Genomic DNA, 69,154 nt, shown 5'->3' on the forward strand with positions numbered 1-69,154 from the left:
TGTAGCAGTGTAAACTTTTTTTGCGGGGGTTTGATGTAAACTTTTCTATAGGAACATTTTCATAATGCTCTCTAAATGGTGTCATGCCATTATTCTTTATGGAGAATGTTAACAACAAGCTGAAAAAAAACTCTCCCAAATCCCCAGGAACCTATATTATTGCTTCTTTGGCATTCACTGAAACAATTTGCTATTACTATCGTCCCAAAGCAAGGTCAATTCCCATGGTTGCCATTCCTAGAAGTGAATATGACATGATCTCCAACAAGTAAATCTTAATTGTTAGACAAGCAGATGAGTACCTAGAATAGTTGAGCAACCTGTTTGCTAGAGCATCAACCCCTGATGAACAATCCTCTTCTAGGCCCAATTAGGGACACTAATTTGTCCACTGGGCCTAAATGAGAAGCCACTCTGTGAGCTATCAGTCAGGAGAGGAAAAGGCTCAGACCTAGGATGAAAATAATATAGTTAGATGCTTATTTCATTTTATTTTAATTTTACCTTTGTCATGAATTAAACTTCCTTGAGGTGCATAGATTTGGAGAGTTTTCTTCTTAAAAGCTACCTGCTCAGTAGGTGAGTTCTCTGGTCTGTCATAGCCACAAATGATTTGATTTTGTTTGGTTCACAGGAACTGAAGATAATCTACATAGAGAAGTAAATTCTCAGTAGCTGCCTTACAAGTTTAAGAGTGTGGAGTGGATGAATTTAGGTTCCCCCATTAAGTTTTTGGGGTGGTTTTTTTTTTGGTATTCCTAATGTTTTCTGCAATACTTAAGCTTCCATTTAAACAAAATTAATTTTCTAGCTTTGAAGAGTGTGAACCAATTCAGTACTGCCTTTCTGAGTCTGCAGGCAGACTGAAAAAGATAGCACTAAGAGCTATAAACAGCACCATTCATATGAACTAATTTAAGTCTGAAACCTCAACATGACAGTTTAAATGTCAACACTAATTACTGCATTATGCATTATTTTAAGCATTCAGCTGATATGCTTACCTAGTAAGACTGGATTTGAAATCACATCCTTGGGGAAAAGGTTGCACATTTTAAAGACACAAATCAAGTTCTGTCATATTAGGTTTTTGTTATCAAAATGGGACTGTAGTGAAGAAGAGAGAAGATCTAGGAGAGAGTGGAAGATCAGCGGGGGCGGTAGAGATGAAAGATATGAGGTGGTAAGTTTTTTTTTTTTTAAAGAAGACAAAAAAACAATAAAATATTAAATAAAGTTAATTTTATTTTAACTGTTCAATTAGATATAAATAATTTACAAATTTAGTATTTTCATGAATATTTATTAATGAATTTGTTTGGAAGACCTTGTATTTTTATATATCTATTAAATTTCTACAGATTCTAGAAAAGAAAATTCTGTAGAGTTGGCAAAAATTTCCCACAAATTTCTAGAAGCTCTTCTCAACAGGAATGTGGAATCCTGGCCCAAAGAGATGAGGTCACATAATCTGAAGGAGATAACACTGTGCATTTCATCAGCTGGAAAGAAGGTGGCAAAGTGAGTCCCAGGCATGCAGCAAAATTAATTTATTGTTCTGGTGATCTGAAACCCAGACAGTGATCCAGGTTAAAGAGAGGATATCTTTTATTCAGAATGCATGATTACTTAATTTCACATCATAATAGCAAAGCACTAGGTGTCACATCTTGGTCAGATCAAAATAAAACAGATGCTTGATGCCATATGTATTCAAGGGTTAAAACTGTAAAATTGTTTTTATGATATTTGCATAGCAATATTTGATAGCTTCAGGAATATAGTAACATGTTGCTAAGAAATTTTAGTATGTCAATGTGCTGAGACAGAAGCAGCTGCTTCCTTAAGTTCCTTATAGTTGCCTAGATTCCCTTGTAAGTGTAATCCAAGTTATAGCCGGGAAGAAATCTGGCTGAAAATTAATTACTCTAAATATGGTGCCAGTAATGAAGAAAATTCTTCCAGGAATAAACTAGTCTGTTTATACACCTCCATTTTTATAAGCATAATATTCCTAAATAGACATTTCCTACATCTGGTTTCTATGAATTTATTTCTGCTTCACATATTTTGGAGTCCCATCTATGGCCAGACTGACTAAATCACAGGTTAAGATGCTGTGTGTCAAACACAGGCCATAGTAATAATAAAATAATAATAACAATTAATAATACTTAGCTCTTACCTAGTGATTTACATCAGCAGATCTCAAAGCACTTTACAAAGTTCTTGTTTACTCCCAGCAATTAATGCTTTATCCCATTTGAGAGCTCGGATTATAGACTTTCAGATACAGAGCATTAGATCTACTGCTAATAGCTCTAGTGACAGCAGCCACTAAAACCAATTCAGAATTGAATTGGGATAGTAAAGGAGATGTTCACCTGGAAAAAACAAACAGGAAAAAAAAATCACAGATTTTCATGAGGATTTTCCCCATTTTTTGACATGTTCTGGAAAGTATATACAGTAAATCATTGTCTTTATTACAGTAAGTATTTTGTCATTTAACCACACAGTCTGCCTTTCTCTTCATTTCATCTCCCCACCCATTTGTTCTTCTCCTATCTCTGCGTCGCCTGTCCCCCACCCTGTCCCCTGCTCCTCTGCACAGAGAGCTTGGTCTATTCTCTTTCTCCTCCTGCATACATGTCTCTGTTGCCTGGTCATCCTCTCCCTTGCACACTTGCCCTTGCTGTTTGGTTCCATTCTCCCTTATCTTCCTAGACATGCTGCACAGGTACCTCATTTCCTTCTCCTATGGACGTTTTTCTTCTGCTGGTGGCTGGCAACTCCAGTTCCACTGGTATCGCTCTTCCCCTAGGTGGTCCATGTTTCCTTTTTTTCTTTTCTCATGTAACAGTGCTACATTGTAAAGAAAGCCAACACTGGTTTCTGCTCCTTATTTCCGGATGCTTTTTCAAATCTTCAGACTCCTTGCAATGAAGCTACAGCAGCAGCTTGAAACAAGGAGGTCATATCACAACCAGTAGTGGCCCCACAGTTGAGCAACCACTGAGGCCTTGTCTACACTCAAAAAAATGTTATTCGATACCATTAAACTGTTTTCAGATGGCCACACAATGGTTGCACTGATTTAACTAAGTCAGTTTCTACACCAATTTAGTTAAATGGATGCAACTGATATAGATCATTAGTACACAGAACTGGAAAAGGGTCAATTTTCCAGTAACATCTAGTAATTGTTTACTTCATTTGTGAACAATTGCTATATTTTCTATGGAGGCAATATGCAATCATGAATGGGAAGGAAGTTGTTTTGCATGATCATGAATGGGAGGGAGTAACCTACAAGACAATCTCTCTGCAAAAGGTATGGTCCACACTATGAAAAAATTTAGCCCCGTGCTTCACAAGATACCAGGTCTTAAAACAATCACAAGGATGCTTTCAATATTCCAAGCATCCTGCCATAGACAGTCCCCGCTCTTCATCTTTAAAAGTGCTTTGATGGCAAGGCTATGTGCTATGGGGTAAAAATAGAAGCAAATTAACTGCCATTTGACCAGTCCACAATTGTTAAAGCTAACATTGGTGAATTTAGAAGAGATTCACCTTGCCATAAATCTTTAATAAAATTAATTATCCATTTCTGGTTATAGTTAGGACACTTTATTTAATTGTGATTTGACAATGCTGATAGGAATATAAGTATCTATAAACTAGAATTCAGATGTACCACTCTGGCAAACTTTTTCTCTGGCCCTGCTACACTGCAGTCTGAGCTTTGCAGTATGGTGCATCAACTCATTCTCCACAATAAAATATTCCTTCAGATTCTAAAATGTGCCAGTCAGTACACACAGACTGCAACATCACATACATTAAAACAAACTAGACTGACACAACATCACTCTAGTAAAAAACTCAAAGGAAAACGCCACCCTGTGAGGAAACTCAAAACCCTTCAAGCAAAAGCCTATATAAATAATTATTCCCTAAGGTTCAGAAACCAGAGCTTTGCCAGTGCAACAGGGGAAGGAGATCCCAGAGTTGAAGGTTGTCCACTGAAAAAGCACTCTCCCTATTTGTAAAGAAGGGACTGGCAATGAGAGAGCTCTAGCTGATTTCCACTGCTGGACTGGAGCATTGGGCAACGAGTGGTTACTAAGGTAAAGGTACAAACCAGATAGGGGTTGATTACAGATTAAATCAAACATCCGTAAAGAAACTGGAAGTTTGTGCCACCAGTGGGGGCGCTTGTGTAGTATTCTTCATGTGAGAGGCATATCTATGTAGGTAGGCAACTGTGTTCTGCACTAGCTGAATCTTCTGAGTGCCCTTCAAGGGAAGCGCATTCTAAAGTCTGATATAATGTATAGCTGATACGCTTATTGACAAGGGGGTTATTTGTGTTTGGCTTCCCAGCTTTAGATTTTTCTACTGCTCCTGTTACACAGGTATCATTAATGTTTCACTGGTGCAATTATATTGATCTTAGCTATCAACTAATGTATCATCTTACAACCTTAATCAACATTTGATGAGACCCCCACTGTCAAATCAGGCCTGCCCTTTCACTCATCAAACAACTTGATTGTCTAATAAGGCTTGCCACAGCAGGAATAGGGCCTATTTTAGTCTTGCTGATGGAACCGGATGGGGTGGAGGAGACAGACGGAGAGAGGAACACAGCGAGAAATGAAAGAAATAGCAAAATGAGAAAATGCAGTTCAAAGCCTACCTTTCAGGAGAATCTGAGACTGAAATTGGAGGGAGAGGAGGAGAAATGAAAAAACCTCAAGGGGTAAGAGAGAAAAAAAAATTCAGAGAGTAGAAAATCTGTAGGGCCATATCCTTGTCCCCTCAAGTGCCCTTCATGCTGTTCCAGCAGCACAAAAGATATCTAAAGCTGATTTATGGCTATAGCTAAGGAGTCCCGTGGTATTGGCCCCCTTTGGTAGAGTGAGTGCTCCAGTGCCAGCTAAGGAAGCAAGAAGGCTTGTTAGTGGACAAGAGGGGGCTGGAGCATGATGTGGTCTGGCAATCCTGGCTAGCAAGATGGTCCCTTGACAACCACTACCCATCAGGACAAGTTAGACCAGCTTTGGCTGCTCTAACTTGCCCCAGGGGCCAGTTTGGTGCCCAGCAGGTCTCAGAGTCAGGAGGGGCATGTGGAAAGAAAGCCTAAAACCCCATAGGTCTCCTCAGTGGGGGGCATGATAGAAGTGTAATGGATTTTTATTTGTTATGGGAGTCTGGATACCGATCCAAAACTTGTCAGAATTACTGGACTCTGTGGCAGCCTCTACCAGGTCCTGTGGCCCTCTTTCTCCTCCAGAACCCTTATTTCTCACATTAGGCCTTGCAACAATTCCTCCCCAGGACACACAATGCCTCTGCCAACCCCCACCCCTCCACCTCCCATTGTCAGTGTTGGGGGGGGGAGGGTGGAGGGCGGGGGTCAGGTCTATCTTAATACCATCCTTATTAGGCGGGGAGCGGGGCATCACTTCTCTTTCCTTCCACTGAGCAGTGGGCCTGGACTCTTTCACCCCTTCTCCAAGAGCAGGAGATGAGTTGTGGATATTCTCTTTGTCTTTTAGGGAGGCAAGACACATTAAACTGGTTTAATAACAAAGTGCCTGGGCAAGATGGGATTGCACACAGTGAGTTTTATGTAAAGATTTTGTATGTCAGCCACCTGTTTGCTTGTAGCTAGTGCTAATCCTTAAAGTTATATTATTAGGTTCCCCCATCCCGCATGTTGTGTAAGGCTGGTTCTCCTCTTCCCTCAGGCAGAAGTAATGGCTGTGTGGGTCCTTTTCACTTCCTTCAGGAAGAGGGAATGGCCCTGTGTGATAATGGGTGATTTTTCATTCCCTGGGGGTATCAGGATGGGGGTGGCAGCCTGGCAGAGGCTACTGGGGAGTGAAAATGTCTGTGTATATAAGGGCATCTCCTCAGTAAACTGCAAGGGAACTAAAGCTGTGGGGGCCTTTAAATCTGCTTTACTTAGGCAGAGTTAATGGAATTCATTGTCCCCCAAAACTCGCTTATGGGCTTTGGTTGTGCTTATGTAGCAAAACGCTCATGTCAGTTTAGAATCTGGGCCCCATTTATCCAACCTGGCCAAGTTCAGCCTGGTTCAGCTAAATGGTGCAGGAACAAGACACCAGTAAATACACAACAGGGAATAATCCAACACTGGCAGGGAAATGGACAAGGGCTCTTCGCCATTGATAAATTCTATGATTCTATAATTTATGTGGATGTTCAATAACTAATGATAGTATTCAGCAAATGTCTCTGAGCTAGTACCTTAATTTGCCATTCTCCCATGATATTTTCCAATCATGGGCATCTTTACTTTTATGAGCTCTCTCATGACTTCAGCCACCAAAAACTAAAAAACAAGCTCACAGTAACTGCTGAACTTTTCATAATTTACTTTTCAATATTTAACCATAATAAACGTCTAATTGGGCTGACCGACTTTTGCTATCCAGTAAATTGTTTTTAGACATAAGAACATAAAAAACACATGATGAACTCCAAAACGTGCAATTAATATCCCTTAGAGGGGCAGTTGGTGTTGTCCTCCTAACATCTTCCCAGGTCATTAGAAATTTCTTGCCAAATCTAAAAGATTTTAGGGGAAAATTCCCCTGGGCACTCTCCCCATGAACAGTTTATACATGTGAAGTTTTAAGGACAAGATTATCAACAGTGATTAGCAATTGTGGGTGCCTCAATTTTGGGGGGGCTCAACTTGAGACTCAAAGATTTTCAGAAAGTTCTGAACACCCATACTCCGAAAAACCAGAGCCCTTTCAGGTGTCTCCACTAGGCAACCAAAAATTGAAGCACTTCAAATCACTAGTTACTTTTGAAAAATGTGGCTCGTCATCATAGCACATACATATGAAATATTTGCATGTGTATAGTCTTATCTAGAAATGAAAAGATACTGTGATAATACTTCATAATTTCTAACGTAGAATCAGTCAAGGTGGGTTATTTATAGCACAACAAACAAGTGGCCTGGGTTCAGTTAGCTTAGTGGCTTCTGACCTCTCAGAACAATAATCTTTCATACCTGACAAAGGGAAAACTGATTTAGATGTCTGGCATTTCACAAACATGGTTAAGGTTTGAAGAATGAAAGGACATGGAGCAAGTCTGGCACTTGTCAGCATACTAATTCTAAACTACATTTCAAAGCAAAATACAATTGAATGACCAGGCTTCCTGAAGAAATGCGGTAGAATTGGAATTATGTGCTGTAAACTAATTTTCACTATAGTAGTTTAAGTTGAAACATCAGCAAAATGTAATTTCCAGTAATTATTTCTAGCATCAGACAAGTACCATTGTTCCTCACCAGGAGACTGAAAAGAATATAATGTGAATATGTGGACTTCTGTGCTAAAATAAACAGTACTAAAATAAACAGTTGCACAGTATGTACTCAGCTACAGAGGAGAATTGTTTCAGTGAATACCAAACATAACAGGACTTTGACATTCAATATTCAAAGAGTAACTTACATAACCCTTGATCAAAGAGCTATACAATGAGGCAAAGAACCAAACTGATTAAATCTTCCTCTTAGAAAAGGAAATGGACACTCAGGGTCAAATCCTGCACCAGTTGAAGTCAATGAAGTGATTATTCCTTTCTAGTGATTCTGGAGGCATAAACTACACCAAAGGGAATACAGAAGAAGCAGAGTGGGAGAGATGTCTTAAAGGATGGTGCAGTGGACAAATTCCACCCGGTGTGCCAGGGAGTTCCAGGAGGGATTGTCTCAGAGAGAAAGCTTAAAGCATTTGTTTCATTGTTGTATGTTCTTGCGGTTAATTGTAACACAAATACAAACCAGGCATACAGTGAGTGGATGTAAGTGCTGCACATTGTCTGGCTTGCTTAGGGAGAGGCCCTACTAAAGTAGTTTTATCTGCCCGATGCGATATCCAAGACATGCAGTAGTCCTCTTTAAAGTCTCATAAAGCAACAACTTATAGTTATGCAGAACCTGAGCTACTTGACAAGTTTAGCTGAACTACAGCAAAAGCTGAGCATAGCAAAACGATGCTTATACTTGAACGTTGTGTTTTCCATTGTTAAAACAGCAAGTTAGTTAAAGCTCACAGCACTCCTGTCAGGTAGTAAAACATCATTATCTCCATTTTACAGATACAGGAGTGGCGGCAGAAAGGTGAAATGTCTTGCTCAAGGCCACAAAAAGGGACAGTCTCACAGGTGGGATTAGAGCGCAGGAGTTCTTGGTTCCCAGTTATGTGCCCGGACTCTTTGAAGACACTGAGTAGCAACGGAGGGCAAGAGTGTGTCCAACAGGTATACACTGAAAATACTGCACACTAGCTCTGAGGATGTGCAGTAGCTGCAAAGCTGACAGATCACCCCACTGGGAAATCCTCCTGAAATAATGACTCTGCACCATCCCCCCCCCTCACAGCTCCAGAATAGGGGCACATCAGGTATGTGAAGGGAAGGAGGAGACGTGCTCAGAATGTACCTTGCTTTGGCTATTCTGGACTCCCAGGTGGGAGACACACTGGGCAGCAAAAATTAGAGCAACCTTTGGGGCTAGTTTAGCTTACAGCAGGGACTGCTGCATTCCTTCGCCAGCTCCAGAATCTAAACGGTTCAAAGGTGGTGCCCAGCTCAGAATTCAAACACCGTAGAAAGGAGCTGCCTTTTTGTCTAATTCTGACCAAACTCAATGAATTTTTCTCAGTTTGTGCCTTTGCTGAGTAATAAAAAAAAATGGAAACTTTTCAATATGCATCTTTGCAAGGTAGCAAAATGACACCCTGTGCAACATACTCATCATTACAGCAGAAAGCTCATAAGAAAAATATCTTTTTTGTGAGGCAGCATATGTCAGTTTTTTAAAGACTTGGATGTTATTTGGTTATTCTTTTTCCACACACCCTAGATTAACTGTGAGACTAAAGAACAAAATCAGAACTACCACTCATCAAGTAGACCTGAACCAAACTGCAGGTTGCCAACACAGTACACTTTGGGGGTGTATGGAATATAAATCTGGATTTGAATTTCATATTTAGCCCATATTTCTGTAATAGGCTGAGCCATAATACTGTGTCCAAATATCCCTGAATTTCAGGATTGTTATGTCTTGAGCTATGTAAGTGATGGGAGAGGTCATTCTTTTTCCTGTCTACTATATGCCTACATGTACAGGAGTCTCTTCACGTGCCACGGGGTATCTGTGAAAGCAGTTTACTGTTTTTTGCCTCGGCCCTGTGTCTATCAGCACTACAATTCAACATGCACAAGAAACACACCCATATTTAGGGATAGAAAGAATTGACATCATAGTGGGTAGATCAAGGACATCACATTCAACAGAGTTATATCAAGAATTTGAATTTGGCCCAATATGCCTCTACAAACATGTATGTCAATATTTCACTTGCCAAATCAATATTGTTCCAGTTATCACCTAGATACCGTGGCCTATATTTTCAGACTTGTGCCTGCATAATTTACACCTCTGTTGTGGTCATAGTGCTTGAAAATACTGGGCCACATTCAGGTCTTATTGATATTGGTCCAAACCTCATATAAGTCCATTGAAATCTGTATAAACTGAGATCAGACTCTGATTTAACCAGTTAAGTGGCTAGCCTCACTACACTTGCTTTCATGAATGGCTCTATACATTTTAGGTTCAATCTGGCAAGGTGCTGAGCATTTTGGCCCCCATCCATCCAAGCACTTAAGCACATGAGTAGTTCCATTGAAATCAAGTTAAACCTGTGCTTAAATACTTTGCAGGATTGGGGCCAGAGTACTCAGTATTTTGCAGGATCAAGACCTTTATGAAGAACAAATTCACTGGGAACATTGCCATATGTCTGCATATAATATGATCATGGAACAAATACCACACTTCTTAGCCTCCAGGCCCTGTATCAGCAAAACTCATTTAATTCCCTGAGTGGGGTGGTTTTCCCTCCTTTTATTATTGAGAGTACTGTTGAATGACTACTTTGGTTGCCATAGTACAGATGCTATATATGTTGTTAACAGTTAAGATCAGGACTGCTTTTTGTTTGGTATTGTGTAGCCTATGGGCATATTCTTAACTGCTTCTATATGCGTAGCTGCTATTGACATATGGGATCTCTGCACTGGTTCCAGGGCAGATTAGACCCATTAATGTGCCTGCAGCTGCTGTCCTGCAGTGATATTCTTGTAAGGCAGACCTACAGTCTCGTAATTTTATTATCCTTGTCAAATGAAATGAAATTGGATTAAAAAAGGGGAAAAATCAATACAGAGACTGTTGTGGACTTTCTCTTAAATTTACTTTGGAGATAGTTATCAAAGTCTGAATGTTCTAATTGCTGTCTGTGACCTCACATGAATACTGCCTAGAATAAATGCAAAGTGTGGAACAACTTCAATAAAGTTCATAGACAATACAATGCAGTGAGTTTAGGCACAGCAAGATTTCTATAGTGCTTGATTCTGAGAGACCCTTGAGTAAGTGTGCAAGGGTGGGATAGATGTACCTAAGGGCCTGTCAGAAATTCACTGTACCAGGTGTGCACATTGCCTTAAGGAGGAGGGGATAGGGACTTCTCCCCTTTTTGGTGTTGGGATTTCCTCTGAGACCTTTTCCACTTGGCTAATCCAGAACACCTTGTTTAGTTTTAGGAGAATATTTCATCCAGTTCTCTGGGATCCAGAAACTCAGTTTAATTTCAGGTTATTACTTAGGTTACTCACTCTATTAGGCATGTAAACTCTCTATACTCATGCTGGCCATGTCCAGACACAGGGGATTTAGATACAGGGTGATAGCACAATTCCAAATCATGTGACACATGACACAGCTCATATATGTTTTTCCTAGCATTGATACTTTTTAAAAACTAATTGGTTTGGACATTGTACAGATTGTGTAAGCACCGAAATTGCTTTGCAGATCATGTAATGACCAGTTGCTGATGTCTTCATCTTATCTACATTTCAAGCTTATCAGTTCAGGGTGTTTCCACTTATTTCATCTAGTCCAAAAACACAGTCTCCAGCACAGAGCCTGTCACACCCTTATTTACAATTTATCCTTGCACTCAAATCAAGATTCCTGTCACACCCCTGTTTACAGTTTAGCTTGATTTGAGTGCAAGGTTATCTTCAAGTTTACTCATGCCCAGCAAGATCTATGCCTACACTTGGGCCACGTCTACAATACAAATGAAGTCAACCTAACTTACATCGGCATACAGCCACCGCAGTTATTAAATCATTTGTGTGTGTACACACTTGCCTTCTTGTGTCGGCGGTGTCCCCCCTCACTAGGAGCACTTGTGTCAGTTGTATTGTCAGTATGGGGCATTGTTTGTGAGACAGCTCCTGAAAGCCCATAACAGTTGATGTAAGCAACACAGTGCCTACACTGACATGTTGACCTAACTACATGGACCAGGACTCTATGCTGCTCGGGGAGATGATGTTACTAAATCAGAGTAGAGAGGCACTTACATCATCAGGAGCTAAATTTAAGTGAAGACACTTCCACAGCTAGCTCAGCGCAAGGCAGCTTACATTGACCTAACCATGTAGTGTAGACCAGGCCTTGGTACTAGCAGATGTGCTCCCCCCTGCCTTCCAATCTATGCTTTGTGGTGGTGCAGTTCTGCACCACTCCTCACACAGTGCTTTGCCTGACAGGCACAATACTGCTCTTAAAATATGCTGTGGCGGTATATATTCTGTGTGCCCAGACTGGGATACCGTAGTGGTGTTGAATAGTACCTTTACCATTAGCTGTCTGGTTAAAGTCAGTTGGACTTCTTGTAGAGTAATGTGTTAGCCCACACAAGTAAGGATGTCACACTCTGTTTCGTAACACTTTAAGACCCCATCCAAAAGCACTTACACATGTCAGTAACTTCACTCATGAGCATAATTTCATTGACCTCAATGGGTCTACCCACACAAGTAAGGTAATTCACCTCCATGTCCTTAAACTATGAGCTCTTTGGGGCAGGGACTGTCGCTTAAATTTTTGTGCAGAACCACATATGCTACCAGCACTTAATAAATAGCACCAATGATGATGATAACCATCAGCTATGTAGTTAAGAGGAATACAAAAAGCATCCTTCTTTCCCATTCCCATGCTCTGTAAAACATGGAGCAAATACATAGGTTTGGAAATATGAAGATGAAGTTGAATCCGCACAAGTATTCTCATAACTTGATGGGACTGAAAATACAGGAGAGGTACACAAAAGAACAGAATAACTAACCTTCTACTGTGTAGATTTTTAGAAATATTAGATTAGTGCCATGACTTATAATGCAGTGAACTTTGGGGGGTGGGTGTAAATATTGGGAAATTTTGCATGAAACTAGGGATGTACTTCGCTGAAACTAGGGATGTACTCCAACTGGCCACCTTCCTCCTGATTTTCAAAATCACATCAATTTACATACAATCAGGCAAGACTACAGTTTCACAGGATTTTGTCTTGAGGCTACCAGCAGCACAAGAAATAGGCAATATAGAGAAAATTAAATTGGCCTGTTTTTGTTCTAGACTGCTGAGTCATGGGAGAGATCCTGCTAAGTAGAACACCTTGCCATACAACAGGGCTCCTCAGTTTGCATACAAATGTATAAGTTTTCTGACCCGGGGTGTCCCTCAGTGCCAACTGGCAGAGGGCACACCATACCATAACTCATATCAGGCCTGACACACTCATTGCCCCAACACACTGTTGTCATAATCTGTAGCTAAAAGGTGTCATGTATCATATGCAAAGAGGTAACAAGCCAGTTATTAATATTATTGTGTGATGTATGTACAGGTGGTGTATAAAGAATTACAGATGTATGAGGGAAACATGTTCTTAAAGGTGTTTTACAAGCAATGCATAAGCCAAACCTGTTGTTTTGCCTGTTTTCCTGTGTCTCCAGTGTAAATTGAGCCAGATAACACCTCAGTGGCCAATGAAAAATACATCTACATAGAAGGCAAACAAAGCCATCAAGGTAAATGAACCGGGTTGGGTGGTGGTGGCAAAGATTGCTTAATAATCACAATGGGGGATGGAGCCTGCACTTCCTGGCTATTGAAACAGAGACAATAGACTGGGAAATATATGTAAAGGCATCCATCCATCACTTAGGGGACAAAGGGGGAGCAGCACCCTTTGAGCTCATGAAAAGTGGATTCTCTTGGCCTGAAAACCAAGAGTAGCTGGAACTGGCTGTAGGTGCAAAACCTGCCTAGATAAAAATTGTAACTTGCTGTAAGTTTAGTTTTAGTCACTAGAAAGCGTGTTTTTGTTTTACTTGTAACTATATCTGTATCTTCTAGTCTTGCTTATTATCACTTAAATATCTGTTCTTTATTAATAAACTTATTCTTGTTTTATTACAAAACCACCTCAGTGCTGTGTATTAAAATGAAGGGTGAAGTCCCCAGCTCAACTAACAGGATGGTGAGGGCCTCTTTGGAGGCAGGGCTGGCTCTGGCTTTTTTGCCGCCCCAGGCAAAAAAGCCTCCCGCCGCCCCTGGCCGGGAGCGCGGCAGGGGAGGGTGCCGAGCCTGGCCGCAGCCCTGCTCTCCCCGACCAGCCGGAGCGCCGCCCCCCTCCAGGTACCACCCCAAGCACCTGCTTGGTTGGCTGGTGCCTGGAGCCAGCCCTGTTTGGAGGCAGCAAACTTAACAACTTCTGAGAGACTTCAGTGAGAGGGACTGCAGGGGAGATGGTTTTGGGGAGACTGGGAGCTGGAATGGCTGCTGGTGTCACCCTACAAGGAATAACCAGAGTGGTGGAAGCCAAGGTCATTGTGCTGTGAGCAGACGGCTCATGTCATGGCTCTGAGCCAAAGCTGCACAGAAGCACTCAGGGCTACAGGGCAGGCAGTGAAACAGCCCCTACCAGTCTGGGTAAACCCCCAAAGTGTCACAGTTCTCCATACATGTCTCACTGTGGATGCAAGAATCCAATACAGCTTTCCCTCACAGAGCAAGGTCTGTGCTAGGTGCTCTTCCTGCCTTTTAAATAATATGTTATTAAGCTTCTCCCAACTCATATACGATAACACATAATTGTCAGAACTAATATATACACAAAACCCAAGCAAAGCATCAACCAGAACAGCATATCTTACATTTCTTTCAACACAAAACAAGGAAAATAAATCCTATCAGAAAGGAAACACAGCGGATCTAATCACACCACCATCTTATAATGATTCTTTGGGCTCAAGATTGCAATAGTATTGGTCAGAAAGGGAGTATGAAATTGAGAACCACCCACAATTCTAAATCCCAGTACTTTTGATATCCGTGTTTCAGACATAGTAAAATTTATAAGATACCTTTTTTGACATAATAGCTTGTTTTTCCTTAACTTGAATAAAGGAGGGGTGCAGTAACTAGAACAGTTATCTGTAATAAACAGGTTTTTCTAGCACCACTATATCTAAAGCCCTACCAAATTCACGGCCATGAAAAACACGTCATGGACCATGAAATCTGGTCTTTTGTATGCTTTTACTCTATATTATACACATTTCACGGAGGAGACCAGCATTTCTCAAATTGGGGGTCCTGACCCAAAAGGGAGTTGCAGGGGGGGTCACAAGGTTATTTTAGGGGGGGTTGCGGTATTGCCTCCCTTACTTCTATGCTGCCTTCAGAGCTGGGCAGCTGGAGAGCAGCAGCTGTTGGCCGGGCACCCAACTCTGAAGGCAGCGCCCCACCAGCAGCAATGCAGAAGTAAGGGTGGCAATACCATTCCATGCCGACCTTACTTCTGCCCTGCTTTCAGGGGTGGCCAGAGAGTGGCAGCTGCTGACTGAGGACCCAGATATGCAGGCAGCAGTGCAGAAATTAGGGTGGCAATACCATACCATGCCATCCTTATTTCTGCGTTGCTGATGGTGGCGGCTCTGCCTTCAGAGCTGGGCTCCTGGCCAGCAGCCGCCGCTCCCCCTGGTGCCCAGCTCTGAAGGCAGCGCCGCTGCCAGCAGCAGCACAAAAGTAAGGGTAGCACTATTGCAACCCCCTCTACAATAACCTTGCGATTTCCCCCCCACAAAACTCCTTTTTGGAGCAGGACCCCTACAATTACAACATCATGACATTTCAAATTTAAATAGCTGAAATCATGAAATTTATTATTTTTAAAATCCTATGACCATGAAATTGACCAAAATGGACTGTGAATTTGGTAGGGCCCTAATTATATCCCATGGACAGTGGCACCAATCAGAAAGTTTAAGAGAAAGAAGATTTTTTTTCTTCAGTATCAGTTGGTAACATATTTGGCACCCATCAGTAGGTGGGAGAAAGCAATTCCTTATGTAACTTTATCTCTGGCATATTTGGAAGTAACTGACAGGGTCCAAAGGGATGTTTAGTATGTATTCTTTAGTATTACCCCCAAAAGGGTGATTTGTCGACAAAGATCCCAGTGATGAAGGTATATACCCCTAGCAACCAAAGCCTTTTCTGCACTCCAAAGAATAACTGTTTGTTGTATTTAAATATATGTTTAAGTCCATTCTAGGCAGTATTTTCACCCATATGTCCCTAAGAAAATGATATATGGCACACTTGTGCCAAAAGTTTCATGGAGATATCCTATCTCCTAGAACTGGAAGGGACCTTGAAAGGTCATCAAGTCCAGCCCCCTGCCCTCACTAGCAGGACCAAGTTCTGATTTTTGCCCCAGACCCCTAAGTGGCCCCCTCAAGGATTGAACTCACACCCCTGGGTTTAGCAAGCCAATGCTCAAACCACTGAGCTATACCTCCCACCCAGTATTTGTTTGTTTGTCTGTCTGTCTGTCTGTCTCAGTGAACTGTCTTTCCAAGTCTGCCTTCAGTTTTTTATGTAGTTTTAGCCTATCGTTAGGAAATAGCTTACTATGGGCAGAATATATTCTGTATATTGCTTTCTTACACCCAAGAGGACCAATTACTATTCTGCTGGGAGTCTGATTTCTGTTTCTTTAGAAAGCTGGTATACAGGCAAAATACCTCAATTGAAAGTATTTAAAGTTGTATGAATTGTATTTTACAATCTAGCTGTGCTTATAAGGTGTTCATATATTTAAAGCTATTTTCAATGTAGAATTTGCAAATTGAAATTTGCATAGTTGGTCAGTCACATGTTCACAGCTTTCCATGAACATGCAACCATTCAGCCTTATAGTTTCTTTTTGTACATATTTTCAATACTAAAACGTGTGCACTAAAATACTTGCTGAAAGCAAACACAAAAAGATGCATGCATCATCAGAGCAACACCATTTTTCTCTGAACTTTTTCTAGAATGTTTTTTCCAATATTTGCCCAGTTCTAGTGATAATTATGAAGTCCTACCTACATGGTTACAGGTTTGTTACAGTGTACAATGTTATAAATATATTGTTTTTAAGAATCTAGAAGCAAATAGAAAGAGTGCTTTTTATTAAAAACTAAATTCAACTACCCAAGCAAGAGAATTCCTCTAAACTACACAGACAAGTTTACAGAAACTCTACACATTCAACCTCTCCAACAGCTTATTGAGTGATCCCGCTCTATCATTGAAACACAAGACAGACGCATTATGTCATCAGAATGCTCTCAATGGCTGATCAGTGAACCTGTTACTGACACTGCTGACACATGTTTAACTCCTTTGTAGATATCACATGCTCTACAAAACCAGAAAGAGACATCCTGAAATCACTTAACTAGTAATTTGGGCTTCTAAGCTACCTCAGACTCCAGTGCCACTGGAATGCTGAAAGGGGAGCAATCTGCATCAACCAGGAGCACCAGGTTTGTATAATTTTTATGGTGCCCAGAACAGGTCCAAGTCCCGCCCCCGCTCCCACCCCCACCCACCTTGTAAGCCAATATATATTTTTTAAAATAATGTAAAAATGTGAGGGGAGGGGGGGCGGTGATAAGGGGTTTGTGGTGTGGGAGGGGGCTCAGGGCTAGGGCAGAGGGTTAGGGTGTGGGGTGATGGGTGTTGGGTGGGGCTGGGGATGAGGGGTTCATGATGCAGGAGGGGGCTCAGAGCTGGGGGCAGAGGGTTAGGGTGCGGGGGGATGAGGGCTCTGGCTGGGGATGAGAGGTTTGGGAGGGTCTCAGGGCTAAGGCAGAGGGTTGGGGTGCGGGGCGTGAGGGCTCTGGCTGGGGGTGCGGGCTCTGGGGTGGGGAGGGGCTGAGGATGAGGAGTTTTGGGTGCAGGCAGGCTGCCCCGGAGTTGGGGCCAGGGAGGAGGACTCCCCCCAGCCCTCTCCCCACTGGCAGCAGCGAGCTCTGGGGAAGGGGCCTCCCTCTCCCCCCTGCACCACATTCACCTCGCAGCACTGTCACTGCACATGTTTCTAGGGCCCCTCTCAGGTCCAGGAAGCCCCCTCGCCTCCCCTGTGGTGGGTGCTGGGATGGGGGCTGCCATCACATGTGCACCTCCTCCCCTCCTGCTGCCCCTCACTGGGGGTGGGGGATGGGGCTGCCCTTGCCCAGGGGGGGCAGGAGCGGTGACTGCAGGTGGAGGGGCCCCTGTGCTGGTGGAGGGTCCCACCAGAAAAGGGACGGGTCTAAGACAGCCTGCCCTGGCTCTAGTGGATGGAGGCGCTAGGACCCTGTGGCAGCAGTTGATGCCGGGAGCCAGCAGAGCAGAGCGCAGCACGGAGCTGCAGGGGGCAGCCACGGGCTTGAGGCAGGGACATTCTGGGGCCCGAGGGAGGTACGTGGGGGCAGCAAGTGGGGGCCAGGGGACACTTGGGGGAGGCACACGGGGGCAGCAGGCAGGGCCGGGGGAGAGACCCAGCCCCAAACATTGGTGGAGCCGGGTCTCCAGGCCTTGAATATTGCTGGAGCCCGGGCACCACAGACCCATATAACTTACCACCTGTGGCATTGACATGTGGTAACTGCAAAAATCACATGTCAAAGGTAGATCTTAGCAAACTTAAATGTCTGTCTAAATATTTGTGTGAATACTGATATTTCTAAGTGTGTTCACATATTTAATACAGGAAAAGTGTTATCATTTTCAACAGCGAGCACAACTATTTTAAGCAAACTAGGGCATGGCATATTGGAGGCCATAGCATATTCCTTCTGCTTTCCCGATCAGGCACCAAGAACAGCTTCCTGGAACATCAGGAAGTACAAAAGTATTCTTTAGGGCTGTCTATTAATTGCAGTTAACTCACACAATTAACTCAAAAAAATTAATTGCGATTAATCGCACTGTTAAACAATAGAATACCAACTGAAATTTATTAAATATTTTTGGATGCTTTCTACATTTTCAAATATATCAATTTCAATTACAACATAGAATACAAAGTGTACAGTGCTCACTTTATTATTTTTATTACAAATATTTGCACTGTAAAAATGATAAAAGAAAGTATTTTTCAATTCACCTCATACAAGTACTGTAGTGCAATCTCTTGATCATGCAAGTGCAACTTACAAATGTCGTTTTTTATTACATAGCTGCACTCAAAATCAAAACAATGTAAAACGTTAGAGCCTATAAGTCCACTCAGTCCTATTTCTTGTTCAGACAATCACTAGGAGAAACACGTTTGTTCACATTTATGGAAGATAATGCTGCCCACTTCTTAATTACAATGTCACTTGAATGTGAGAACAGACATTCATATGGCGCTGGTGTCGCAAGGTATTTATGTGCCAGATATGCTAAAGATTCATATGCCTCTTCATGCTTTAGCCATCATTCCAGAGGACATAATTCCATTTAAAAAAAAAATTACATTTGTGACTGAACTCCTTGGAGGGGAAATTGTATGTCTCCTGCTCTGTTTTACCTGCATTCTGCCATATATTTCATGTTATAGCAGTCTCTGATCGTGACCCAACACATGTTATTTGTTTTAAGAACACTTTCACTGCAGATTGCAAAGAAGGAACCAATGTGAGATTTCTAAAGATAGTGACAGCACTCAACCCAAGGTTTAAGAATCTGAAATGCCTTCCAAACTCTGAGAGGGACAGGGTGTGGAGCATGCTTTCAGAAGTCTTAAAAGAGCAACACTCCAATGTGGAAACTACAGAACCCAAGCCACCAAAAAAGAAAATTAACCGTCTGCTGGTGGCATCTCACGCAGATGATGAGAATTAACATGCATCAGTCTGCACTGCTTTAGATTGTTATCAAGCAGAACCTGTCATCAGCATGGACACACGTCCCCTGGTATGGTGGTTGAAGCATCAAATGACATATGAATCTTTAGCGCATCTGGCATGTAAATATCTTGTAGCACCAGCTACAACAGTTTTCAGGGTAGCAGCCATGTTAGTCTGTATCCTCAAAAAGAACAGGAGTACTTGTGGCACCTTAGAGACTAATAAATTTGTTAGTCTCTAAGGTTCCACAAGTACTCCTGTTCTTTTTGAAGCTACAACAGTGCCATGCAAACACCTGTTCTCACTTTCAGGTGACATTGTAAACAAGAAGTGGGCAGCAGCATCTCCTGCAAATTGTAACCAAACTTGTTTGTTTGAGAGATTGGCTAAACAAGAAGTAGGACTGATGGGACTTGTAGACTCTAAAGTTTTACATGGCTTTATTTTTGAACACAGGGTTTTTTTTGTACATAATTCTACATTTGTAAGTTCAACTTTCATGATAAAGAGATTGCACTACAGTACTTTTATTAGGTGAATTGAAAAATGCTATTTCTTTTGTGTTTTACAGTGCAAATATTTGTAATAAAACACAAAGTGAGCATTGTACACTTTGTAGTCTGTATTGTAATTGAAATCAATATACTTGAAAATGTAGAAAACATCCAAAAATATTTAAATAAATGGTATTCTATTATTGTTTAACAGCGCAATTAATCGCACTATTAATCGAGATTAATTTTTTTAATCGCTTGACAGCCTTAATATTCTCATATTGAGAATAGCAAAAGGACCAGCAGCACAATCTACCAGTTTGCTCCCACCACTTCTGAATACTAAAGAACATCTGACTAGTCTAGACCGTGTCTCATTAGAGTAGAACAGAGCAGGACAACTGTGGAAGAGGTTGTGTATGTGTGCGCGCACACGTACACATGCAGTGAAACTTTTACTACCATGGGAGAAAACACATTGCTGTTTTGGGAATTAAGAAATTGATTACAGTCCATTCCAGCAAAAGTTGGTGTTGTCTACCTGACTGGCCTACCAATCAGTGTATATTCAGAGTGCATTTAATGCTGCTGGTGACATTATTACAGGCAGAAGGGTTTTACACAGTGAAATCAGTGTTGAGTGTCTCACTTGTTTAAAGATGAGCCTACAAAATTTTACTGGATTTATCCATTTGCTTCTCTGCCCCTCTCATTTACCCACAATGCTGGTAACTGACCAGAGAGAAAAAAGGAATTGACAACAGTGGGGGTGGGGGTTGTCAATTACTTTTCCTTTTCTTTTTGAAACAACTGTATCACAGTTAGCTTATATGAGGAAATTTTTTAGTATGTGGTCAAGCAATCTGATCTCAACTTCTAATAGGTGAAGGGAAGAGTAAACCTACGTACCTATCGTTTTACTCTGCTCCTTAGACAATGAGAGGAGGAGAATGAGAAAAATACAAGGATTCAGAATGGATTTTTTTTTCTTATTAATATTTCACCACCAGCAACCCAGATTTTAAAGTTTATACAACAGTTCCTTAGAATTACTTCATTACCACATGTACATACTGGGCAGAACACAGTGGATATTTATGGAGGAAAAGTCAATCATGTTTGATTAAAAAAAAACAATTTATTGGTGGAGAAAAAAGGAGAGGAGAGAGATGCTCTCTCTCTAACATGCAAAATTAATTCCCTATCCCAATTCAGATAAAAGAGATACAAAACAGTAAGCAATACTGTCATATAGTTTATGGTATCAGTAAGTAGAAAGTAAATGCAGTGCAACCAAGAAGCAGTTACATGGTACTTTATTACTTCATTCATATTGACTGAAAAGGAAATGTTAATACTGTTACAGTGTTTTGCTGAGCTGTGAAATGGTGCTTTAGTATTTTCCAAGCTGAAAAAAAACAAATAAGTAATTACATGGGACAAATTATACCACATTTTAAAATTGTTGCAAGATAATACAGCTAATTACACATCAGGCTGTGCCTTCATTTGGGGATGGAGAAGTGTCTGCAGCATGCCAAGAAGTAAATTGCTTCTCTCCCTCTCTCCAGGCTCAGCCAGACAAACTAGTAGGGGCAGGACTTCTTGCTGAATATCGCTTAAATTTGTATTGTTGTTACTTTTCTGTCTGGTTCTGCAAGATGCCAAATACCTTTAACCTCCAATGAAATCAATGGAAAGTGAGGACCATTATCAGGAGGTGCTTAGTATCTTGCAGGACTGGGTGCTCAGAATAAGACTGTGACCAGCTGTGCTGATGGAAGCCTTCCCTCTTCTTGGGCCCCTGCCCAGTGTCGAGGTAAGGTTGCAGACCCTGCATTCCTCAAATGCAGATACTTCTCCTTCTAGCATCCTCCCAAAGGAGTCCACAAGAAGACAATGGCCTTGCTCTCCTAGCAGCCAGGGTATGGGCAGGGAACCCACTACTTCTTGTGCACTGGGAATCTCCAGGAGGAATTCTGCCTGCCTAAAGCAGGCGTATCTCTTGGAGGTCCCCACGGTGGGTCAGCTCTACACATCTCCATCACAGACTAATGTATATAAAGCATGCTTTTACTTCAGTACCTATAACCATGTTATCTGAGCACCTTATGATTGAGCCCCTTAACCCTGTGCTACCTAGAGACTATGAAGAAATATTTAAAGATATTAACTACTGGGTAACACCAATGTGTACTTCATTGAGTATTCCTCTATGGAATTTGAACTTGTAGTTCAAGCTTCTGGGTGTTTCAAAATGGTTTTTTAGACCACAGAACCATTTTTTTTAGGCCAGCGCTTCTGAACAGACACACAAGGATTCTGTGACATTATCAGCTAGCTGGGAGATCTGAGAATAGATCCAGTTGAAAAACAGTAAGTATGTCTGACCCCCTCCCCAAAAGTGAAAATATTTTGTTTTCTCAAAACTATTTTAACAACAACAAACCTCAAAATATTTGGGTTTTGATACATACTTCTTTTTGCTTGTTAGTTTTGAGTTTTCCCTTTCTGGTTTCCCGCCCTTTCTTTTCCCTTTCTTCTTTTTCTATTTTGCCATTGGGAGAAAAAGGGCAGGGAAAGAGAGAGAAAGGGGGAGAAACCCTTTGAGAAACCAAAAACTTTACATGTATTTATGTAAAAAAATAATTCTGCAAAGATTTTCATTTTCAAATATAGGCCTCTTTTCATCCAAAAAAAGTTTAGAATACAAATTTTCATCCAGCTGTATGAAAGATATATATATAGTGTCAGTTTTGCACTGCTCCTTGGTGTGAAACTAACTACCACTGGTAAAAAAACAGATGAGCAGCACAGACAGTCAGAGTGGTATGAAATAAAGCTTCTCTAGTTGGTTCTTTCCAGAAATACTTCAGTTAGGCCAATAGGAGAGGTCAGCAGATATAGAATATTGTTGTATCTTTGCAGATGGGGCGGGTTTGCGATAGGTTAAGTTCCCATTCAAAGAGGGAGAGTCACACACAATCAGGGGATTTTTTTCCTAGAGTCTTAGTCTATTTTATTCATCATTTTTTACTCTGAACAGAGCTAGCAAAAATGCACACCGGCACTTCCACTTGCAGAAACTCCAGCCAAGCTAGTACTGTGACCAGCCCTGGAGCTAGAAAAGGCAGCACCTTTTTCTAACCCTTTGGTCTTGTCTATGTTAGTGCAATTTTCCTCCAAATTTAAGTGGTGTAGGGCCAGTGAGCAAAACCACTTTTAATTAATTAATTTAACCTCCTGAAATTTTACATAGATTTTGCTTGCAATTCATTTTATCCTTGCATCAGTCTTTCACCTATTGCTTTTGTTTTGTTTTTAAGTGAAAAATTACAGTATTGAGTGGTGGTGTCAGAATGCAGGTTCCTCTGTGCCAGCCATCAGCCTCTTGACTGTACTCTGGCATTGGGATTATTTTGTCTGAGCTCATCCATGCCAGCTTTGCCCTCTCTTACCAACATCATTCATTTTATGTGACGTTAGAGAGAAAGTCCGTACAAAACCCAAGCTGTAATGTTCCATTGGTTAATATTACCAAGGCAACACAACAGATTCCTACCAACTCTGGGTCTGTGTAGACAGAAATGATATCCCTCTTGGCACAGAGACATTACTGTGGGAGCCAACAGGGAATTGGGAGCCAGCCTGAGTTTTCATCCGAGCTCAAAAAAACCCTTGCTGTGTGGCTATAGGCAAATCACTTCATCTCTCTGCCTTAGTTCCCCCACGTGAAAAATGGGGTTAACAATAATTGCCTGTGTGCTTTGAGGATTAGTTAATGTACAATTGTACTACGTTTTGAATATGTAAAACATTATATAAGTATGATGGCTGTACCCCTCGCTTGCAGTCAAACAGATAATGAGAGGTTTTATTTCAACAGGTAAGCATAGTCTGGCAGTCCCAGCTTCATAGATGCATTATGTTGTCAACAGATGTTGACTTGATGGGCAAATAAACCATTTGTAAATGTTACTACCTCTTCTTTTCATTCAGCAGAAGCTGGCTGCTCTTTTTTCACCCTCTATCTCCTTTTCCTGCATGTCTGAACTACAAACTACAGCTGAACTGAAATGTATTCCTCAAATAAAGGATTTGTCTTTACAAACAAAAACACATATTTAGGAAACAGTATAGAAAAGGGAACTAGAACACCACTACCAAATACGGTATAGATTTATTAAGGCTAAAAATAAAACCCAACCAACAAAAAACTGAAAATGTTTTTAAGCCAACTCTTCTGGGGAAATAGATCAGTACCTCAGAAATTACAGATGGGAAAAGATTAAGGCCCACATTTCCAGAAATATTTGTAAAGGGGCTGTTGGCCCTTTACTGGGAGTTTTGGATGGCCCTCTCCCAGTACCAAGAAAAAGGGGAATGGCTGAAGCAGAGTCAGGAGCCTGGGTTGACAAGTACAGTGGAAGATCTCTGACCCCAGGACCAACAGGGAGAGGCCAGAACTCCAAGTCAGCAAGATTGACAGGGCACACAGATCAATGAGGGGGTCAAGAGCCCAGGGCCCATCTTCTGTGTGAGCTGGGACTGTGTGGACAGAGTAAAGGCATGAGAGGGAGAATGTAGCAGACCAGAGCTGGGCAGCCAGAGCAGTGGACATCAGCCACACAGACAGTGAGCCAGGACCGAGCTCTAATGGAGAGCCACGGAACCAGAACTTGCATAGTGGAACGTCTGTCCTACTACTACTAAACTGGAGTCGAGCACAGTGAGCAGCTAGGGAGAACGAGGTGGGAGAGGCAGAGAGGGCCCAGTGGAGGGAGATACACCATACAAGAGGGCCTTGAAGGTCAGACTGGGGGGGAGGGGGGCGGAGACATGAACCCAACAGGAGGGCTGATACTGGGGAGAAGGGTCCCACTACCTAGAGCCTGAGAGTGTGTAGCCACCACCAGAGCAGGTGTCTTAGCCACAGTATCACTGCAGCACATGAAGCTCCTGGGAAGGAGGCCTGGGCCATATAAGGAATAGGCTGTGAGTTTTCTTGAGTTCCAGAGACTATTGTTTATGGTTTCCCTGGGCCCATAGTATAGGACTCCTCGATCCTTTAACCTTTTCCATTCCCCCCCACCACACATTTTTTTTTCAGCTGCTGTTTAATAAATTGTATGTGGTTTAAAATCAATGTAGTGATCACCGGGTCAGGGATGTGGCCAGTGAGGAGGAGGGTGTACCCCGGAGCAAGGACACCCTAGGACCCGGCCCGAGGGACTCACGATGAAACTGTGGGTTAAGCCCTCTTAGGGATCCTGGGTCCAGCTTTATCAGGGTTATGAGGACTCTGCCACATGGGGGAGAGAGAGAGAGAGAGAGAGAGAGAAAGAGCTCGAGGTCAGGCAGACATCCCAGTAAAGGAATCTGGATCGGGAACTAAGAGCCTTTCACCAGCTGGCTCCACCAGGTTATATAGAAGCCAGGAAAATTCCCCACAATAGTGGAATTGTTCCTTCACTTACACAGTTCCACTAATTTGAGATGCCTCCATTTCTGAGTGGTCATCTTGGGACACCTTAGTTGTCAATGGTTACTTGAAAATCTGAGCCTTAGGAGACCATCCAGTCTAATCTATATTTACTATTTCATAGTGTCCATCAATGTACTAGGTGCCTCACAGTGCCATGATCTCTTCCCTGCAGAGTTTACAATATACATTTCACCCATGACACAGTGCCAGGATGTCTCAATCACTGATGTGGAGATGGCAGAGACAAGGCATATGATTACACAGTTATTCAGCAAAGGTTGAACAAATTACTTTTTCTGTTCTTCTGTCAGTGCAAGATGGTCTACCAGAAAACAATTTCCTTGGGAGAGTGTTCAAATGCTTGATCTGACCATTAGAAAATTCCCCTACATGCCATGAGAATTGGAACAATGTACAAACCGTGAATTGCCTAGCAACAGCCGAACTATGTGAGCTAAAGCCAAAAGAAGCAGCAGTAGCCCAGTCCCAGAGTGGTGATCTCCTTCACAGAAAGTCACTTTAGCAGGTGAGAGAAGAAACCTCCTTTCATGAAGGAATTTTTTTATGGGAAGGAAGATAGAAAAACAGAAACCTTTCAAAAATGTGGGGTTCAGAAACTCAGGTTCCCTCCAGTTACAGTCTCTAGGCTTTCCAAGGCTTATGAAAGGAGGTGGCCATATAGAAAGCCAGGTGGCTTCCTCAAGGCTAGCTGGCTCAGCAGACCAGCTGAGGAACAAGTCACCAGGAAGCTTCAGTTCTGCAGGATTTGAGTTCCGCAGGACTGAAGCTCTGATGCTGTGACTCTTCAGGGCAGGACTGTCCCTAGGGTGGTGCGGGGCCCAGGACATAGGCACCGAGTTTCTAATCTGCTGGGGGCACTCCTCCCCAGCTCCACCCAGGTCCTGCCCCCACTCCAACCCTTCCCCCAAGGCCCCACCCCTGCTTCTTCCCACCACCTCTTCCCTGACTCTTCCTCACCCAGTTCTGCCCCCTCCCCCAAGTGGGCTGCACCCTTATTCCTCCAACCTCCGCACCTCCTGATGCTGCGAAACATCTGATCCACGGCAGGCAATAGACACTGAGAGGTAGGGGGAGGCGCTGATTGGTGGGGCCTGCTGGCGGGCAGGAGGTGCTGGGAGGAGGGCGAGGTTCTGATAGGGGGGCTCCTCCTTGCCCTCCCGCCCACCTGCTGCTCACCTCCTCACCCTGCTCCCCCACCTGCCTCCTGCCTCACCTTCCTGCCCGTGGGGCCTCCCAAAGCATGGGGCCTGGGGCAGTCATCCAGATTCACCATACCCAAGGGATGGCTCTGCTTAGGGGTTCTGCAGGAGCAAATCTTCAGTCAGGGAATCCCTGGTAGACATAACATATGTTTATGAAACAAGAAGCTTTGGCTAGTCAGACTTTGTTTAGTAGACAGGGGTTGCACCATAGTGATTTTAAGGTAGTAATCATTTAGCACAATTACTCATATCTAGTTCTTTTAATCTTTTCTCATAAGCATCTCTTTCCCAGTTCTTTTATTTAACTTCTCCGAATTCTCTCAAATTTGTCAACAACCTTCTCATCCTCTCATTGCTGTCTTGGCAGTGCTTTATAGAGAGGGACTGTGAAACTGTGGCTTTCCTGCTCTGTGACATGATGCTTCTGCATATGCAGGCCAAATTCACAACAGTCTCTCTCTTTTTGCTGCTATCTCACATTGGAAGTTCATGTTCAATTGGCCTTCTAGTTATCATTCTTAGGACTTTTTCCAATGTTACTGCTTTCCAAGTATCTCCCTTCTATTAAACAGCTGTGCATTTCTGTTTATTTTCCTCAGATGCATTAGTTTGTATGTTTTTCCAGGTTGTATTTTACTGTTATTTATTTTTACAACAGAAAAGTATTACTTTTTCTGCTGTAAGGCCCTTGCTACTATTTCCTGGTCCTTAACATTACCTGCAAATTTAATTTGTGAGCTATTTATTCCCTCTTTGAGATCACCATTAAAGATGAAAAAACTAAACCTAATGCTGATCTCCACACAGGGCCGGCTCCAGGCACCAGCCGACCAAGCAGGTGCTTGGGGCGGCACCTGGAGGAGGGCGGCGCTCTGGCAGGGCCGTGGCCGGGCTCGCCGCCCTCGCTCCGGCTGCGGCCGAGTTCGCCGTCCTCCCCCTGGCGCTCTGGCCGGCCGGGGAGAGCAGAGCCGCGACCAGGCTCACCGTCCTCTCCCCGGCGCTCCGGGAGAGCAGGGCCACAGCCAGGCTCGCCGTCCTCCCCCCGGCACTCCGGCCAGCCGGGGAGAGCGGGGCCACGGCCGGGCTCGGCGCCCTCCCCTGCCTGGCTCCCCACCGGGGGGCCGGGAGGCTTTTTTGCCTGGGGTGGCAAAAAAGCCAGAGCCGGCCCTGTCTCCACAGCACCCTTAGGCCTGGTCTACACTACAAAGTTAGGTCAATGCAAGGCAGCTTACATTGTCCTAGTTGTGCATGTGTCTACACTTAAATCTGTCTCCCACCAATGTAAGTGACCCCGTTATGCCGACACAGTAACACCACCTCTTTGAGCAGTGTAGAGCCATGGTCCATGTACTTAGATCAACGCAGTGTGAGTGTAGACATTATATTACTTATGTTGACCTTGACTGTCCTTCAGCAGCTGTCCCACAATGCCCAGGGGGCAAGGAGACCAGAGAGCTCCTCCCTCCCCTTTAAAGACCTGCAAATTTTTTAAATTCCTTTTCCTGATTGCCTGGCCTGGCAAGCACACCTATCAGCTCTCCATTATTGAGTGCAACTTCCCAGCTGACCATGGCAGCTACCTGCTCCAGATGTGCTCCAGCCTGGAGTAGACAGGAGATATTGCATCTCCTGGGCCTATGGGGAGAAGAGACTGTGCAGGCACAACTCCGAATCAGCCATAGAAACATCAACATCTACAAGCAGATTGCTCAGGAAATATGGAAGGGGTAGGATAGGGACCAGCAGCAGTGCCGTGTGAAAGCCAAGGAGCTGCGTACCAGAGGGCCAGGGAGGCCAACAATCAATCCGATGCTGAGCTTCAAATCTGCTGCTTTTACAAAGAACTGCATGCCATCCTCACTGGAGACTCCACCACCACCTCCATAGCACCATGGATACTCCAAGGAGCCCAAGTCACAGGCCTCTACCATGAACAGCGAGGAAGAGGAGGTGCTGGACAAGGATCAAGGAGGAATATGGGGGACAGGCGACCAGGAGATCCAGCTGCACAGTGAACCAGGACCTGCTTTTGACTCCTCTGCAGTCCAGCCAGTTGTGCACAGGTGAGCCCGATGCAGGGGAAGGAACTTCAGGTAAGTATGTAGATACATTTTCAGTTACAAGAATGGCACCTCCCAAAGTAGCAGGACACATCTTTTGATTTTCCATTCATTTACTCATGCTAGAAGAGGTAGCGGTACAACCAAGAGAGGCAGAGTTGATAACCTGCTTTTCATTCCCCTCTAGAGTTAGGCAGGAGGGCCATGAAGAGCAGTTTGTTTATGGACACAGGGATCTCTCTTGAATCCTCCTGAGAGATCTCGATTAAACTTTCTTGGACATACACTGCAATCCTCTGCCTAAGGTTTTTAAGGAGGGCTGCCTTACTTCTTCCCACTTTCCCACACCACTTAGCAATAACGTCTGTAAGCACAGGCTAGCAGCAAATGGGCCTGGGCCCCTTTGAGACACCACTAGCAGCTATGCTGTCTCTGCCTTTGTTACTCTCATGAGTGAGATATCAGTTAGAGTCACCACCATCTGTGAAAAACAGTGCCAGTATTCAGTGCCATTGCCCTATACTACTAGAATCACGCAACCAAGCAATTCCCTCCTCATTTCCCCAACCCCCAGCTGGTCGCACTCAACATGACTGGGGCTGTGACAGGCACCGCGCACAGCAATCCAAGCAGAAGTGAGAAGGTAGTGCTTAAAACTTTTTTTTGGGGGGGAGAGGGGGCAAAGGAAGTAAGTTCAGCATCTTAAGTTTTGCTTGCTTGTAGTGAATATGCTCACAATGGTACCCCTGTGTGTTTTATCTGCAGCTGCTGCCATTGATGCCTGCAGGGTCTCCCCCTCCGCACCTGCAGAATGTCTGCAGCAGATAAGGAGGAGAACAAAGAAGACACGGGATGACATGTTCAGTGAGATCCTGCCAGCCAGTGCTGCATCAGATTGTGAGCAAAGGGCCTGGAGGACAAACATTGCAGACAGAATTCTGGAGATTCTGGAGACATTCTAGAGACAGAAAGAGTGGAGAGGAGATAGTAGCAGAAAAAGGAGAGGGAGATTCACCAGGACATAATGGGGCTTCTCAGATAGCAAACACAGATGCTGCAGAGTCTGGTGAACCTGCAAATTCAACAACCTCAGGCTTGCTTCCCTCTGCAGCTCATTGAGAACTCAATATCAATATCCAGCCCCCCTTAACATTCCACGTGGCATCAGGGGTCACTGCACTATGCCTACCACTCCATCCTGGGGGACATTAAAGACAACCACAGTTTCACATACACAATAAAATTCTTCTTTATTAATTCACAACATATGTGGCCGACTGCTCAGCAGATCTGAAAACAACAGATTCCCTGTTACTGAACAGTGTCGCAGAGATCATACGATCATTCACAAACAAAATTAACAGGTGCATTGACAATGTTATAGTCCTACATGAACAGCAATCACCACCTGATTCCTACCAGGCCACAAAAGAGTAGGTCTAGGTAGAACACACTACACCACCACTGTACTCTGGCTCACTATTAAAATGGCCTTCCGGAGCCTCCCTGAGCTGTATGGCTCTGGGTCGAGCTCTTCTAATAGCCTTGTATCTGGCTGTTGAAATTTAGCCAATAGCTGCTCCATCTCTGCCCTGGTGGAAACTTTCCCCACTTTGCTTCACATATATTATGCAAGACACAGCCGGCAGCTATAACCATTGGGATATTTTTTTCCACTGAGATCCAATCTTGTGAGTAAACACCACCAGCATCCCCTCAAACGACCAAAAGCACATTCAGCTGTCATTCAGCACTTGCTGAGCTAAGCTGGTAGTTGAATCGTTTTTTGGTGCTGTCAGGACGGCCAGTGTATGGCTTCATGAGCCAGGGGAGCAAGAGGTAGGCTGGGTCCCCCAGGATCACTATTGGCATTTCAACATTCCCAATTGTAGTCTGCTGTTTGGGAAAGAAAGTCCCTGCTTCTTGCTTTCTGAACAGTCCTGTGTTCTTTAAGATGCGCACGCCATGCACCTTCCCTGACCAGCCCACACTGATCTCAGTGAAGCATCCCTGGTGATCCACCAGTGCTTGCATAACCATAGAAAAGTAGCCCTTTCTTCTGATGTACTTAATGGCAAGGTGGTCTGGTGCCAAAATAGGGATGTATGCGCCATCTATTGCTCCACCACAGTTTGGAAACCCCATTGCTGCAAATCCATCCACTATGTCATGTACATTGCTGTGGAGTCACAGTCCTGCATAGCAGGAGGCAATTAATGACCCTGCACACATGCCTCACAATAGCCATGCAGGGGATTTCCCAACTCCAAATTGATTCCCAACTGACCAGTAGCAATCTGGTGTTGCAAGTTTCCACAGTGCAATCACCACTTACTTCTCAACTGTCAGTGCAGCTCTCATTTTGGTGAACCTGCGTTGAGGCAAATTCAGCACACAGATCCAGGAACATGGCCTTGTGCATCTGAAAGTTCTGCAACCACTGCTCATCATCCCAAACCTTCATTATGATGCGATCCCACCAGTCAGTGCTTGTTTCTTGGGCCCAGAAGTGGTGCTCCACCATCTGCAGGTGATCCATGAATGCCACCAACAATCTTGAACTGGTTCTTGCTATGTCCTACAGCAATCTGTCCCCCAAGGAATTGTCATGTTCCCCACTCACTCAGTTCTTCTTGCGACTCTGAAACTACTCCAGGATCATGCACCCTGATCAATGCTCATGACAGCAGTGCAGGTCTGTGCAGGCTCCATGCTTCTGTCAGAGATGGTGGGCAGTGAGGAGGGCCACGTGGGCTGTGGAATTTTGAAAAAAGGCTCAAAAATTATGCAATGCAGATAACACTATGGGATGGAGACAGTTGCAAACTGGGAAGTTGACCCCATGCTCCCAGTCACTCCTGTGTGACTCGTTTCAGCCCCACCATGAACTGCCAGAATTTCCCAAAAGATAATGTGCTGGATGGTGGCAAGTTGCACAGTGGGTTACCTCCCCATGGTGCACCGCACTCTGCATAGATACAAGCACTCCTAGTAAGTATGCACACCACTGATGCAAGGAGCCAAGTATGCACATGCATAAGTGATTTACTAATTGCAGCGGCTATATGCCAACGTAACTTGAGCTGAGATGAGTTTGTAGTGTAGACATGGCCTAAGATACCTGTAGAGGAGTGGACTCACCCCTGCGGCGCCTCCTGCTGGTGACTTCCAGGAATTAGCTCGTTCCAGCTCCAGAGTGCCCTCTGCAGGCCAGTGATCCGCCTGTTCTCCGGCCCCCGTGTCCCTCCCTGGACCCCGGAGCCCTTTTACCTGTCGTGCTGCCCCCTGGCAGTACCCCCACAGTTCTGGGTCTCCCCCTCCCAGGGGAACCCCCACCCACTATCCCCACTTTGCCTCAGTCTTGGCTACTGCCCAGTCTCCATCTAGCCCCCATCCACTGGGGCAGACTGCAATATCAGCCACTCATCACAGGCAAAGGGGTTCGGACCTGCTGCCTCTGCCTACCCATGGGCTGCCCCCTGCAACCCAGTACCTAACAGGCCTTACCAGGCCTGCAGCCTGGGGCTTTCCTAGGCCGGAGCTCCCCGGCTCCCTTGGCCTTTCCCCAGCCCTGCTCCACTCTAGGCACTTAGTTAAGCTCCCTCACAGCCTTTTTATACAGGCCAGCTGGGGCCTGATTGGGGCGTGGCCCAGCTGCAGCCATTTCCCCAATCAGCCCAGCTTTTAGAGCTGCAGCCCTCTTTCAGGGCTGGTTTCAAGCCCTTCAGGGCAGGAGCAGGTGTCAATCCCGCTACAATACCTCACCCTAATTCAGTCTATGGCTCTTTATAATTAAGCTCAATTTACAATCCTTCAACTAGTTTTCATTATACAGAGCAGCATTTGGCCACTCTATTAATCACCACCTTTAAAGTGACCATGGAAGAGATATTGGGCGATGAACCACTGCAGCGAGGATCAAGCAGAGGTGAAAGTAAGCCAGTTCAGTCCAGTACGGCGTACCGGCAAGAGCCAGTACGCTGTGCTGGACCGCACCGGCTTCCGCGGCGGGGATTTAAAGGGCTCAGAGCTCCCTGCCGCTGCAGGGCTCGGAGCTCCCCAGCCCGGCAAGGCTTGGGGCTCCCTGCAGCCACGGGAGCTCCAGGCCTTTTGAATCCCTGCCCAAGCCCGGCTGCCAGGCTGGGGCCAGCATTTAAAGGGCTCAGGGCTCCCCGCAGTGGCGGGAGCCCCAAGCCCTTTAAATGCTGGCCCCAGCCCGGCCACCGGAGCTGTGGGCAGGATTTAAAGGGCTCTGGGCTCTCTGCGGGAGCCCAGAGCCCTTTAAATCCCCGCCACGGAAGCTGGTGCGGTCTGGCACGGCGTACTGGCTCTTGCCATTACGCCATACCGGACCGAACCGGCTTACTTTCCTCTGCTTGATTCAAAAGGCCCGGAGCTCCCGCGGATGCAGGGAGCCCTGATCCCTTTAATTTGCCCCTGAGTCCCGGGGGCTCCCAGCCACCTCTGCAGCTGGGAGCCCCGGGTTGATTTAAAGGCCCTGGGGCTCCCAGCCACCACCGGTGCCCCAGGGCCTTTAAATCTTGAGAGGCCCCGCCTCTTCCGGTTGAGGCCACGCCTCTTCCGGATGAGGCTACGCCCCCTCAGGACTCCGGCAGTACCGGTAAGTCCTGTAAGTTACTTTCACCCTGGGATCAAGTTAATGGTTTTGCTGTTGTATTTTCAATCACTTGTGCTGTGTAAAATAATCAAGATGTACCTCGGAGTATTAAGTAAAGATTGCAGCCACAGCACGAGGGAAAGATTCTGACAAACACTAATCTGTAGGGAGCCATTCAATGGAAAACAAATGGCACAGCGTTCTAGCGCTTGCATGAGGGCGCTGTACCTCAACATAGGCATAAACCTAAAGAGAAGAGTCCTATTTCCACACATTTCTTTCATGGCTGCAAATATTGGGGTACATCTAAGTCTGGATGGTTTTCAGGATCCAGAGTTTATACAGATTTAGGAAATCTTTAATTAAAACAGCAGAAGGCATGTCATCCTGTCTCCTTTAATCAGCTTGGTATCCATCAGCTACATCTGGCACAAAACAATTATCCCTGTGGCAACCACAGTGTTTGACAGCTCTTGACACAAACCACGGTCTTTCTAATTGTAAGCTCACAGTGCTACTATTTTTTTTTATGTGATCAATATTTATATTGTGAACATGGCCCTCCACAAAACAAAGGGCTCCTGGAATTCTGCTGCTACTGAAATAAGTAGTGGGACACACAACACAGCATATTTGTACGACTTTGAAGCCTACAGCTCATCAACAGTACTATTCCAATAACAGATACACTAGGCCATTGTGCAGAATAGCGAGAGGTTGCATTCCTCATGCTCTAGAATTTGGAAGTTTCTGTCAGATTTAAACTGAGTTACCCAATATACCAACCTTACTACAATTACTGTAATTCCCTGCTGCCTCAGTATGACTGGCTCAGTGCTGGATTCTCTATGATAAGCTTGTGAAAAGCTGCAGCCTTCTTGTTCTGTGGTAGGAATATGATGCAAGTCAAAACTGCGTGGAATGTAAAAGGCAGGATATTGTCCCAGGTTGGCATACTAAATGCATTGATCATTTATATTGTATTGATCACTGTATTAGAGTGGTGTAAAAAAACTGCCATCCCATTTGTGTAGAGAAAAGAAATACTAGGAGGCATTAAAGCCAATAGAATTAGCACTTTGCTAATCAGAGGGGACTAAATCAAAGGCCCTGTCAATAGCATAAGAATGGCCATACTGGGTCAGACCAAAGGTTCATCTAGCCCAGTATCCTGTCCTCCGACAGTGGCCAATGCCAGGTGCCCCAGAGAGAATGAACAGAACAGGTAATCAAGTGATCCATAGCAGATACATAGCACAGTTTCCTATCTCCATGGAAGTTTGGCACGGCTGCGTTCTGTCACCATTGTTGTTCAATAATGGCATTGATTGGTTGATGGATAAGGTCGAGGAGGCAGCTGTTGGTGGCATTGAGCTGAACACGATTATGCTTCGAGATCTCGAATACGCTGATGACATTGTCTTGTTGACACAGTTTGGTGAATTGCTGCAGCTGATGGCTGGCAAGAAGCAGCGTGCATTGGACTGATTATTAATCTGGATAAAACTAAGTGGCTGACCATTACCATCAAACAGACACCAGTTCCAGATTGCAACCAGCTCAATATTAACATGTCTGGACAGGACATTGCCAGTTACCCCCTGCTCAAATATTTGGGCAGCATCATAGACAGTGCTGGAAGATACTCAAAAGATGTGGACACTCATATAGCAACAGCACTTCAGCAGTCTTTGTGAAGATGTTGTGATGAAGCTGAGGATCTACAGAGCCACCGCTACACCAACTCTGTTCAGTTCTCATCATCTTCCTCAGCTTCTCCATATCAAGTGGCAGGACAAGATCAGAAATTAGGATATTCAAAGCCAAACCCAGCAACCACCTCCATCAGCACTGGTTTGGTTTTGGAAGCTTTCTTGGTGGGAAGCTTTCTTGGAAGGAAGACCAATGAATTCTGAAGCATGTTTACCAAGGAATGTGGTCAGCAATCACATAGTCGCCAAAAACTTCAGTGGTGCAATAAGATTACCAGTGATGGCCATAAACTGACTATCCAGCCAGACCACCTTAAGGACCTAGCCTGAGCTCAATCTGGATGGCACTTGATCTTCAAGGAGGCTATATCACTTTGGGATTTGCTTTGATGATGACGAATTAGCGAGCACATGGTATGTATTTCAGCACAAAGGCAAGTTTAGAGTTTTCCCTGTTTACCTATTCTGATCCTCTTACCCTTCACCAAGGACCTGGTCCAAAGCCCACTGATTTCAATGGGCTTTGGATCAGGTCCTCCGTTTACTGGAGTAATATATAAATGAACTGAGGACTTCTGTACTTATGTAAAAATACATGACTTATTTTTTCCACATTTAATTCCATAATTAAGCTAATACAAATGTAAAGCATGTAGAGAGGTGTGCTCAGTAACTGAAAGCACAAAGCAGTCACATTTTTCTTTGCAAATTCTCCATTGAAGAGTTCATCATAAAATTTTGGGCCCAAATTTGTTCCCATGGAATTTAATGGGAGTTTTAAAATTGAGTTCAATGGGGGCAAGAGCAAACCCTCTGTGATTATTTCCTGGGTACCTCAGCAAGTTACTTCTCATCTTGTCTCAGATTGCAAGCATTTCTTGCCCACTTTTATGGTACTTTTTAGTGGAGTCCTGGGAAGATTAAGAATAGACAGAGACAGTCGCATACATTTTTTTTATGATCTTGTCAAATGAGGAATGTAATGTACCATTTTAGGGAACCTCTTGGAAACCTTTTAGCTATGTTGGCAAAGCCACAGGAACATTCCTCAATAACCCTTCACAAACCAAATGAATCAAACCCCACAAGTAAACAGATAACCTCCATTCAAATAGGAAAAAAATAACCTTAATATAATGCACCCTCTAAAACATAACTTCTCCAAAATAGAATAGAAAATTAACCCAATTAATCCTTCTAAATAGGTTCTACTAACAGAATTACAAGCAGAATTACACAGACTATAGATACAATTTTCAAGTGCTCCAAAATGACTTAGGAATGTGAGTCCCAGTTTCAAAAGTGACAAGCACTTATTAAGTCAAGTTTCTCAAAGATATTAGCAAAAAGAACGAGGAGTACTTGTGGCACCTTAGAGACTAACAAATTTATTTGGGCATAATCTTTCGTGGGCTAAAACCCACTTCATCAGATGCATGACTAACACGGCTACCACTCTGAAACCTGTCACCACTCAAATATATTAGGCACTTGACTCCAACAGGAGTTGGATGCCTACATACCTTTGAGGATCTGGGCCTTCACTGAAAGTCAGTTGGACTTTGGCTCCTAAATGCTAAGTCATTTTTGAAAATGGTACCTAGGCCCAGATCCTCAAAAGGTATTTAGATTCCTAACTTTGATTTCAGTGGAAATCAGGAGCCAAATATCTTTGAGGATCTGGGGCTTATGCTCGTTAGCTACATAGGCACTTTTGAAAATTTGACCCTTTGGTACTAAAAGAAGAGCAAGTTTGTTTAACCAAGCTATTTAATAAGAAAGGAAAATCTTGGCTTTGACAAGGTCTTGCATTGCAATAGTTGGATTTTTAATCTTCGATTTTTTTGAGTTCTAGGGACCTCTGCAATATAGCAATGTAACTTCACACAATATTTTTTACTCCAAGCAAGTCATTATTTTTTTTCAGCAGTGTATTTCAACAATGAAACTCCAAAGATGTAGAATGTCTAAACTAGTGGTTTGGCATTCTTTTTATTTTCATAAACTCTCAGGGTATTTGTCCAGTTTTGAACGTTGAAAATTAATTAACAGTAACTTCAACATGCCTAAATATAGTTTAGCCAGGAGAATGGGAGAACTCTTTTATCAAATACAGAACATACGTCAGGAATCTTCATTGTCTGCCTAGCACAGACTCCCTCTCAATTAGAATGACATTTTTTTAAAAGTCAAATTTCCTTTGAGGAGCAATGGTGTAAATTAAAAAGGAAAAGATTTTGTTAAACTTAAATTATTCAAATATTGCTAGAAGTTTTGCAAGATCTTAGATACCAGAAGATTTTCTACGTGACTCCCCTATGAATTTAGGAACTATCATTTTGCCCCCCCCCCCATTTTCCCACTAATTTAGTAGAAAACAGACTGTGAAAGATTACAAGATGGAGCTAAATCAAGGTGTATCCCCAGTTCCTAACACAAGTTCCGTAAATCCAAGGTTTCATGCAAATCCCAGTTATTTTATTGTGTGTTTTGCTTCTTGGCCAAAAATAATAGAAGAACGTTGTTCCCACTCTTCAGCTTATAATAAATATCTTATCATGAATTCGGGCACCTGACAGAAGGATTTAGTTATGTGTGTCTGAGAGGTTAAGTTTGAGTGAAACCATAGGAAGGAAAAAATCTCGGTGTTTGGAATTAGAGGGACAATAATCCAGATTGCCAACAAATTTCATTGCTGCATATGATTGATTTCGGGCCAAATTATGTCTTCTAGTTGGCAGTGCCAACTCTGGAGATGGGGAGGAGGCCCATTGTCTGAACATGATGCTTCTGCTGGGGCTAGTAGGAGCAGGCTGACAAGCATACTGAAAAAGAGCCCTTGCTGCACCTTGGAAAATATTTAACAAGTTCCCCCAGCACAGCTCTTCCTGGAGGAGAGGTGGAAGGAGCCACCCAGACACGCCCCTTCCGTGACCTCCACTGCTACTTGAAAGGACATGCTGACCGGGTCCTGGGGCTCTGTGCACCCTCTTTCCTAGCATTTCAGTCCAAAACCAGACATGATTTGGCCCTCAGAGTGCTGAGGAGTAGTCCTATGCACAATACAGTAAATATTAACACAGATGAAGAGCAGATAAAATATTTAAAAATCAAACATTCACGTTACTGTTAGCTGTCCAACTTGGCTGAAATCACTACTGTGATTTGGAATCTGAACAAATATACTTCATATGCACAACACAGCTAATTTAGAAAGAAGAGTTGAGCCCATACAAGACAATTGGGGTGATTGGGACTTCCATCTCCCCATGTTAGTGTTGCAACATGTGGGCTCCTGACCCCTAATTGTGTCTTGATAAACTCACCCTCTGAAATACCCTTTTTATGGCACTTGGACAGAGATCACATTTTTTTCCCCCTCAAAGACCCGGAATCTGAAGAAAACTTCTCTTTATCCAGAGGACACATTCAGCATGAGCTGTAACAATGCAAACTTCCCTGCATGAGGCTGTCAATGTGCCGCAACCCTGACCTGTAGGAATGAGAGCATAGTTCAATCTCAGTGTCAAATCAATCCTTAGTCTCCGCAGAGATTGCCAGCAAAGGTGTCAATTAGTGCCAGTATAATGCTGATACTTATATCCGGTATAAATTGAACTAATTTTGGACATTGGAACCATTTTGGTTTTGGCTTTGGTTTTATATATCAATAGCTTTAATGGGGAAAAAAGTTAATCACAATACAAAGAAAAAAATGCAGCTATTAACTTAATAGAAAGCTACCCTGACAAAGAAAAAGTAAAATTTTCTACACAAGTCTAGCACACTATTAATTTATGTTAGATATGGCTGCCCCAAACCCTTGGTCATACAGTGGAGCAGAACTGTACCAAATAAACCCAAATTCCACTGGGCACACCCCTCCAAAAGGGTCCCATGTCCACAAACACATTTCCTGCTATTCTAACAAGAGAGAAATTCCAACAATTCCCACATATCTCCACAATTTATCGGCAAAATACTTTTTACAACAAATCCAAGACGAGAAACAATTTCCATAAGGCTCTCAACAAAAATCCCACATCCCATGTAAGTTGACAAATGACAACATGACTTCTGAAAGTAGGGGATAAAGCAGTTTGGGGTTAGGGCTTTGGAGCCACTTCCTTCTTTAGGACAAAATATCCCTTCCCATTAATGATTATGGCTAGTATTGCAGTAGTACCAAGAAGACCTTACTGACATAGGGGACCTGTTGTGTTAGGAACTCTCTATACACTTAGTAAGAGACAGTCTGTGCCTGGGGTGTTTACTATCTAATTAGTCAAGCCAGAGAAAGGAAGAATTATTATTACCCTTTTACAGGCACAGAGAGATTAAGTGACTTTCCTGAGATCACACAGGAAATCTGGCAGAGCCAGGAACTGAACCCAGAGCACTTGAGTCGCAATCCAGCATCTTAAATATGAGATCATCCCTTCCTGAAAGGCAAGCAGCCAGAAAGCTTAAAATATGTCACTGGGTTCATTCTGGAGGTGAAAATACCACTGTATAAATAAATACTACATTGTATAATAAATATAAATAAATAAAATAACAATATTAAACTAATTCTTTTGACACAATGGGGTATTTTTTTCCTCTTCATTCATAGGAATGTATGTACAAAGCTCCCATTAGTGTTATGAGACAAGCCTATATCCTAGGGATCAGCAACCGTTGGCACGTGGCTCACCAGGGTAAGCACCCTGGCGGGCCGCCGGTTTGTTTACCTGCCGCGTCCGCAGGTTCGGCTGATCGCGGCTCCCACTGGCCGTGGTTCACTGCTCCAGGCCAATGAGGTGGTGGGAAGTGGTGGCCAGCACATCCTTGGCCCGCGCCGCTTCCCGCAGCCCCCTTTGGCCTGGCACGACAAACCGCGGCCAGTGGGAGCCACGATCGGCCGAACTTCTGGACGCGGCAGGTAAACAAACGGACCCGGCCTGCCAGGGTGCTTACCCTGGCGAACCGCGTGCCAAAAGTTGCCGATCCCTGCTGTATCCCAAAGTATTCGTTTTATTATTCATCACTATACGGACGGATGGATGGACACACACAAAGAGGAGAATTTCTTTCAGACTCATGTGTTAAGCATTACTGAAACACATTAATTTAAACAATAATTTGGCATTAGAGCTATCATGGAACTCTTTTATAATCATTAAGCATTGAATTATTTCCCAGAAAAGCTTTGAAGTAGTGCTTTTAAATTCTGCTTCCTGGCTGCTGTCAGGGAGCTGTGGAATATAGTATTTGCATAACCCTTGAATGGCTGCTGGCAGACTTCATGTTTGCTATTTTATTAGTTCTAGATGCAGATAGTGGCAATAATGTAAAGATTTGTCAAAGTGTTGCTTTACTGTTTTGTTTACAAATTTACATTACAAATGCCTCTTACAAGATTCGGTTAATCTCAGTTGGCCTGCTGCCTGAGAAATTTCCTATATGATAATATTAATATAGTTCTTTAAGATTTCTCTCTTTATTTGTTGAAGTGTTTACAATTATTTGTCTGTTCATTGCAGTTCAGAACTGTTTACTACACAAAGTACACAGGTAAGAATAAGCCTCTCATTTGTTTCATGCAAAAATCCCTTTCACTTTGCTAATCACTGAAAAGCTGTTTCAAAAACGTTAGCCTGCAGAAGAGGAGAAAGAAGAACTGAGAGGTTTTTGTAGCAATGCCTAAAGAAACAGGAAAAACATGATACAGCTTTTAAAATGAGAAGGCTTCATTCTCCCTACCATGTTTGATAAAAACTGAACCACACAATGAATACTCTAGCTTCATGTTACTCCTGTCAAATCTTCAGTAAGTGGGTGTCCAGGGAATTGAATCACAAGTAGAGGAAATTTTCCCCTCATTTAACAGTTTTTATTGTTTATTAATTTTACCACAGATTTTAAAAAGGCACAATACCCCGTTTTTACAGAAATTCAATAAAATAAGATCTCCCTGACCTTTTAGTTGTCTATATTGAAGAGCATCTATACTGTATATCAAGAGAAATTACCTGAGAGAAAACATCTGAATATAATTATATTAAGAAAAAAGCGCTAATTCATCCAACAGTCGCACACCACTTATCCTCAAAATATCTCCAATTTAGGTAGGAATAGAGAATATTGCCTTTCACGCAAGTGCTCTTCAAGATGCCTGATACATGCCAGCTTTCATTAATAACAGATATTTTACTTTTACTTTTTTTGGTCTTGTTTTTAAAAAATATGGATGTGAGCTTGAGTGTTCATGAAAGTGAGAGAGAGTGGTTTTAGAAGGGATATAAGCCCTTATGCTTCAGGGCATAGAACAGTGGTGGGCAACCTGCGGACCGTCAGGGTAATTACATTGACCGTCCTCACGCACGGCCTCCCGCAGCTCCCAGTGGCTATGGTTCACCGTTCCCGGCCAATGGAAGCTGCGGGCCTCAGAGACGTGCTGGCCACCGCTTCCCGCAGCTCCCATTGTCTGAGAACGGCGAACCATGGCCACTGGGAGCTGTGGGTGACCATGCCTGTGGACAATCAATGTAAACACTGTCTCATGGCCCGCCAGCAGATTACCCTGACGGGCTGTGTGTGGCTCGCAGGCTGCAGGTTGCCCACCACTGGCATAGAACAACCTAAGAGGAGGCTAGAAGAAATTTTCACTGACCTAAGGGTTTCTTGTACCTTTCTCTGAAACAGCTGGTTCTCATCACTGTGAAACTGGAGACTGGACTAGATGACCACTGATGTGCTCTCAAGACTGCTATTTCCTATGTTTCATGCACTTTAGGAAACCATTTTCTTTCCAAAGTATTTGGGAAGTACATTTATTTGTGTGAATATAAGTTTTGTCCATGAATGAGCACATCTGCATGCAATTATGGGTATTTGCACTAGGCATACTCACCTTTCCACCCCTCTACATAGTGGCTGTACGTGCTTGGCAGCGAGAGTGTTTTAAAAGCAGCAGCTTTCTCAAATTAAATAAAATAAATACATGCGGGCAGGGGACTGGACTCGATGACCTCTCGAGGTCCCTTCCAGTCCTATAATCTATGATTCTATGATTCTATGAATTTCCACCTGCGTGTCAGTGGGGTGGAGAGAGTAAATCGGGGACACAAAGGGAGTGGGGAGGAATACATGAGAAATAGAAAGACTCCTTGATTGGTGACTTGGGGAGGGTGGGGTCAGCATTCCATTCCATGATCCAATTGGCCAGGATTTAGGCTGAGCCTGTGATGTCACTGGGCAGCACGCATCAGTCTGTGTGCTGGAGAGACTGGAAGCTACATGGTTTCTCTGTGTGTCCAACACCTTAAATAAAGAATCCCCTTTGCGTACGACAGTGAGTCTTTGCACATATTGCATCCCCAGAGCATGAATCAAGGTATCTGCTACATGGAGAGATATTGAGCTGGGTCGGGAGGAAAGAGCACCAAGAAACAACCACCCTAAGGAACCTAAGGAATATAATGCAGGCCCATAGAGTCAAAAGGGCAGTATTTGGAACAAGAAAATAAAACATTTTATTAACACAAAAGCTTCCTGGCTTGGGGTCTAACCCAGTTATAGGACTTCAGGAGTGGAGCCACTTTTATAGTGCTTCTTCCCTAAGCCCCAGTGCAGGAGTAGGGGATAAGTGAGATGGAGTTAACCTCATGCTTACCACGCTTCAGCTAGTGCCACTGCCCTCCAGTCACAGGGCCCCAGCTGACCAAAGTTTCTAATAATTTTCAAGGATCTTTTTCGAGGCACCTATTACTAACTTCTGCCTAGTCCAAAAACTGGAAATCCAACACAGAAACTGAGTTGGTTTAATTAAATCAGTTTCTAAATTTAGCTTAATCAATATGAGCCACTCTTAAACCAATTTAAGAGCATCCACACAAGTGCTTGCACTGACTTTAACTAAGTCAATTTAGCTAAATGGATGCAATTGCTGCGTGCAGGCAATCCTTAATTATGGGCTGCTCCCCAGACAGCTCAAAAGGAATAGCTCTTTAATGTGTCTTTCTTCTTCAGACTTCCGTGTTTAGCACCCTCAGTCTCCCAGTAACAGACGAGGCATGTTAAGATGAGATCCTGATTGGCCACCTGATAGGTCTAATTAAATTTCTCACCTTTCTAGTACCAGCCAGGTCAATCTCACCATATTAGCAACTAATCCCGGAGCCCCTAGTATAGATGGGCTACCAGCTGGTGAAGGCATTTTAAACAGTTTGCCATTTAACTCTGTTCAGAGCAGGTCTAATCCTCACAGGGCTTTAAATGCCACCTACAATACGGGGGCCTAATATCCCTATTACACTGGTGGAGCTGAATTGTTAGCATGGGAATTTGTTGTGAGTTTCCCCTAATGCAGATAGGGCCAAGTTCTGTGCATGGGAGATGTGATTATCTGTCTCCCTCCCCCAACTTCTTTGGCACCAACACACCCATGGCCCAAGCACAGATATTTTTTTTTAAATGTTTGGTACTTAAGGGTCATCAGGGTTTAACTGCCTTCCCACCTAGGAAACAAAAAGTCCAGTCTGAGTCATTAGTCTCCAGGGAGGCATTATCTCCACCTCATTGGCTCAGCAGCTTGAGGTCAAGCCCAGAACAGCATGGACAAGTAGAGGACAATGCTAACAGGAAAAATAAGGAGCAAAGAAAAGATTGCAAGATTTCTGACTCTGCACTCCCAGCTCCATTCCATTGTTCTTCTGGAGCAGGGTAACGGGATGTGGTGGTAAAGACATTTAAGTCCTTTCTACACTATTTCTTCCACTAGAGGAGCTGCACCAGAGGTGAATTATGAGTCCAATATTTGCCAGCCTCGATGCCTCTGCAATACATTATTTTGATTTTATGATACTGAGAGCAAAGACACTGTTACTGTTATCACTGAAAGGCAGGAAAGCTGTTTATCTTTTATTACCAGGAAGCAAGGACATAGGTTTAATACACTGACATCAAGGGATCTAGTTTTTTGAACTATTACTGGCGTGTCTTAGCATTAGATGGAACCTGAGAGGGACTGGCACCCTGTTGTTTTTAGGGAAGTGGAGCTAGACAAAACGTGATGCCACCAGCTGACTGGTCCATAGGTGGAACAAGGAATTAGATTGAGATGTTCCAGCAGGAGAACAGCAGGATTCTGTGTTCATAGAGGAAACCAACCTTGAACAGCAAGTGGCAGCCAAGTAGCAACAGTTGAGGCAGCAGACGGCATCGCTAATGAAGTTGTGACCCAGCTTGCTGCATCAGCAATTTGGCATCAGTCAGATGGATACAGATGACAATCCTGAAGGATTTAAAGTGAACTGTGGGGGGACATTGTCAATGTAGCTGTCCCTCTGTCTGATGAGATGAGTTTAGGTGGCCTATAATGCCATGGAGCTGATAGAATAAATTAAAGTTTTGCCCTGGTAATCAGCTGATTAAGGGAATGGCCAGGAAAACCCAGGTAGCGCTGGTGGAAAATGGTAACGGTGACTCAGTAGGCAGCACTCTGACTTTTGAAATCAATTACTGAATCAGCACCAAGGCCAAGATTAATGATTATTAAAGGCCCACTGACATATCTTACGTAAGACTTAGTGAGCTAGCTACATTTCAGCTCTGCAGTTTATGTATTAAACCCCCGCTATTCTAGTAGGCTGCTAAACTACAACATAAGGATCCACATTTTAAATCCCTCAAAGTTCAGGGCTTCTTTGGTTCAACCCATTACAGAGATAGGGTATTGGCAATAAAATTCAGATTCAAAACCCTCCCTAACGAGACTGTTTTGATGTGGACTCTGTTCTGTAGCTGCTGCTGGATGAGCTCATTTTCACGTCTGTATTTGTCACATCTTTCCAATGTGCAATGGTTGACATGTTTTCAGCAAAAGGTGGCTGTAGTTCAGTGGCAGGTAATAAATCCAGTTATGTATAATGATACTGTGGCTGCTTTGTGCTTACCCTGTGGCAGAAAGCAGTCATAAATCCAGAGGCTCACAAAGCAGCAGGAAGACACTGGTGAATCCGGTCCATACTTTGTAAAGTAATTTGGGATGCACTGGGTGACAAGTTACAGAAACATTATTTAGATAACATTACACGTTTTGGAAAAAATTTCATCTGTATTTATTTGGCATAGAATGATTTATAAATTGCTCATTTCTAATTGTTCTATGAATGTTTTGAAAGAGCGATAAAGAAAACAATCAATAAATAACTTATCTCAAAAGATACTCATTACAATATTGTCAGGGTTCTATCTTAACCCCAGAAAAGCCAGGAAATTATGAATAAAGGACAAAGACTGTCATTGACACAACAATAAGGCCAGCTCAGTTTTCCCTACCCACGCCTGTTAGTCCCATTGAACCATGTAAGGCTATTCACCATAGTAAGGGAAGCACAAATTGACTTCTCTCCACCCTGGTAAGGCAAGCAGGATATGACTTCAGAAAAGGTGTGTTCTTAACTCAAGTTAGCTGAGCCAAATTTGTTCTTAACTTAGGCCTGGTCTACACTATGAGTTTAATTCAAATTTAGCAGCGTTAAATCGAATTAACCCTGCACCCGTCCACATAACGAAGCCATTTATTTCGAAATAAAGGGCTCTTAAAATCGATTTCTGTACTTCTTCCCGACGAGTGGAGTAGCACCGAAATCGATATTGTCATTTCGAATTAGGGTTAGTGTGGCCGCAATTCGATGGTATTGGCCTCTGGGAGCTATCCCACAGTGCACCATTGTGACCGCTCTGGACAGCAATCTGAACTCGGATGCACTGGCCAGGTAGACAGGAAAAGCCCTGCAAACATTTGTATTTCATTTCCTGTTTGTCCAGCACAGGAGAGCACAGGTGACCACAGAGAGCTCATCAGCACAGGTAACCATGCAGGCCGATAATCGAAAAAGAGCACCAGCATGGACCGTACGGGAGGTACTGGATCTGATTGCTATATGGGGAGAGGATTCAGTGCTAGCAGAACTTCGTTTGAAAAGACGAAATGCCAAAACTTTTGAAAAAATCTCCAAGGGCATGATGGAGAGAGGCCACAATAGGGACTCAGAGCAGTGCCGCATGAAAGTCAAGGAGCTCAGACAAGCCTATCAAAAAACAAAGGAGGCAAACGGTCGCTCTGGGTCAGAGCCACAGACATGCCGCTTCTATGCTGAGCTGCATGCAATTCTGGGGGGGCCGCCACCACTACCGATTCCGAGGCGGGGGTAATCTCATCAGCCACACCTGAGGATTCTGCGGATGGGGAAGAGGAGGGGGAGGACGAGCTTTTTCTCAGCCTGACTGAAGTACCCTCCCAAGCCAGTACCCAAGACCATGACCCCATGGAAGGGACCTCAGGTGAGTTTACCTTTTAAAATACAAAACATGGTTTAAAAGCAAGCGTTTTTTAATGATTAATTTGCCCTGAGGATTTGGGATGCATTCGCGGTCAGTACAGCTCCTGGAAAAGTCTGTTAACGTGTCTGGGGATGGAGCAGAAATCCTCCAGGGACATCTCCATGAAGCTCTCCTGGAGGTACTCCAAAAGCCTTTGCAGAAGGTTTCTGGGCAGTGCAGCCTTATTCCGTCCTCCGTGGTAGGACACTTGACCATGCCATGCTAGTAGCAAGTAATCTGGTATCATTGCATGACAAAGCCTGGCAGCATATGGTCCCGGTGTTTGCTGGCATTCAAGCAACATCCGTTCTTTATCTCACTGTGTAATCCTCAGGAGAGTGATATCGCTCATGGTAACCTGGTTGAAATACGGGAATTTAGTTAAGGGGACAGAGGTGGTCGTTCCTACTGGGCTGTTTGCCTGTGGCTGAAAAGAAATCCTTCCCTGTAGTAAGCCAAGCGCGGGGATGGGGGGGCGGGAAATTGGCGCTGAGCATTTCACGTGTGGCTAGCAGGGATCTTCCCTGATACCAGCCACGCAGTGGGGGGAGGGATAAAGTGATCATTCCAGAGAATTGGATGGGGGGGGTGTTAGTTTGTTTTCTGCTGCTGAAGGTTAGCAGGAAAACCGCAGCACTCAACGAGGTTTGCTTGATAAGTGGGAAAGGAGGGCGCAGAAGCCGAAAGACAATGGCTTACCATGGCCGCATGCAAGCCAAATTCTGTTGCCCGGACCTGCGTCTGTGATCTCTAGCAGCAAAGCCACAGGCACTCAATATTAAGAGGCAAAATGTGACCTTGCACAGAAATCACATGTGCTATGTAATGTGAATAGTGTTGGTCACCGTGCAAGAGTATAAGCATTGTTCTGTAAAATGTATCTTTTTAAAAAATTCTCTCCTTTTTTCCCTCCCTCCAGCAGCTGCAAATTTTTCAAGCCTCCCTCCTCTGTCCCGAAGGCTCTCTCAGATAAGGCATCAGAAAAAGAGGACGCGAGACGAGATGTTCGTGGAAATCATGGAATCCACCCACAATGAAAGAGCTCATCTGAATGAGTGGAAGGACACGGTTTCAAAGTATAGGAAAGATGCCAGTGAATGTGAGGACAGGAGGGACCAACGTGCGGACATGAGGGACCAACGTGAGGACAGAAGGGAGCAACGTGAGGAGAGGAGAGACGCTCGAGATGAGAAGTGGCGGCAGGAAGATCAGAGGAGGCAGGATGCAACGCTGGGGCTGCTGCGTGAGCAAACAGACATGCTCCGGTGTCTGGTGGAGCTTCAGGAATGGCAGCAGGATCACAGACTGTCGCTGCAGCCCCTGTATAACCACCTTCCGCCCTCACCATGTTCCATAGCCTCCTCACCCAGACGTGTAAGAACGCAGGGGGGGGAGGCTCTGTGCACCCTCCCATTCCACCCCAGTGGCTAGTCCAAGCAAAAGGCTGTCATTATTTTAACCTTTTTTTAGTGGCCTTTTCCTTCCCTCCGATCCTCCTCCCAAACCCCACCCGGGCTACCTTCTCAGTTCTCTCCCTCTTTTTATAATCAATTAATAAAGAATACATGATTTTTAAATGATAGTGACTTTATTTCCTTTGAAAGCAAGCTGTGATCGAAGGGGGAGGGTGGGTTGCCTACAGAGAATGAGTCAATAAAGGGGGCGGGTTTTCATCACGGAGAAACAAACAGAACTTTCACACGGTAGCCTGGCCAGTCATGAAACTGGTTTTCAAAGCTTTTCTGATGCGCCACGCTTCCTGGTGTGCTCTTCTAATCGCCCTGGTGTCTGGCTGCGCGTAATTAGCAGCCAGGCGATTTGCCTCAGCCTCCCACCCCACCATAAAAGTCTCCCCCTTACTCTCACAGAGATCGTGGAGCATACAGCAAGCAGCAATAACAATAGGGATATTGGTTTGGCTGAGGACTGAGTGAGTCAGTAAAGTGCGCCAGTGACCTTTTAAATGGCCAAACACACATTCCACCACCATTCTGCATTTGCTCAGCCTGTAGTTGAACCGTTCCTGACTCCTGTCCAGGCTGCCTGTGTATGGCTTCATGAGCCATGGCATTAAGGGGTAGGCTGGGTCCCCAAGGATAACTATAGGCATTTCAACATCCCCAACGGTTATTTTCTGGTCCAGGAAGTAAGTCCCTTGCTGCAGCTGTTTAAACAGAGTAGTGTTCCTGAAGACGCGAGCATCATGAACCCTTCCCAGCCAGCCCACGTTGATGTTGGTGAAACGTCCCTTGTGATCCACCAGTGCTTGCAGCACCATTGAAAAGTAACCCTTGCAGTTTATGTACTGGGTACCCTGGTGCTCCGGTGCCAAGATAGGTATATGGGTTCCATCTATCGCCCCACCACAGTTAGGGAATCCCATTGCAAGAAAGCCATCCACTATGGCCTGCACATTTTCCAGAGTCACTACCTTTCGTAGCAGCAGCTCAATGATTGCTTTGGCTACTTGCATGACAGCAGCTCCCACAGTAGATTTACCCACTCCAAATTGATTCCCGACTGACCGGTAGCTATCTGGCGTTGCAAGCTTCCACAGGGCTATCGCCACTCGCTTCTCAACTGTGAGGGCTGCTCTCATCCTGGTATTCTGGCACTTCAGGGCAGGGGAAAGCAAGTCACAAAGTTCCATGAAAGTGCCCTTACGCATGCGAAAGTTTCGCAGCCACTGGGAATCGTCCCACACCTGCAACACTTTGCGGTCCCACCAGTCTGTGCTTGTTTCCCGGGCCCAGAATCGGCGTTCCACGGATAGAACCTGCCCCATCAACAACATGATCTCCAAAGCGCCGGGACCCGCAGTTTGAGAGAAATCTGTGTCCATGTCCATGTCCTCATCACTCTCGTCGCCATGCTGCCGTTGCCGCCTCCTCCTTGCCTCGTTTTTCTGGTCCTGGTTCAGCATAAACTGCACGATAATGCGCGAGGTGTTTACAATGTTCATGACTGCTGTCTTGAGTTGAGCGGGCTCCATGCTTGCCGTGGTATGGCATCTGCTGTGTTCACCCAGGAAAAAAGGCATGAAATGGTTGTCTGCCGTTGCTTTCATGGAGGGAGGGGTGAAGCTGTACTGAGAACAACCTGCGACAATGTTTTTTGCCCCATCAGGCACTGGGATCTCAACCCAGAATTCCAATGGGCGGGGGAGACTGCGGGAACTATGGGATAGCTATGGGATAACTACCCACAGTGCAACGCTCTGGAAATCGACGCTAGCCCCGGTACATGGACGCACACCACCAAATTAATGTGCTTAGTATGGCCGCATACATTTGACTTTATACAATCTGTTTCCAAAATTCGAATTCTGTAAATTCGGATTAATCCCATAGTGTAGACATACCCTTAGGTTAGCTAACTCAGGTTAAAATAGCAGTGAAGACAGAGCAATTCAGCTTCTAACTCGAGTTAGCAGCTTGAGTTCAACCCCAGGCTCCCCTATAGGCTCTAACTTGAGCTGCTCACCCTAATTTAAAAGCTAAGTTGCTGCGGCCACATCTACACTACAAGAACTACTGCAGCCCAGCTACAGATGAGCTGCTGTAGTGCCATAGTGTAGATGCTTCCTATAGTGACAAAGTTTTTTTTCCCCATCACTGTAGTTAATCCACCTCTCTGAGCTGCAGTACCTACGTCAACAGAAGAATTCTTCTGCCTAGCTGTGTCTACACTGGGGTTTAAAGAACAGGAGTACTTGTGGCACCTTAGAGACTAACAAATTTATTAGAGCATAAGCTTTCATGGACTACAGCCCATTTCTTCGGATGCATAAACTTATGCTCTAAAAAATTTGTTAGTCTCTAAGGTGCCACAAGTACTCCTGTTCTTTTTGGGGATACAGACTAACACGGCTGCTACTCTGAAAACTGGGGTTTAAGTTGGCTTAACTACAATGCTCAGGGGTCTGAATTTTTCAGACCCCTGAGCAACGTAGCTGGGTTGAACTAAATTTTAAGTGTAGACCAGGTTAGTGTCTTGACTGGTATTCTAACACAAATTTAAAACAGTCTGGTTTTTGCAATGAAAACATAAGTTATGTTTGTTCTGCTGTAGATATGAAACATAGCATCTCTGTGTGACAGACTCACTAGACCTTTTCCATTTAATATATTGTTAGTTCTTTGTACCTTTACATCTTAAAGTTTTGTAGAGGCTTACAGTATTCTATGGAGTGATATTACCTGATGGGTGACACTATTTTGAGCTTATGCACCCCATGACAAGCACTGAAATTATTTTGTGCAGTGTTCAATAGCCATCACCATTTCTCATTTATTACCTGTGTTGAGCTGGTCCAGGTTGTACAATGAACTGTGTTCTGAAGTATGCAGGAGCACTTGTTTTAGATTTCCTGTGAGACTCTGGTTCAGTTTTAACCACACACTGTACAGACTGCAAAGTAGACTCAGATTTTATTTCCTGTCAGTGGGTCTTGCTTTGTTTTCACTTTTATAGATACTAAGGAAAAATAGGAGCATGATAATATAAAATTAATACATCAAAGCACACATATCATGTAAAGATTAATAGGCAAGATCAGAAAGCTCACAAAAGAGAACAAAGAGACCAGACTAACTCTGAACCGAGCTATGACTGATTCTCACTAGTGCTATCAGAGATCCTGTTTCATAAACATTAAAGTTTACTCCTTCCTAACCCCAAAATAGCATGGTCCATTTTAAAAACAGGGGTCAGCTCTGAAAACTGACTCTTCATGAATGGTATGGACTGCGTGTTTATTGTCTTTCAATGACATCGCACAAATCTGCTTCGTTTCCAGCTGACTAATCAGGTAAAACCCCACAATCCAACCTTGTGCAAAAATTAATCCCATCATTTGTCAGGAGTTAGCTAGGATCAGTTACAAAAACTCAGGCTTATGTGCACAAATGCTGACCAGCTTGGGGATAGTGGGACCATTTGCCATGGGTAAATGACTCCAGTGAGGGAGGAGAGAGAGAAGGCACAAGGGTGTGATCAACAGGAGATATGAGAGATCTGCCCGTAACTAGTCCAGTAGTCCTCCCTCACTTAGAAGATGGGAGATTCAAGTTCAAATCCCCGCTCCATATCTAGCAGGAGAATTGAATCTGGGTGTCTCACATTCTGAGTAAGCGTTCTAACCACTGTGCTAAAAGTTATAAGGAGGATGCACCACAACCACCTCCTCTGGTATCTGACGGCTCAGGCTCCGAGGCAAGATAGGCTAGTTTGTGAATCCTACTGGGGATTAGGCATGAATTGGGCAGTGCCAGGTCTGAGGATGCTGTGCACATGTCCAGCTACTGAGATTTAGGCACCCTGGGCACTTTAATGTTGGAAATTTAGGCCTCTAGGGACTTCAGGCACCTACAGGTTTAAGCAGTGGCTGGGCAGGGGTTTTGTTAAAGCCGGTGGTGCTTAAATGTAGGACTTAGGTGCCTAAAGTGGCAGTTAGGTACGAAAGTCCCCTTTGTGAATCACACCCTAAGGGCAAGGTTGTGGAGGCTATTCTAAGGGACCTAGCTGTTTTCAGGAGAGCAGGATCAGGGACTCCCTTGCTCCTGATAAGGGTTCTCTGTAAGCTATTGATTGTGGCCCAGGAGCGGCGAAAGCACCCTAAAAGTGTGTGAGTGTGTGTGGGGGCACAGGTGACTGAACTGTGGCACCGCTCCCCCATGTCATGCTGCCCCCTCCCGAGGCCCAATCCTCACGTCGTCCCTTCTCCCTGAGACCACGTCCCCATGCCGCACCTTCCCCCAAGACCCCGCCCCCCACTCGCTCCTCTCCACTCCCTCCCCCTGTTGCTCACCCGTATGTCTGGTAAAGTGGGAGGGCTGTGGCCCCCTGGTACTCACCTGTTCTGGCACCACTGGTGTGGCCTGAAGCTCTCCCTGGCAGTATCTAGAGTTATAGGACCTTTGCATCAGCAGCAGAGGGTGGAGCTTGTAAAGGGCAGATTGGGAACTCTGGCTGAGCCCTTGATTAGTAGATTTTAAGGCCAGAAGGGGCGATTATGATCACCTAGCCAGACCTCCTGCATAACACATACCAGATTCTGCTCTGACTCACCAGTATTTCAGTGCTGCTTCTCCTCAGGCTTTTATGCCCCCAACCTTGGGGAGGGATATGAAGATCCTGATTTGTTCGAAAGATCTCTTGCAATTTTCCAGTATCCACTATCTACTTCATCATGTTGTGGGCTCCGCTTATTACATTGGTAGGAGGTAGGAAATGTACATAAGCAATCTTCACTCTAAATGAAATAAATTTTGTGGGGGACACTCATTACTAATTAGTATAACCAATAAAGGAACTGAAGCTGGTGACCTCATTTCGACTGAGAAAAGTTTAGCCTGCCTCTCTCACACATACATTATTATCTTGAGACTGAAACACATGAGGAACAAGTCAGGTGCTTTCTAAGGGCCTGGCTACACTTGCAGTTGTAGAGCGCTGGGAGTTAAACCAGCCTTCGGACACCACAGCAGGGAAAACACTGGCGAGTGTTTATACTCTCAGCTGGAAGCGCACTGGTATGGCCACATTAGCAGCTCTTGCAATGCCACAGAGAGCAGTGCATTGTAGTAGCTATCCCAGCATGCAAATGGCTGCAACATGCTTTTCAAATGTGGGGTGGTGGGGTGGAGTGTGACAGGAAGTGTGTTGTGTGTATGTGGAGGGAGAGTGTGTGTGTTTTAGGGGGCTGAGAGCGTGTCCGCATGCTGTCTTGTAAGTTCAGACAGCAGCAGACCTCCCTCCCCTCTCCCTCTTCCCCCCCCCCGCTGCCTCTCTCTCACTCACTCAAAGGAAGCAGCATTCCTTTGTCCCGGAGCAGATAAGCAGCCAGCTGTCAGAAACGGAGCTTTGAAAGGGCATATCCACATTCCTACAGCGAGTGCAAAACAATGACAGGAGTGGCCACTTGACTTAAGGGGATTATGGGACATTTCTGGAGGTCAGTCAGAGCTCAGTAATGCAACATCTCATTCACACTGGCGCTGCGGTGCTCCAGAGAAGGCACATCAAACGTTATTCCTCTCGCTCATTGTGCCTTGCCAGTGTGGATGGGTAGTGAGCTAGTGCGCCCGGGGCTCCTTTATTGCGCTGTAACTTGCAAGTATAGCCAAGCCCTAATAAGTTGATGAAATATTACTGAGCAATAAGAATGTTAACAAATTTAGCCCTGTGTGTCTGGTGGAGAGAAGTATGAAGTTTCAAGTGGTTTTAATTTAATGGGTTTAAACCATTTTTATTGCAAAAATAAAGGATATTTGTCTTTTTCCTTGATGAACAGCTTATTAAAATATTGCATGTCATGGCTTTTCCCTATATTTTGCCACCACAAACCACCTTCCTTAATTACAGAGTCAGATTTACTCAAAGGCTAAGTCGCTGTGGCATAGCACATGCCCCTGTGACTAGGGTATATTCTGGGCAATACGTTACTTGTATTAGAAAAAAAGGATTTTATCTAACAGAGAAGTGTACAGTCTGAAGTTGTGCTGTCGTTTGTTTTCTGTGTAGCTTCCCTTGTTATTTCATCTTTGAATCTGTGGCTTTTCTATTCACTAAACCTTTTGTTTAGTTTTACCCCAAGCAGGTCTCTGTGGTGCAAACTATACGGAGTGTGTGTACCACGGTGAGCGGTGTCTGGGAGGCTGGTTTTACTCCTTTGGGGATGACCCACCACAGGGGAATGGTGCTAGTCTGGTAATTAAGAACTCAGAAAAGATGGATTTGAGGGGCATTCAGGGCTGGAAGAGCTGTTGGTGTCACCCTGCAAGGAGTGACTAGCCTGGTGAGAGCCCGGGTGAGACTTGTGCATTTGGAGTGGCTACTGGTGTCAGGGATCTGAGCCATAACAGCACAGCATTAAGGTGCCCAAGGTTCCAGGGCAGGCGGTCACAGAAATTACTGCTCTGGGTGATCCCAAGATGTCACACAGCCCTCCTCCTTGGGGCCTGTGGTTCTCAGTGCTGGAGCTCCTGTCCCTTAGGAGAACTTCTTTCTCTGTGAGCACCCCTTGTAACTGAGCCCTGATGGCCTTTTTAAATCAGGCCCAGGTGGTTGGTATCCAATTAAATGGTGAGATGGTCTCTTTAAATTAGCTAGTCACAGGTAGCTTGGGCCTGGACTCCCCTTAAAGAGGCCAGCAAGCCTGTGACACACTGTCATTCCTGAAAAAGCTATTAGTTGCATTCTGTTGGTTGATTGCTGGCAGTGGAACAATTTCACTCAGTAAAATTCACATTTCTTTATTCTGAATTATTAAAATCGAGATAATGCCGAGGTCTTCAAAATTCAGAAACAGAGTCATGCATACGTCTTTCGTTTTATTGGCTAAATTTCTGGTCAAGACTCTACTTGTTTCATATCACAATCACTGTAGCCTCCTGCTCTCTGGCCTCACTCCTCTCTCCCTCCCTTCTTTAGTACATGCAAACTGCAACTGCAAAGGTTCTATTTTCTTTCCCATCACTATAATATTTACCTTCCTTCTAATGTGTTTGCACTGACTTCCCCTCTTGTGAATTATGCTCAAAGTTCTTATCTTCAAAGCACTCATTAGCTACATTGAGCTATGTTTCTGCCCCGTCTTCTCCTGTATCCCTCCAACTCACTATGGTCCTTCCATGCCTCTCTTCTAACTGACTTTTTTGTCCACTCTCGGCCCCGTCCTCTGTGTCATTCCTTATGATTGGGACACCCTGTAAATCAGACACACCAAGATCTTTTCTTGAAAATACATCTGTTCCCTGAAGTACGTTCAAGTTACAATAACCGCTAGTCATTGTGTTTGTTCTGTAATGTTTGGCGCTACCCCCACCTGTCCTTCTTTAGACTGAAAGGTCTCCAAATCAAGGGCTCTTCTGGGCACAGTTCAATATGCTTTAGGTATCAAAGTCCCGCGTCTGCTTAGAGAACTACATGAATAACCTTCATCTGGACAGCAAGAGCACTGAGCCATATTTTTCATTAAAAAGTTGAGACCATTCTTGAAATCAGGAACAATAACTTTGACAATGTTGCAGTCCTTATGACTATATATGCACATTGGTTGGACAGTGCACTACAGCTACCAGTGATACAGTACACACAAGTTTATGATGGAATTCATCATTTCAGCAGAACTGGCTTATCTTCTTGGCCTGAAAACTGTACTACAATAATATCCCTATGTATTTTCAGCACCTCCATACAGATTAATACAACAAAGGTGATCAGTATACTTTCTGACAGATGTTTGTTGATTTCGCTTCATTTATACAGATACCCACAGAATCAACTGGTGGATGCAGCAAAACTTGTGTGCTTGTGTGTGTATGTATGTATGTACACATACAGGCCAAATTCTGCCCTCCAATGCAGGTATAGTGCCATGTGTGCATCTGAGTGTAGAATTTGGCCTTATAGTTCATGTACAACTGTGTGTGTGTGTGTGCACGCATGTATGTATGTATGTGCCCAAATCAAAACTAGTATCTCTAAACACAGAGTAGTTAGATAAAAGAAGTTATATGCCCCTGGGGTGATATCCTTCCCCCACCATTTTAAACCAAAAGTTAGGCTGGCAACACATTTTAATAGAACTTCTCTCTGACTGTTTTCAAACAATCTTGAAAAATACACATTTGCCATAAGTTTATTTTGCACAGAAGAATTTTAAAGCCCCCCCCCCACTTCCTTTTTTTGAACATGCTCTTTAACAAGTATTAAAGATAACCTAACAAAAGAAGAGGTAAGGAATGATTGTGAGGAAGACAGAGGAAGATTTGAAAACAGCTTGCAATTGTTGGTGTTGAAAACAGCTGACATAATGCTTTTTCTACAATCAAACTTTAATTCTGTATCATTTGCTGCAGCTGCAGAATTGCAATGAACAATCTATTTCCATTTATCTTGGTGCTTAACCAGCATTCCCTCCATACGTCCAAGTAGCTGTTCCTTATTCACCTCATGGCTGAAGAGCATTTCATACATAAGTAACACAACCTCCCCTTCTACCCTTGAATGCTGATACCAAAAAACCTTAAGAAACACTGATCAATGCACTCTCAAAGTGGCTTATCTGCTTTGGAAAAGCCCTCAAATTTCTATACTTCTGTGTTTTCCTTATTACCTTTGCTATTTTTCTTGCTTTTACATAGGGCTAGTCTACACTAAGAAATTAGATAGACCCAGCTATGATGCTCAGGGCTGTGAAAAATCCACACTTCTGAATGACCTAGTTAAACCCTATCAACCTAAGTTGCCTAACAGACAGGACAAGGTCAATGGAAGAGTTCTTCCATCAACCTAGCTTCTGCCTCTTGGGGAAGTGGATTAACTACAGCAATGGGAGAACCCCCATGTAGATAATGCCTACCCAGAAATGCTACAGTGGCACAGCTGTGTAGCATTTCAAGAGTAGTCTAAGCTCCTAGACCCCTCAGAGACTATTTTAAAAATTACCTTCCATTTTTTACACCTAGTATTTGTATGGATTTTTCTGCCTCTCTCCCCCTTTAGACCTTGTCCTCTCTAAACCCACCAGTTTTCAGCACAGTTACCTCTGTAAACTGATACCAAAGCCCTTCTATGGCCATAGCTCTTACTAAGTAAGCGGAAGCTGTGTGTGTGGGGAAAGGCTGTAGATTTGGGCCTGTATGTGGATGTCTGTCTGATTTGTAAAGCTTACACTCTCCTGAGTAATGTGTAGTGGACAAGTACCAGCCCGAGATCAGTGCTCTTATCCTGGAAATGCTCATCACGACACCATGGGCTTGATCTTGTTAGATCTTCCCAGGCACAGACAATTTGTACACATGGGAAAAGGTAAAAAAATGAAGGGACAATATTTCAGTATTTTTCAGGCAGCTGCAACTTACTCTTTTCTTCTGGAGAAGCTCTTTCAGCAGCAGGAGCATAGCAAGAAGAGTTTCATATGTTTCTTTGTACACAGCATCCAAGCAAAAGCTCAAGAGAAAATGTCAACAAGAATGGTTTGTTTGTTCCATTTGTCATATTTCATTCAGTCATGTCTGCAGGAATAAGGAATCAAACCATAAAGTATTTGGCTGTTTTCATACTGCATATGTCAATTCACTCACGTCCATCTCTGATAGGTGACTGAGGCTGTAAGAGGGTTGCATTATGCTGCCACTGAGCCACATCAGAGAAAGCTAACACTATCAGACTTGAACAGCATAATTATTGTCTTAAAAAAGGTATTCGTATTGGATTTTTCATAATAAGAACTGAGTTAACTTAACTTTACTCATTGCAGTCCATTTATTCCTTCACTCATACTGAGCCTATTTTCAAACTAGATTGCAAATTTGGGCACCCACTTCCACATGTGGTCCCTAAAATTACACATAGATACCTAAAAATGGGTAATTGGGTTAAATTAGTTTTGAATACCTAAATGTGTGATTTGGACAGCATAGTTAAATGAACTTATTTGGAAATTGGGCTTAGTGGATTCATTACTGGAGTACAATGTAGTTCCAGAAGCAAAGCCCTTTGCAAAATTAATCAGAGTCCTTTTGATAGCCTTTTAGTTGCTGTTGCAGTAATTCATTAACTTAGTATTCCATATATCTCTAGTGTATTGGGAGATCCTTTGTTTTCATATCATTTTAGTGTTATCTTTACCAGACTCTAAAGCACTACTTTGCTGATCGCTGTTCTTATTGCAACAAAATAAGGTAATTGCACATATGAACCCAGATTTGTCATTCATAAATGCTCCCCTCCTTCACTCACTGTCTCTTATTTCTAATAGTCACACATATCAGAGATCACTGGATCTGTGAGTCAACCCAGGTGGAGCAGCTGATAGTAGTAGTATTGTCAGATTGCTGGAACCATCTCAGCAAATCAACTGGGATTCACATGGTGACAATAAAGCTAGATAAATTGTCCATCCATCCTATATGTGGCCTGCCTAGCCTCTCTTGGAAGAAAATAATGTGTTTCCAACACCTTAACTGTCCAAGTCACTTTACTAAGGACCATTAAATGTCCCTTTCAATTTGAAGCTCAGTTTCTAATTGGGTTCACTTGTCAGTATGTAGATCACAGACAGGTCTGTTTTATCCTCTTTTTTGACAACACAGATAAAAAAATGATAGATTAGTTTTAGCAGGATGTGCTGTTTCAGTCAATATCTGTCTCTGCATTTTCAGAAAACAGGGAAAACATTTCCATTCTGGAGTGGAAACTCATGTTCCCATCTCAGAGATCTAGGTTCAAAAATAATAAAGCAATAGGGTGTTTTAGCATTGATTTGCTATGCGCATGAGGCCTCATCTGGAGTACTGTGTCCAGCTGAAGAAAGATGTAAACACCTTGGAGAGAGTCCAGAGGAGAGCAATAAAAATTATAAGACATTTGGAAAACCTGACCTCTGAGGTAAGGTTGAAAGCATTGAGAAGGGAAGGAGGACATGATAACAGTTTGCAGATATGTAAAAGTTGGTAACAAACAGGATGGCGATTAATTGTCAAGCATAGTACAAGAGGTCATCAGCTTAGTTTGCAGCAAGGAAGATTTAGGTTAGATATTAGAAAATACTAATCATGGAAGTAGTTAAGTTCTGGAATAGGCTTCCAAGGGAGGTTGTGGAATCCCCAACACTGGAGGTTTTTAAGAACAGGTTGTACAAACACATGTGGGATAGTCTAGGTATATCCAATCCTGCCTCATTGTGTGTGGGTGGGTGTGGGGGGGGATAGACTTGATGATCACTTGAAGTCCCTTCCAGCCCTACACTGCAATGATTCTATAATTCTTTGTCCTAAGCCATAATCACAATTCACTACCTGCCCAGCTGTTATCAGATGGCAGTTTTCTGTATCCATTATAACAGAAGTGAATTTTAAGGAGGGACTTGTCATACTTAGGAGAATTCATTTCACACTCTGTAGCGACTACAAACATACACACTGATAGGATAATTGCATTTATAGGCAAATAAATTTGATTAATCAAATCATCATTTTTGTTCAGCCAATTCCTGTTAAGAATTAGAAAATATTGATATTTGAAGGACACAGAATGCCCATATTATTAATATTTACATTGCTGTAACACTAGGTAGGCCAGTGCACTGATTTCCCAGCCCCAAAATAAAATGGTCAGGCAGCTGTCAGTCAGTTATGGTCCCTCTTCTTTTGGGACCCCTTTATAAAGAGTCCAAGCAGAACAGAGTATTAGCAAAATAAAAGCAGCAAGTACAAACAATAGTCTCCACTGTCATACAGCCCTGTTGGTAGAGCTCCCAATCACACCCACACATTTCTACCCCACAGCTTCCCAGGCAGCAATTTATATTCTCCCAGTTCCTTCTAGGTCATGGTTAATTGACAGCCACCTTAACCCTTTAGGGTCTGGACTAGGGAGTGTCCTTGTACTCTGTCATACACCGACAGGACCCAATCAGGGCAGGTCTCTGTTGTGTTAATTTCTGTACAAATACAGAAATTCGCTAGCCTCCTTATGTTTGGTTCCTGCTTCATTCTGAAGACCCAATCTGTTAGGGAAATTAGAGTCACAATAGGAATGTCCAGGGAGACATATGGCCAGGCCAGGCTCATCAATGGCCAAAGAGCACAACTGGTTGGTTGTCTTCTCTAGAGGAAATGGACTTTCATCCTCCCCTGCTCAATGCACAACTTCAGTCAAACTCACAAGATATGAGGTTGCATAAAGAATGGGATGGAGAATAATACTGAAAATATTATAATGGCATTATATAAATGAATGGGGTAACCTCACCTGGAATACTGTGTGCAGTATTGGGCATGTTATTTCCAAAAACCTAGTGCAGAACTTTGCATGGGGCCCAGAGAAGTGTGAAGAGAACGATCAAAGACCTAGAAAAACTCAGGGGGAAGAGAGTCAGAAAAGATTGGGATCGTTTACCTTAGGCTGTGGCTACACAACGGTGAGGAATGGCACTGCTTGCAGAATTCTGTGCCTCCTTCTCTTCCCCACACAGTGAGACCGCACTGGTTTTGCTCCATCAGTGATAGCAAACAGAGGGAGGATTTGGCCCTTAGTATTTAGCTTGCACTTACAGAAGTCGTTAATTTGCATATACAATCATACACTTGATTGCACCACATTACACATTTTTTAAATGCCATTCTTTTGAAAATTTCAGCCTCTCTTTTAATTGCTTAAGGGCACCAGATTCTCATGGTTTATTTAACCATCACAGGACAACATTATGCTCTGCTGGCCAGTTTAAGACTGCAATAGTCTGCAGTCCTTGCTTACTTGGTGCTTCCATCAACATTACTGGGTGTTGTACAGCAGGTCTGAGCACAACCTAAGCAACGGAGACCTGCTCCAAGTATTATTATTTATATTGCTGCAGCATCTATAGGGATCAGCCCCACTGTGCTCGTCGTAAACACACATACTGAAAAGACGGTCCCAACTCCGAAGAGCTGTATCTAGGAATGTTACAATCTGGATTTCTCCCAGATGTCCAGGGCAAAGGAGCACTGATGACCCACATAGGGTGTTTAATTGAACTATATCCATTTAGGGCCAGTGTGTGTAGAAACTAAAACTAATTAATCCCTACTGTATACTATGTATTATATAGAGCTTGCTCTATTCTTAATGCTTCTTGACGTTTAAGGTCAGAAGGGATCCTTAGATCATCTAGTCTGACCTCCTGTATAACACATGCCATTACATTTCACCCAGTTACTCCTGTATTGAGCCCCATAACTAATGCTGTTGAGTCTATGTCATTCTGATAGTTTTAAAATTAGAATCACTTATTTTGAATTAATAATGTATAGTGTTTATATTGCAACAATAGACAAGTTATACATAAGGGAAAGTTAACCGCATGCTTAAGCATGTAAATTCAACTAAAAAGCTTTCTGGCAAAGATGATACCACTGAGACACAGGTAGTCAATAAGCAAACTGTGGGCCACATCTGAACCACCAGATGCTTTTGAATGGACCCCAAAATCATTTTATTTACTTATTATTATTATTATTTTCCTCTCTGGGGTCTGAACCTTCACTATCCCTTGACCAAGAAATTTGGAACTTGACAAAAAATAATTGACTGCCCCCACACAGAGTTTGTCCTGTCCGAGAACAGCGCACGTGCCACATGAGGGCACTGATGCAATTTCTGCATTTGTCTTAGATGTGGGTGTGGCCATAAAGTGAGGCTAGAACAGTTGCTAAAAAACAACCATACGGGCAATGGAAGTTTCAATGCCAACCCAAGTGTTCATTCTCTGTCTGAGCGCACAAACTCCTTAAATGCCTGATACAGAAAATTTTCTGAGCAGGATCATCATCAAAACAGGCTTTGAAGCCCCTCCCCATTTTATTTTTCTGAGAACACAAAATTTGACTCCAAAAAAGTGCATGCATAAAAGTGATCTTTTGAGATTTCACCTGCACAACCATTGAGATCTGTAAAAGAGGAAAATAGGGATTAACATATCCAAGGTCCATTTGCTTTCTGCTCCCCAGGGAGAGATTGCTGGTGTGGATTGGGCAGGCCATGATAATACAGTTGGCTGGGATAAATTAGTTCTATCAAACACAGAGGATAATGTTATAATTTTGCCTGCTTCCATGATTGTTGGCTTTTCTCCATGATGTCAATCTATATTAGGCCATTCGTCTCCCATGCTCACTGCTTTTGGCGGGTGAGAAGGTTGGATTTAATTAATATAGGAGAGCTGAGCCCAGTGGCAGAATCTGAGTTTCAGTGAGATTCTGCTTTATAGCCCAGTTTTCAACTGGAATGACTGAGGCACAAGAAGTCAAATGACTTATCATTGCATGCACTGTGGACTCAGCTGGGAGTAGAATCTAGGCCCTTCTGCCACCCAGGACTTCAAACTATGTAGCTTCCTTGTATAACAGGAGATGCAAAATGAATTATTTTAAAAATAGATGAGCTTTTTTTCCTGACCTTTTCAACAATTCATTTGTGTGATACATAAAATGAAAGCAACGGTTCCAACAGAGATGACAATATATACCATGCATCTCCCTCTTTTGCCTAAACATGACAAAAAGGAAAAAAATCCACACTCTCTTGGTTTTGATTTCTTTGCATTAAAACACTGCTTGCAACTCGTAGCTCCATTTGAACCTCATTAAGAGAATCCTGCAAACATTCCTCCCCACCCCCATTTCACGTTAAACAAAAGGAAAAAATTAGAGATGACCATTGTATGCATGTAAATGTCCATGGACATATGCATTCACATGAGACCCCTAGCTATATATAAATGTAAACCAGTCCTCGTCCTCAAAGGAAACCTGCACAGCATCTTCAAAAGATAAGCCTGGGAACTTAAATTCATAACTTTACTAGACCGCAAAAATCATGGACTTAACAAAGACACTGGATTTATGGTTCACTACAATAATCTGTAGCCTATTAGCCTTCCTATGATTGTAGAAGTGTTAACTACCCACTTCACCTTGAATGGTCTCTTGCAACATGTGATGACACCTACCTGTTCCACCTTGTATTTAGCTGTGACACTGAGTCCCTTTCCCAGACCTGAAGAAGAGCTCTGTGTAAGTCCGAAAGCTTGTCCTTCTTATCAACAAAAGTTGGTCCAGTAAAAGATATTACCTCACCCACCTTGTCTCTCTAATGTAAACAGTAGGCAACAGAGATTCCTACCAGGGGTTTTTGAGCTGTAACAGGAGCTGAACACATTCTTACAAATAACAGAGTTTCAGAGTAGTATAAGTATTTAAATATTAGATTAAATAAGTATTTGATACTAGATTTCAGAATTAGAAAGTCTTGTATTGATTATATAAAAGCCTGTACAGCTAGTAAGATAGGATTTGTATCTATAACATGGGGCCCCAAAATGTCCCATATCGTAAAGAGATCTCTCTTCTTTCTCCTCCTCTTTTCTTTTGCTAACAGAGGGCATACTCTCTTTTCTAACACCTGCCAGCCTCCATCCATTAGCCTCCTCCCTTCTCCTTTCTTTCAAAGGAAGAGCCTGCTAATTTAAAGTAATCAAATCCCTGTTTCTTTATTAAATGCCCATTCAAAAAAAAATATGGTGTGCATAATGCAGTTCCTAGCACCTTATTCAGGTTCAATTACAAGAATCTGGTGTCATCAACACTGTCTTATATTCATTGTACAAATACTATTGTATCCTGCACTCAGATTTTCTATTACATGATCCATCAGATTTGATATTCTTTTCAATATGAAAAAAACTCACCACATGTAAGTTCTAGTTCTAGTAGTCTGCTCCGTTTTCTTCTTTTAATATGTTTCAGCATTGAAAAGAAAAATAAACCTGGCAAATCCTGTAACAGAAAATGAATAACACCAGATTATGCTACACTACTAAGTCTATTACTGAATAAAGCCAACTTGTTCTATGATGGGCATTTCAAATGTGCCCATCACTGAAGTACTAGCCACTAAGATTATAAATTACTGATGTTCTCTTTATATGTTTCACACAAGAATCTGACCATCTGCAACATAGAGACCCTGATTCTCATTTACACAAAGACCTTTTCACACTACTCTGGCAGCGTGGTGGAGCCTTTAAATGTAATTTACAGCCACTTTAAGTCACCTTGATGTTGTTCTGTCAGTGTAAAGGGGCCTAAATGTAAATGACAATCAGGCCCAGGAAGACGAATGTGATGGCTGTGCAGATGATGAAAAGCTTCATCACCAACACCATAGCATCTGGTAAATCGTGCACAGTTCAGCTGCTCCAGGGGTTGGAAAGCCTAGTTAATCTGAGTTTCCCTTGCTCAGAATCCCAGACAAATGTATCATGCTGTGGGGGACGGTAATGTTCTTTTGTAGATAAAATCACTCTGCTGCAGACTGAGTTATCTTCCTCCATGAGAGCTACTCACGGTATTTTTAGGGGACAAATATAACTTCTTCACTGCTTAAACTTCAGCCCGAATTGGCTATATCGGTCTTTTGGGGCAACAGCCTGCATGAGCTGGACCCATCTCCATCCTGGCCAATGAAAGCCAGTGGAGGAGACATTGGGTCAGTTGTATGCGATGGATATTGTCAGAGTCTCCCTGTGGGAGGGCAGAATGCCAGGTGTTCTCAAGAAGGAATTGGTGAGGCTTTACTCAGGAAAGCAGCCCCTGACAAGGACAAGCATGCAAAGATTGACTCGTGTCAAATCTCCCATTTGGAAAAGGTCAGTGGCTTGTAGTGAACAATTTATTTGTTATGGGATGTTCTCAGATTTCCAGGACCCCCGTGAGTCTTAATTTGAAGTACTGTACAGACGTTGCTCAGGCTGAGCCGGTTGATTATATCCTCCTGGGATGCGTGAAGAGTCACACTAATTGTTTTAGATCATTCATTGTGTTCAACAGTGCTGACCAGGAGGTAGTGACAAGCAGCTGTGTCACTCCTGAGTGGTGCAGCTATCCCAACCTCATCTGGATTAAACCTTTATACACCTCTACCCCGATATAACTCGGTCATGGGGAGCCAAAAATCCCTACCGAGTTATAGGTGAAATGCCATGATATCAGGGTAGTGGTGGCAGGGCTGGAGCGGTGATTTAAAGAGCCCGGGACTCCCTGCAGCAGCCAGAGCCCCGGACCCTTTAAAGCGCCGCCGGAGCCCTGCCACTGCTACCCCGCTATATGCGAACCCGTGTTATATCGTGTCGCGTTATAGCAGGGTAGAGATTCTACTACACTAGTAGCATAGTGCAGTTTGTCATGGAACATCCGTGGAACCCTTGCCTCAGACTTTGCTCACTGGATTCACAGTGGCTGGGTTCCACTGGAACTTTCCATGGTGCAAAGGGATTAGAGAGGCCTACTGCACATCTCATAAGGCCTGCTCTGCTGTGGGTTAGGAACATCACAGCTCCAAATGTTCACAGGAGAAGAACTTTTTTCTGCACAGCTCCTAAAGTACAGTGGCAAGGGAATCCATCATGTGGATTTCATCCAGTGCATGGGAGAAGGTATTCCAATAGCATCTAGCCAAACGGTTCTAGATCATGGAATTAAACATGCAAATGCCAATTTTCTGCAGGCCGGCAGAACTTTGAAGTCCTAGGCCTGGTCTACACTAGGAGGTTATGTCGAATTTAGCAGCGTTAAATCGAATTAACTCTGCACCCGTCCACACAACAAAGCTATTTAGTTCGACATAGAGGTCTCTTAAATTCGACTTCTGTACTCCTCCCCAACGAGGGGAGTAGCGCTAAATTCGACATGGCCATGTCGAATTAGGGTAGGTGTGGATGGAAATCGACGCTAATAGCTCCGTGAGCTATCCCACAGTGCACCACTCTGTTGACGCTCTGGACAGCAGTCCGAGCTCGGATGCTCTGACCAGCCACACAGGAAAAGCCCCGGGAAAATTTGAATTCCTTTTCCTGTCTGGGCAGTTTGAATCTCATTTCCTGTTTGGACATCGTGGCGAGCTCAGCAGTACTGGCAACGATGCAGAGCTCTCCAGCAGAGATGGCCATGCAATCCCAGAATAGAAAGAGGGCCCCAGCATGGACTGATCGGGAAGTCTTGGATCTGATCGCTGTGTGGGGTGATGAGTCCGTGCTTTCGGAGCTGCGATCAAAAAGACGGAATGCAAAGATCTACGAGAAGATCTCCAAAGCCATGACAGAGAGAGGATACAGCCGGGATGCAACGCAGTGCCGCGTGAAAATCAAGGAGCTGAGATAAGTGTACCAGAAGACCAAAGAGGCAAACGGACACTCCGGATCCCAGCTCCAGACATGCCGTTTCTACGAGGCACTGCATTCCATCCTAGGTGCGGCCGCCACCACTACCCCACCACTGACCGTGGACACTGAGGATGGAATATTGTCGACAGCCGCTTCCTCGGAGATGTTAGCGGACGGGGAAGATGAGGAAGGAGATGAGGAGGACGAGGCAGTCGACAGCGCTTACAACGCTGATTTCCCAGACAGCCAGGATCTCTTCATCACCCTCACAGAGATCCCCTACCAACTGTCCCCAGGCGTTAACCCGGACCCAGAATCAGGGGAAGAATCAGTCGGTAAGTGTTTTAAACATGTAAACATTTATTTTGAACAGAACATTAATATTAACATTTGGTTTTTCATGATTACTTTGCCCTAGGCGCTTAACGTTTTAGTCCTTGGCAGTGCAACTACTGCAAAAAAATCTAACAATGTCCGGTTTATCATGATTGGTTTGCCCTAGGCGCTCTATTGTTTAGTCCTTGCCAGTGCAGCTACAGTAAAATTCGGTCTATATGTCCGGGGATAGAGCTGAAATCCTCATGGGACATCTCCATGAAGCTCTCCTGGAGGTAATTGGAAAGCCTTTGCATGAGGTTCCTTGGGAGAGCGGCCTTGTTGTGTCCTCTGTAGTAGGAAACGTTTCCGCGCCAGGCTAGTAGCAAGTACTCCGGGATCATTGCCTTGCAGAGCATGGTGGCATACGGACCTGGTCTTTGCAGGCTTTCACGAAGCATGCGTTCTCTGTCGGTCTCTGAAATCCTCATCAGAGTGATGTCGCTCATGGTGACCTGCTTTGAATTAGAGGAATGTTAGTATTGGGACTGCTTGCCTGTTCCTCTACAGAACTGTAAACGGCGGTTTACAGCCATGCGGTGGAGGCGGGAGAGGGGCAGCATAGAGGTATGTTTCCCGGGGACAGCTGCGAGGGGGTTGGACAGGGGCAGAGTTCATGCTTGCCGGATTGCTGGCAGCAGGAACTGGCCAACGCTAGGAGCATTGTTTTGAACGTGAAAGGAGGGCAGTGCTATTATTAAAGTTTTAAGCAGCCACAAGTCTACGGCTTACCATGTCAGCCTGCTACCCAAATTCCGCTGTCCTGCCCCGCTTGTCTGATCTGCACTGCAAGACCCCAGGGACTGAATGCGAAGGCCGAAAATTCGACCTTGTCCTGAGTGCGCATGTGATAGGTGCTGTGCATGGTCTTGTTCACAGAGAAAGACTATGTTCTTTGTTGACAAAAAAAATTATCTTTCTGAGGAATTCACTCCCTTTTTCCCATCCCACAGCTGTGACTGTCTCCCGACCTACCCTGGCATCACTCTCCCAGAGGCTGTCGCAGATTAGGCGTAGAAAGAAAAGGACATGGGACGACATGTTCTCAGAACTTATGGGCTGCTCCCGAGCCGAGGCAACCCAGCAGACACAGTGGAGGGAGAACATGTCGCAATACCAGCGAGCACACAGTGAACGGGAGGAGAGGTGGCGGCAGGAAGACCGGCAGGCGACTCAAACGCTGCTTGGACTAATGAGGGAGCAAATGGACACGCTCCGGCGCCTTGTGGATGTTCTGCAGGACCGGAGGCAGGAGGACAGAGCCCCTCTGCAGTCATAGGTTACCCTGCTCACTCAGGAACCTAGCTTTCAAAGCCTCCCGGATGCACAGCGCATCCCGCTGGGCTCTTCTAATCGCACGGCTGTCTGGCTGGGTGTAATCAGCAGCCAGGCAATTTGCCTCAACCTCCCACCCTGCCATAAAGGTCTCCCCCTTGCTCTCACAGAGATTGTGGAGCACACAGCAAGCTGCTATAACAATGGGGATATTGGTTTAGCTGAGATCAGAGTGAGTCAGTAAGCTTCTCCATCTCCCCTTGAGACGTCCAAAAGTACACTCCACCACCATTCTGCACTTGCTCAGACGGTAGTTGAAGAGTTCTCTTTCAGTGTCCAGGGCGCCTGTATAGGGCTTCATGAGCCAGGGCATTAGCGGGTAGGCTGGGTCCCCGAGGATCACTATAGGGATCTCCACATCCCCAACAGTTATTTTGTGGTTCGGGAAGTAAATACCTTCCTGCAGCCGTCTAAACAGACCAGAGTTCCTGAAAATACGAGCGTCATGAACCTTGCCCGGCCATCCGATGTTGATGTTTGTAAAACGTCCCCTATGGTCCACCAGTGCTTGCAGCACCATTGAAAAGTAGCCCTTTCGGTTAATGTACTGGCTGGCCTGGTGGTCCGGTCCCAGGATAGGGATGTGAGTTCCATCTATAGCCCCACTGCAGTTTGGGAATCCCATCACGGCGAAGCCATCTATGATGACCTCCACGTTTCCCAGGGTCAATACCTTTGACAGCAGTACCTCAACGATTGTGTTGGCTACTTGCATCACAACAACCCCCACGGTAGATTTGCTCACGCCAAAGTGGTTCGCGACTGACCGGTAGCTGTCTGGCGTTGCAAGCTTCCAGAGGGCTATGGCCAGTTGCTTCTGGACAGTCAGGGCTGCTCGCATCCGGGTGTCCTTGCGCTTCAGGGCAGGGGACAGCAACTCAAAAAGTTCAAGGAAAGTTCCCTTCCGCATGCAAAAGTTTCGCAGCCACTGTGATTCATCCCAGACCTGCAGCACTATGCGGTCCCACCAGTCCGTGCTTGTTTCCCATGCCCAGAATCGCCGTTCCACAGCATCAACATGACCCATTGCCACCATGATGTCCACAGCGCGGGGTCCCGTGCTTTGTGACAGGTCTGTGCCACTCTCAGACTTCATGTCCTCATTGTGCTGCCGTAGCCTCCTCGCCCGATTTCTCACCATCTGACTCTGGAAAAGGTGCCTGATAAGGTGCGAGGTGTTGACAATGGCCATAACTGCAGCGACGGTCACAGCGGGCTCCATGCTCACAGTGCTGTGGCGCCCGCGCTGTCACTCACCAGAAAAGTGCGCGAACTGATTGCCCGCCGGCGCTTTCAGGGAGGGAGGGCGGGAGTGACGGTTGGATGACAACAGTTACCCAAAACCACCCTCAACACATTTTTTTCCCCAGCAGGCATTGGGGGCTCGACCCAGAATTCCAATGGACAGCGGGGACTGCGGGGACTGTGGGATAGCTGCCCACAGTGCACCGCTTCCAATGTCGACGCTTGCCCCGTTAGTGTGGACTCACACAGTCGAATTACTGTACTTAGTGTGGATACACACGTTCGAGTTTGTAATATCGATTCCACATATTCGATTTAAGTAAAATCGAACTACTCTCGTAGTCTAGACATACCCGTAGAGAATAATTGTTCTTTTCAAT

The 69,154-nt window shown here is 44.1% G+C and overlaps 1 long non-coding RNA gene across 1 annotated transcript; it reads left to right on the top strand.

The window, feature by feature from the left end:
- The first annotated feature begins 16,694 nt into the window (after positions 1-16,694).
- LOC135981117 (uncharacterized) lies at positions 16,695-27,153 on the top strand. Its single transcript, XR_010598082.1, has 3 exons — positions 16,695-16,815; positions 21,935-22,019; positions 25,301-27,153. It is a non-coding gene; the product is annotated as an uncharacterized LOC135981117 (long non-coding RNA).
- The last annotated feature ends 42,001 nt before the right edge of the window (positions 27,154-69,154 follow it).

This window comes from Chrysemys picta, chromosome 2 (assembly GCF_011386835.1).
Source record: "Chrysemys picta bellii isolate R12L10 chromosome 2, ASM1138683v2, whole genome shotgun sequence".
In the NCBI taxonomy this organism is placed as follows: Eukaryota; Metazoa; Chordata; order Testudines; family Emydidae; genus Chrysemys; species Chrysemys picta.